The sequence below is a fragment of the Phodopus roborovskii genome, unplaced genomic scaffold (assembly GCF_943737965.1).
Source record: "Phodopus roborovskii unplaced genomic scaffold, PHOROB, whole genome shotgun sequence".
Lineage (NCBI taxonomy): Eukaryota > Metazoa > Chordata > Mammalia > Rodentia > Cricetidae > Phodopus > Phodopus roborovskii.
Genome location: NW_026126480.1, coordinates 36,140,374 through 36,198,323, shown reverse-complemented (window position 1 = coordinate 36,198,323; position 57,950 = coordinate 36,140,374). Strand labels below are relative to the sequence as shown.

General features: G+C 47.6%; 3 protein-coding genes across 9 annotated transcripts; 2 read left to right on the top strand and 1 right to left on the bottom strand.

The window, feature by feature from the left end:
- The first annotated feature begins 1,845 nt into the window (after nt 1-1,845).
- LOC127227784 (cardiotrophin-2) lies at nt 1,846-7,652 on the top strand. The gene is made up of 3 exons (XM_051192120.1): nt 1,846-1,861; nt 5,268-5,401; nt 7,194-7,652. Exons 1-3 carry the CDS (start codon nt 1,846-1,848, stop codon nt 7,650-7,652), a joined length of 609 nt encoding a protein of 202 aa, XP_051048077.1.
- A 1,293-nt stretch (nt 7,653-8,945) lies between these two features.
- Ctf1 (cardiotrophin 1) lies at nt 8,946-12,809 on the bottom strand. 4 transcript variants are annotated; one of them, XM_051193073.1, is made up of 3 exons: nt 12,737-12,809; nt 11,477-11,595; nt 8,946-9,574 (listed from the first exon to the last, which is right to left on the bottom strand). In XM_051193073.1, exons 1-3 carry the CDS (start codon nt 12,759-12,761, stop codon nt 9,107-9,109), a joined length of 612 nt encoding a protein of 203 aa, XP_051049030.1. In that variant the 5' UTR covers nt 12,762-12,809; the 3' UTR covers nt 8,946-9,106. The 4 variants fall into 4 exon arrangements, with proteins under 4 accessions (XP_051049030.1, XP_051049031.1, XP_051049033.1 ...); XM_051193074.1 differs by having other exon boundaries at nt 11,477-11,592; XM_051193076.1 differs by lacking the exon at nt 12,737-12,809 and adding an exon at nt 12,467-12,593 and having other exon boundaries at nt 8,947-9,574; nt 11,477-11,592.
- Nucleotides 12,810-16,062: 3,253 nt separating this feature from the next.
- Nucleotides 16,063-48,200, top strand: Bcl7c (BAF chromatin remodeling complex subunit BCL7C). Of its 4 annotated transcripts, none has more exons than XM_051193068.1 (6): nt 16,063-16,363; nt 16,811-16,889; nt 17,237-17,345; nt 17,424-17,588; nt 19,018-19,103; nt 46,792-48,200. In XM_051193068.1, the coding sequence occupies exons 1-6, from the start codon at nt 16,272-16,274 to the stop codon at nt 46,987-46,989; spliced, it is 729 nt and encodes a 242-aa protein (XP_051049025.1). In that variant the 5' UTR covers nt 16,063-16,271; the 3' UTR covers nt 46,990-48,200. The 4 variants fall into 4 exon arrangements, with proteins under 4 accessions (XP_051049025.1, XP_051049026.1, XP_051049027.1 ...); XM_051193069.1 differs by having other exon boundaries at nt 16,082-16,363; nt 17,427-17,588; XM_051193070.1 differs by lacking the exon at nt 46,792-48,200 and adding an exon at nt 19,669-19,866 and having other exon boundaries at nt 16,095-16,363.
- The last annotated feature ends 9,750 nt before the right edge of the window (nt 48,201-57,950 follow it).

Sequence of the window (57,950 nt, the reverse complement as noted above, 5' to 3'; positions counted from 1 at the left end):
CTCCCTCTATTCCACTGCCATGGCCCTGGCCCACGCCTCAGTGCACCCACTCAATGGGCCTCCCTAATCCCCTGACATCATCGTCTAAACTATCACTGGCCCTACTTGCCAATCTGGCAGCCCCCATCCTGTTCAGAAACCCCCTACTCAGAACTGTCTGTGTCCTCAACTTCCTTCCTATCTGAGTCTACAGTTCAGAACTGGAATACCCACTCCTGTCTCCACGCTGGGGACGGGGGCTTTGCTGTGTGATCCCAGGTAAGCAACGACCCGTTTCTGGACTTTGGACTCCTTAGCCGATTTTACCTCACTACCCACCCAACTAATCATTTTGTACGCCTTTGCCTTCTCAGCCACTTGCATTTGAGGAAACCTTGTTTTATTTTACTCAATTTCATTTTGAAATAGGGTCCATTATGTAGTCCAGGCTGACCTCAAAATCAAGATTTCCCTGTGCCTTACCTTCCTTACTCCTAGGATTACAAATATATGCTATCGCACCAGTCTGAAACATTCCAGTGTCAGCTTGTGTTTATTATTGATTCTCTCCACCTGGGTGACACTCATTCACCCCAGTGTCATACACAGTAGGCGCTGTACTGTGTCTGTTGTGAATGAATTTGACTTTCCTCTCCACCTTACCCTCCAACGGGAGAGGTGGGGTGAACTGTCCTCCCACCCTAAAAGGAGTTAAGGACAAGCATCTGGCTGACACTCTGACAGACAGAGCGAACAAACAGCATCGCATTGCCCCATGGTGGCCGGGTTCCCAAAGCTCTGAGGAGGAGCCAGAAGTAGCTTTGCGGCCTCCTCCCACCTGTCCAGGGAGGAAGAGGGTCTCAGGAGAATGCACACGAGGCCACCTGTGTCTGTGTATACTGTACCTCGGCAGAGGAACAGGAGCTCCTAAGAGGTTGAGATATGGCTGGGTGAGGACCCCAGACAGCTGCAGGTGAGATGTATGACCATCTCTAAGAGCACATTTGTACTACGTAGGTGCTCCAGCAGGGATTCCAGGTGTTTGGGATGTGTCTGTATATCTATGTGTATCTGTACAGGTGAGTTCTTATCTGTCTAGGACTCTAGCTATGTGATATGTACACACCTGATATGATATGTGCATACAGACATGCCTATGAGGGTAAGCTCCATGTGGGCAGGGGTTTTTGCCTATTGCTTCCAGGCCCTGTGCCAAGCACTGGAATAGGCTGGCACTCAGGCCACGAGTACTTGAACAAATGAACATGTGAAACTGCCTGCACAGGGCATGTTCCTATATTCAGGGGGCACACCTGGGTGTGGGTCATGGAGTTCCCAAACCACTCCTCCTGTTCCTTTTCCAAACTCCTTGAAAGCCAGAGCCCAATGCCCGGGTCCCCATGGGCGGAGCAGGGGGCGGCCTCCTCCAGGGAAATTGGATCCCAAGACGTGCAGAGCAGCAGGGAGCAGGGCTGCCCCTTTGTCCCCCATAATCCTCTCCCCGCCCTTGCCCCCTCCTTCCCAACCACCAGGGTTTAAGGTCAAGTTTGGGGGCTGTAGGGGTCTAGGTTGTCACCTTAGTGTCCCCTTCACAGACTATTCCTTGTCCTGGGGCTTCTGGTTGGCCTGGAATAGATGCCCTCGTCTTGGTCCCTCTCAAAACTCACTGTCCTTTTCCCTGGCTGGGTCTGTCTCATTCTCTGCCAGGGCCCTGTCTGCTGCCTGCCTGCCTTTCCTAGGGAGTAGCTCCCCTCCCTCCTGGGCGGCTCTAGAGCTCAGTACCAGGTATAAAGCTACCCAAGGGACAGGAGGACAGGTGCCCTGGAAAGACCCAGAGACTGCAGAGGAAGGAGCCAAGGAGGGAGCATGTACTGCCTGCTGGGTGAGTGAGGGTACAGGGCACCAGGGCCCAGAAACCAGGATGGAAGGAGACTCTGCAAGCTACCTCCTGCTGCTCAGTCTCAGTGCCTGTGCAGCTGCTGGGGACCTGCACATCCTCACACATTGAAGGGTTTACTCACCATCCATTCAAGGAGTGTTTATTGAAGCCCCACTATGTGCTGGTACAATTGCCTCATAGTATCCACAGAGCATTGATTCCAGGACTTCCTCAGTGAAGACCAAACTCCAGTGATGCTTCAGACCTTTATATAAAATGTGATATTTGCATATAACCTATGCACATCTTTCTATATACTTCTATCCCCCTCTAGATTATTATAACAGTTGAGGCCATGTCAATACTGTCTAAGTAGTTGGTATATTATACTGTTTAGGAAACAAGGCAAGAGAAAAAAGATCTTTGCATGCCCAATGCAAATGTAATTTTCCACCTGCAGTTGCATGAATACATGTGTGCAGGTAGAGAAGGCTATCTATGTTGTTCAGAGGTTTGGGATAGACAGAAGAGAACTGACAACGTCTACAGAGTGATGGTGATCACCTTGTCAGATTTGTGCTGCAGGCAACAAAAGGGGATGGTGGTACATGCCTGTAATCCCAACACTTCGGAGGTTGAGAGTGGAGGATGATGTGTTTGAAGCTAGCTTAGAGTACATAGCAAATTCAATCCTAGGCTACATAACAAGACCCTGGCTACAAACAAACTAGTAAATGATAATGGCACACTAGAAGACACGAGCTCACTCAAACTTGTTGAATGAATACTAAAGTATTTCTACTATCAGTCTCCTTTCTTATCTATTTATTTATTTAGATTTTTTCAAGACAGGGTCTCACTCTATAACAGCTCTGGCTGTCCAGAAACTCACTCTGTAGACCAGGCTGGCCTCGAACTCACAGAGATCCTCTTGCCTCTGCCTCCTGAATGCTGGAATTCCACCACCACACAGCTTGCTTTTTTATGTAGACCAGACTGATCTAGTTCTAGAGATCTGTCCCCCTCTGCTTCATGAGTGTTGTGGTTAAAAGTACACACTTTGCCCTGCTTGCCTTCAATTCTGCCCTAATTGGTTCTGAATTTAGGGATGTAAAGGAACTAAGGGGACCATCTGCACTTAACCTTCCTCCTACCCAGGTGGGTGAGCTTCACACTGTTGCTGGGGCACAAGCTGCATCAGTGATTTGGGAGGATGATGTCAGCAAATCTTCAAAGGGGAAAACAATCAGCACAGATGCTTCTGAAGTAGTGGTGGAAAGAAAGCTCAGGGCCAGCCTGAGCATTCTTTAGTAAGAACCTAAATGAATAACAAATCACGAAAGGAATGCTGGGGTCTGGGCTGCCGGTCTCCATCAGGAGAATACTTGTATCGTATGCCTGTAGCTTTGGAGTTATCTCCAGCACCGTGTAAACCAGGTGTAGTGGTGTGTGGCTGGAGACCTTGTCTTAAACAAACAAACAAACAAACAAAACTCCCAAAACAAAAACAAAACAAGGAGGGTGGAATACCACAGAGATATTTGCACATCCATATTGCAGGACTGGTCACGATAGCCAGGACCTGGAACCAGCTTAGGTGTCCATCAACAGACGAATGGCAAAAAGAAAATTGTGATACTTACACACAATGAAATTTTATCCAGATGTAGCAAAATAAAACTATAACATTTTCAAGAAAAATGAAGGGAACTGAGATCATGATGTTAAGCAAAATAAGCCACATTCAAATATTGCATTTTTCTCTCATGCAGAATCTAAGTTTAAATGTATATGTACAGAACATGAATGTAGACGGGAACTATGAGAGGAGAATGGATGGCTAAAGAGGGGGAGAGTGACCAGAGACAGCAATGGGATGTACGTGACATGAAAACAGAAGGGGGACGTTTTGGGGGCAGAAACCTTAAAAAGGGCGAGAAGGATAGGAGAGGGTGAATAAAAATAAAGTGTGTGTGTGTGTGTGTGTGTGTTATAGTGAAACCCTTTTCTTTGTCTGCTAGCCAAGATATTAAATAAATACTGATTATATAGATCAGTGGAGACAGACAACATGGAAATAAGACTGTCTATTGTTACATTCACTCAATAAATACTTATTGTATGAGGGCAGCAATGAACCAGGTAAGGGTTCTCTTTCCTGGGTTAACATTAGGGAGAGATAGCAACAAGCTAGTAAATAAATAAGTAATTGTAGGCAACAGGTCTCCAAAGACAATAAATCAGGAGAGGGACTTCTGATGGTGCATTTATTACTGTTGTGTGATGTGAAGGACCAGAGGAGGGCTTTCAGGACTTAGTTCTCTCCTTTCCACTGAGAGCTCTGAGAATCAAAACTCAGCTTGTCAGCCTCGATTAGAAGGTGCTTTCACCGACTGAGGCAGACTTTTGATATGAGGGCCAGGATTTGCTGAGCTGAGGCCCGAAGAACAGGAAGGAAACAGCCTTGGAAATGTTTTGGGGTTCCTGTGGGGCACAGCGGGGATGAGGTCCTGAGGGAGGAATGTGGGCAGAACACAAAGAGAGAAGATGCTGAGGGAACAGAAAAGTGCACACCACCTGGGACTTCTGGTTACCCTGAGTGAGGCATGGTGATGTCTGAACAGTGGAGGGACATACTTGGATGGGAGGGACTATATATATGGTGGTACCAGATGGGAACAGAAACCAAAGGAGAGGGGAGGTGATAGGGCTTACTCAGAAGTGCTACAGGTGGCAAGGAGAGAAATGATTAGATTCTGGGTACATCTTTTGATTTTCTTCAAAGTTTGTTTGTTGTTTTTAATTTCATTGTTGTAGTGCCCGAGAAGGCCAAAAGAAGGCACTGGATCCCCTGGAACTGGAGTTATGGAAAGTTGTGAGCCACCATGTGGGTGCTGGGAATTAAACCTGGGTCTTTTGGAAGAGCAGCCAGTGCTCTTAACCCATGAGCCATCTCTCTGGACTGTTTCAATTTTTTTTTTTTTTGAAAGTAACAATACTGAAAGGTACACGTTATACTTGTGGGTAGCCTAGTATAGCTGTATGGGTTTTCATAAAGGGAACATTTCTAATGAGTGTTCAGACAAGAAACCCTCCCAGAATTGCATAAGGGGGTGCACACCTGTAATCCCAGGACTCAGGAGACAGAGACAGGTGGATCTCTATGAATTTGAGGCTAGCCAGGTCTACATAGTGAGCTCCAGGACAGCCAGGGCAACACAGTGAGACCTTGTCTCAATTAGGGGGGCAGGGTTTCTGGGCATGAAACAATCTGCCAAGCAGGTAATTTTGGTCTGACTTGAACAGAAATCACAGGCTACAAAGGCTGTCCTCTTCAAAGACACTGTTGGAATGAATGAGTGATGAGAGGGACAAGGACTCAATGCTGACCCTCTTATGTCCCTACCAGCTCCCCTCTGCCTCCTGAGCCTGCTGCCACCCCTCAGCCCTGCAGCCCCTATCTCCCCATCAGAGCCCATCAGTCAAGCCTACAGCCTGGCCCTTTACATGCAGAAGAACACGTCAACACTGCTGCAGACATACGTGAGTGATGCTGGGCAAATACAGGGGTTTGGGGGAAGAGGTGCTGGCCCAGACAGGGCAAGCACAGCAGGTCCAGGAGACCCCTCTGGGAGCCTGGGGGTGCAGTGGCTCTTAGCCAGAGACACAATTCACGTGTGTTGTCACTTTAGGTGGTCAGTCATTCTTCTGGAACCACCTCATGCCCTGTGCTTACTCGCTTACTCCATCCCTAGTGTATGTTGAGGGCTCTATGCCATTGGTTCATGGACCCCTTCACACTTCTCCGAGAGGTGGAACTGAATCCATTTTACAGGTGAGAAAATGGAGTTGTAGAGAAGTAGGTAATTTGCCGTTGGGCACTGAGCTAGTGAGTGCAATGCCAGTGTCTGGAGCCAGGTCTGTGTCTCCGCTGCAGAACCTCCACACTTACTATCTAGAGGTAAAACTGACAACTTGCTTTCTGAGTCTTAGATGTTTGCTTGCTTGACCCATGTGGTGCTGGTTTCCATTCTTAGTAGTAGGCACCAAGATTTCAGTCGCAGGGCAAAAACTTGACCTGGTCTTAGCCCTGCCCCTTCCTACGTCATGGCCGCCTCGTCCTGTGACCCTGGAGTTTGCTGCTCTCCCACTGCATTGTTCTTTACACCAGTGTGATTACAAAATCACACTGGCTCTAGGCTGGGCATGATGGCTCACACCTTAATACCAGCAACAAAGGGAGAGAGGCAGATAGATCTCTGTGAGTTTGAAGCCAGCTTACATAGAGATAGATAGTGAGGGATATTGGTTTAACAAGAAATCTGGCACTACGGAAATCTCCAGGGATCCACAGGATGACCCCAACTAAGAATCTAAGCAATAGTGGAGAGGCTACCTTAAATCCCATCATAGAGCCTTCATCCAGTAGCTGATGGAAGCAGAAGCAGACACCCATAGCAAACACTGAGCTGAACTCCTGGAATCCAGTTGCAGAGAGGGAGGAGTGATGAGCAAAGGGGTGAAGACCATTCTGGGGAAACCCACAGAAACAGCTGACCTGAACAAGGGAAACTTATGGACCCAAGTCTGACAGCTGGGGAACCAGCATAGGACTGAACCAGGCTCCCTGAATGTGGGTGACAGTTAGGAGGCCTGGGCAATCTATGGGGCCTCTGGCAGTGGAACCAGTATTTATCCCTAGTGTGGAAATGGACTTTGGGAGCCCATCCCCTATGGAGGGATACTCTCTCAGCCTAGATATACAGGGGAGGGCCTAGGTCCTGCTCCAAATGATGTGACAGACTTTGATGATTCCCCATGGGAGGCCTCACCCTCCCTGAGGAGTGGATTGGGGGTGGGATGGGGGATGGTGTGGGGGAATGGGAGGATGGGAGGGAGAGGGAACTGGGATTGGTATGCAAAATAAGATTGTTTTTAATTTAAATAAAAATTAAAAAATAAAGAGAAACATCAGCTGTTATATTTTAATAATGTACTCGGACTGAACATATAGTCATACTGGTCACTGATATTCATATACTAGTAGGTAGTGGTTCCCACCTTGCATGTCAGATGCTGTGTTTGTTTTTATGGGTATTATTTCCTATCATTGTACAACATTATCACTCAAAGCTATGGGTCCTTGTGATTCACTGAGGCACAGCTGACACACAGAGGACAAAATAGAGGCGTAGCTCACTTGCTTATCCCTGCAGCTCCCAGAGGGTGGTGAATGGTGGCTTCCTCTGGGAAAATGCCAGTCCCAGAGGAAGATGTGCACCCAGAAACTCCTTCAGTCACTTTACTTCTTTCTATCTGTCTGTCATTCATGCAGCTCCAGTACCAGGGCAGCCCCTTCAGTGACCCTGGCTTTGCAGCCCCTGAACTGCAGCTCAGCAGCCTGCCTTCTGCTGCAGTCTCCTTCAAGACCTGGCATGCCATGGACGATGCAGAGCGGCTAAGCCGAGCCCAGGGAGCCTTCCTGGCCTTGACCCAGCACCTCCAGCTTGTGGGCGACGACCAGAGTGATCTGAATCCTGGCAGTCCTGTTCTGCTGGCCCAGCTAGGAGCGGCGAGACTCAGGGCCCAAGGCCTATTGGGCAACATGGCTGCTATCATGACCGCTCTGGGGCTGCCCATTCCCCCAGAAGAGGACACTCTAGGGCTTGTCTCTTTTGGGGCCTCAGCCTTTGAGAGGAAATGTCGAGGCTACATAGTGACCCGGGAATATGGTCACTGGACAGATCGGGCTGTGAGGGACTTGGCTTTACTTAAGGCCAAGTACCCAGCATAGAAGGACAGCCTTCTGTTAGAGGTCCCTTCCTTCTGAGACACAGAACACATCACATCTCACTTAGCAGTTAGAACCCCTGTGCCAAGCATTTGGGACTATTTCCTGGAAGCCAAGCCTCCACTCTATTGCCTGGGCCTTCCTGCCACGTCCTAGAGACTCCCTTCCAGATATGGGCATGACTCAGGGATACAATTGATGGACCAACAAGCCTGTAGTGTGTTGATAGACCTACATCCTGGTTGGAAAGAAGAGCCCTTCTAAAGAGGCTTCATTTCCCACCCAGGGACAGGACAGCTGGCCTCCCTCCTGGGCATACTCCGACTTTGCTATTCCTGTGTTTGAGGAAGTCCTGGGGTTTGCTTCCTGTCTTTGTCTACCTCAGTTCCTAGGTAAAGACATGGCCTTTCTGAACACAGGCCACTTTTTCTGGGGTTCTTGTCCTCAGTCTACCTCTCCATTGACGGTTTCTATTGAACTTCCAGTGGACAGAAGCCCAGCGATCACAGCCACTAGGACTTGTGTCTCATCTATCTTCTGCCAAGGACATCCACTTTGTGTTCAGGACTAAGAAGTGGTACCCCTGCTCTGGGCCCTTCATGAATGTATTTGTACTGTATCTTTGTGGGTGGGGGGGCACCTCTTGTACCCTAAAGATCCTATTCTCCTTAAATATCCCCATATGCTGCAACAACTGTGTTTCATTACACTATGGTTTTTATTGTTAAACATTTATTTACAAAAATTAATTTATTCTCAAATAAAACTCTCTTAAGAAGTTTTTCTGTCTTTCGTTTTCCATAGACCAGGCTAGGGCTGGGGGCCACTGGGGACAGGATAGGGAGGTAAGAAAGGGAAGGCCATCGAAGGGGGAAGGATGGGGCTCCAAAGGAACCGGAGAGGACAGAGTACACCAGGGAGATGGTCCTGATGACGGTAGCCTTGCCACCTCAGGACCAGCAGGCACTTTTCTGTTCAGGAAGGGACAAAGGAACTGAAGGAAGAGAAAGTGTCACCTCCATAGTCATATGGACCATCGGGAGACAGATGGGGAAACTGGGAGGAAGAGGCAGGTGAATCTCTGTGAGTTCGAGGCCAGCCTGATCTACATAGGGAGCTCCAGGACATTCAGAGCTACAGAGTGAGACCGTGTCTCAAAACCAAACAAGCAAACAAACAAAGAACAAGAGACAAGGAACGAAAAACAGAAACCTCTCGGAGACAAAAAAAAAAAAAAAAAAAAAAAAAAAAAAACACAAAAACACAAAAACAAAAAACAAAACTCAAGACAGGAAGAAAAGAGAAAAAAATGAGAAACTGGTAGGCACGCGAAGTTCCCTGAGGAGACAAGATCCAAAGAGAATGAAGAACACACTGACACAGATGGGAAGACAGAATCCGAAGCCAAAAAGGTGGGACAGAGCGAGCTTGCAAGAGCCAGTACTGAGTACCTACTCTCAGGCAACGCCCCCAGGCACCAGCTGGCTCAGGTCGCCCTCTGTGCAGTTCACCCACTCGCCATAGAGACCGCACACGTGGAGCCCCAGCACCTTGGCTGAGAAGACGCCCGAAGCGCTGCTGGCCGGGGAAAGGGGGGCGGAGGCGGCGGGCTCCGGGTCGGGCCCGCGAGCTGCTGCGCCCAGAGCGGCCAGCACCGTTTCCACCGCGGCTCCCAGGGCCCGAGTCTGTCGGGCCGCGTCCTCCAGGCTCCGCAGCAGGCGCGGGGAGCGCGGGTTCAGCTCTGCCTGGCGGCGACGCACAGCATCCAACAGCGCGGGGAGCGCACCCAAGGCGGCCGCGTCCAGACGCAGCCGCTCCGACAGCGGTAGTCCCGCGTGGCTCGGGGACGGGCTACTCAGGCCGACTAGTGACAGCCGCGGTGGTGAGAAGCCCGGCAGCCCAAAGGGATCTCCCTGATGCTGCACCTGTGGAGATATGGCCACCGGTCAGCTGGGCTCCTTGGACCTTAATGGGGGCTCATCCTCTCTTAACAGCCCTCCTATTGTGTTTGAGAGTAAACCAAAAAATTATCCGGGGTTTACAAGCGACTGTCTCTGTTTCTCTAACAGCTAATAAGTATCAGTTTCATAAGGTACTTATTAGGGAGTATGCACGGTCCGATGGACAAGCCCTAGAACCCAGGAAGAGCTCAATAATAAATATTAGTTATTTTTAAATTATTTTGTGTGTGTGGGGGGGTTATTTTTGAGATGGGTCTTACTATGTAGTATCCTGGAACTCACTCTGTAGACCAGGCTGGCCTCGAACTCCCCGAGATCTGCCTGCCTCTCTATTCCCTAGTGCTGGGGTTAAAGGCATGCACCACCACACTCAGCTTTACTTGTTTATTTTGAGACAGGGTCTCAATATAGCTTTTGTCAGCCCAACACTCGCTATTTAGACCAGGCTGGCCTCAAATTCACAGAGATTTGCAGGGGCCTTCCAAGTGCTGGTGTGTGTCCTACTTAATTTTTTAAGCGTGTGTGTATGATGTGTTGAGGAGGATGGTGCCACCTTGCACATGTGACAGTCAAGGACAACTTCATAGAGCCAGTTTTCTTCCACCTTTATGTTGGTTCTGAAGACCAAACTCTGGTCACCAAATTGGCTGAGAAGCCGCTTAACCCGTTAGCCACACCTTCAGTCCCAGAGCTGGGTTTAACTCCTATCTGTCACTTACTAGCTGTGACTTCTTGCAAGATCATTCCCTTCTTTTGGCTTCAGCCTTCTCATGTGTGAAAGTAAAGAATGTTCCCTGTTCTGTCTTTCTATCAGAGGTCACAGAAACAGTGCAGGGACTGTCAGATTCACCCCCCCCCCTTGATATATACCATATGAAAGAATACATGAAAGACATGTATTTGACATAATTTGTCAAATGCTCTAACAATAATATTTATCCTTTCAAATACCTTGCCTTTGGCGCAGGCCTTGTGGTTGCTACTTTGAGTACAGTGTTTTCCTAAAAATGGAGATGATAATGATGAAGATGGCTTTGTAAATAAAATCATGGCCCATTGTGATGGCTGCTAGCCCACAACCTGAGTTTGATCCCGGGATCCACATGGAAAAAGAGAAAGCCAGGTCCTTCAGTTGTCTTCTGACATGTGTGCCCACACACTCATGCACACAAAATAAATGAATACATTTTAAAAAATGGGCTGAATATAAACAATGATTGGCAGTGGGTTACTCACCCGGGAAGTAACAGAGCTGAAATTTGGACCTAAGTTGGTATGTCTACAAAGCTGGCTGTATCATTACTGCCGCTGTTATCATTGCTACATTCCTTTTTAATATCACCATTACATCCCAAGGTCATAAATTAGCAACCCTACAGTACGCCTGAATCAAAACACCAGCCTTTCCCCACTACACCTTGGTAATCAGGGGAGTCTTTTTATGTGGCCAGGACAGGACTGTTGGCACATCCCTTTACTCTGTAAAAGTCCCCTCATGTAGATTTTTAGGCCCTGCTTGAGACCCTTTCTTGGCTTCTCTAGATGTCTATGTGGAAGTCACAGTTACAGAGCTGAGACCTGAAGATCACACTGAGCCCCAACCTAGGTTTCTTGACTGCCAGAGTTCCCCCTGTGTCCTCAGACTGCCTCTGCTTTCCAGCACAGAGGGTGGCGCCTCTGAGCTGAGGCTCAGAGCCACTGGCCCTGGCAGCATGCTCCACTTTACTATGTGGCCAGAAGAAAGTTTACATTCCCCTTAGAAAACTGCGATTGCCACTGCTGGAGATGAGATGAGGCGGAAGAAACCCGTGAAGGCATCTGTGATGTGTGCTTCCCCAGCCCACATCCCACCCTAGCTCTACTCACATATTCCTCCAGCAGTTGCTCTGCGTATTTGGTCAGGAGGCGTGCAAGGTTGTGTGTCTGGCGGATCTTGGCCTCCAAATGGGGAAGGAATGAGATTGAGGAGTCAGCCTGGGGGTCTTCTGGTGGGAAAGAGGGGCGAGTGAGGGCTTATGAGGGCAACCCAAACCCACTCCTTAGCCAACTTTCCTAAGCTGGCTTTTCCTGAATCCAGAGGTTCTGCTCTGGATGCGAACATTCAAACTAGGAAGAGTCTGTCCCAGTGGAGGGAAAACAAGGTGCCAAGCAGTTTTTCCTGTCCCCAAATCACTGTTGAAATCCTATTAAGACCAAATTCAACTGTCTCCATAGGGGCTGCCTCCAGATTCTCACTACCCTCAAATCAGCTTCTTGTTCACTTCCAAAGTAGCTTCTTTTATCCACGTGAAGATTCATTAGAAGGCAGCTATGCTCACCCTATACCACCAATACTATCCCAAGAGCCTTTAAGGACGAAGTCATGTATCTTTGGCTTTCTCCAACCGTTGGTTGAATTCAGTCAGCCTCACGGAAGCACAGAAGTTCACGTTGGAACGCGCTTTCGCGGCCTGTTCTACAGATAGAGAAACCGAAGACCTACTCCCTTCCTCATGCTTCTAGGCGAGATGTTAGGCTCAACACCATCAATGTATCAAGGGCCTGCCCTGGCACAAACTAGAGGATAGTGCCAAAGGAAAACGACTACATTTCCCAAAATGCAAACTGCAAGCATCCCAATGCATGCTGGGGAATGTAGTCCCGACCCGACAAGGTTTTCCGTCTGAGTTTCCCACCTCCAACCAAGATCTCAGAAGCCTGTACTTTGGCTTCTTGTCACTCATAGCTCCTTCGTATAAAAGATTCCTTAATTCGGCCTCTTCCTCCAGTCCTCAGTTTTGATTCTTTCATAATACTCTGAGAGGCACTGTTATCCTGCCCCAGCCCGACCCCAACCCTTCTTCAGGGTGTACTCACCCATAGATTCGGTGCTCTAACCCCTGAACCCAAACCCTTGAAGCATCAAGTCCAGGCCTCCTCTAAACCCTTGCGCCTGCCCTTTTTCCTAACTCACCCTCTGGTTACCTGACACCGGCGTTTCCTCCCTCCCCCAACCCTCCCCCCCAGGTCTTTCCCCTCCCAGACTCGGGGGTGGGATGGTGTTGACAGAGATCCAAACCCCAGCTTTCCACCCCACTCACTCCTATTCCCATCAGGGACCCAGGATCCAATCACTCAGCCCCTTACCCAGACTTCCCTCCCTCTGGCTCATGTTGGCCCTTGGCCGATCCCGGTTTCCCTCAACACACCCCTACCGGAGAGGAGGAGGGGAGGGGGGGAAAAGGGGGAAAGGGCTAGGGGCGTGGCTTGGGTTCAGCCAATCATACAAACATTTCCTTCCCATCACTACTTTCAGGCTAGATTCTTTGGCCCTGAGCTCAGTAAGCCACTTGTGAGACTTAGACTGGGAAGGGGCCAGAGAGGGGAGGCAGGTGTTGGCACAGCGAATGGGTACTTGGGCCTTTAAGGCAGCTCTGGTGTCTTGCTGGGAGGAGGAGACAGGCTCCGACCTGAGGTAGAGCTCGACAATAAGAGCTGCTTTGAGAGGAAAGTTTCAGGGCTGGCAGCCGAACACAGGCAGGCAGGTCCTTCCTCTGGGCCAAGACAAAGAGAGAGAGGCGAGGGCAGTCGAGATTAGGGTGCACCGAAGCCGAAGGCATGCACCCCTTGGACTGGCTTCTTGTTTTAGACGCCTTCCACTTTTCCTGTCACTCTGATCAGGAGTGAGACAGCCTTTTCCCTCCCTCACCTTACCATTACAGAACCCCAACCCCCCCCCACATGCATATGTGTTTAGGCATCTACACACACACACACACACACACACACACACACACACACACACACGTTTAGGCATTGGCACCCAGGCTCTCACACAGGTGACCACAGGCTTCAGACAGGTCACACTCAAACAGCAGCTCATCAACCTGAGGGGACACTGGAAGACTGCACACACTTGTCTCTACAATTGGTTCCCAAGATCCTCCTCTGTCTTGGGCTCTGGCACAGAGACCCTTATTTGTTTTCAGACTTCCGATAATGGAGCTTGTGAGCAAAAGGACTGAAAAGGCCGAGTGAGGAAGTTAACACGAGCAAACCATCTGAGCAAAGGAATTCATTACTAGAGTTCATTGCAAGCAGGTTTGAAGCCAGACTGTCAGCAGTGGCCACAACCGCACACTAACCAGCAGTAGTCACTGGGTATTCCCTGTGTGTCAGACACTATCCTAAATGCTATGTGTATACACATGAATTTATTTCCATGTTGTGCATAAGGCAATAAAGATAATTCATGCAGGTGGGTGTGACAGAGCTGAGATTTTGCCACTTGCTGTCAGACATGGTGGTGGATATGATCACACCAAAACTTAGCAGACACCCTTCACACACAAATACAGCAGACATGTCCTATCTATTGATGGTCAGCTTCAAATAAAATTAACCAAGATGCACTCAGTTTCTTTCCTTTTTATTTTTGTGTGTGTTGAGGGACATATGTGCATCTGAGTTGCTGGAGGCCAGAAGAGGGCATTGAGTCCTCTGGAGCTAGATTAACAGGCAGTGCAACATGGGATGCTGGGAACTAAACTAGGGTCCTCTGGAAAAACCGTGAGGGCTCTTAACCACTGAGCCTTCTCTCCAGCCCCTTCCTTCCTCCCTCCGTTCCTCCCTCCCTTCCTTCCTTTCTTCAGTTTTTTGAGACTGGGTACAGTAGTACAGGATGGCCTTGAATTCACAGTGATCACCTGTCTCTGCTTCCCAAGTGCTGGGATTAAAGTTGTGTGCTATTACCACCCAGCCCTTTCTTTTTGAGACAGGGTCTCACTATGTATCTTTGGCTGGACTGGAACTCATATGTAGACCAGGCTTGCCTCAAACATATAGAGATTTGTCTGCCTCTGTGTCTTGAGTATTAGGATTAAAGGTGTGAGCCAGCACACTTGGTCAGAGTTACTTTTTTTTTTTAAAGAAAAAAAAAACCCTCTATATTTATTTGCATGTGTATGATGTTTAAGGTATGTGGAAATGAGAGAACTTCCCTCTTCTACCACATGGGTTCAAGTTATTGAACTGGGGTCATCAGGCTTGGTGGCAAGTGTCTTATCTACTGAGTCATATTACTAGCCTTCATTTTAAGTAAACTTTTAGTGAACTATAATATACAAAAGAAAAATTACACATGCAGCAAGTGAATATCTGGACAGACTAAATAACAGGGTGTGACAAGCTCCCAGAAACCCCTTCTACTTCCTTGCAGCCCCCAAGGGTGATCACAGCCCTGACCTTCCACACCATAAATGTGTGTTTTCTGGACTTATATGGTAGAACTATCCAATGCATGTTGTCACATCTGGTTTATTTTATTCAAGACTCATCCCCACTGTTGGGCATAGCAGGACTTTGGTCATTCTGGTTGTTGTGTCTGTGTCTATGGTATAAACAGGTTGTAACTGGTTTTTCATTCCATTCTGTTGAGGAGTTGCTCCAAGGTTGGTCTTGTTGTAAAAAGAGCTACAAACTTTCTGGTACACATGTCTTGATGTTCATACAGAAGCATGTTGTTCTATTGCTGTGATAAACACCCTGATCAAAAGCGATTTAGGGAGATAAGGGTTTATTTATTTCAGCTTACAGTTACAGTTCATCATGAAGGGATGTCAGGGCAGGGCAGGAGCCTGGAGGAAGGAACTGAAGCGGGGGGGGGGGGGGGGGGGGGCATGAAGCAACACTGCTTACTGGCTTGGCCCACATGGCTTTCCCAGCCTGCTTTCTTAGAGTACCCAAGACCCATCTGCTCAGGGGTGGCATTGCCCACAATGGTCTAGGCTCTCCCACATCAATTATTAATCAACTTACCTATGGAACAACATAATGGAGGCATTTTCTCAATCAAAGATACTCCATCCCAGACGACCCTAGCTTATGTCAAGTAGACAAAAAATTAGACAGCACCTATTTCTTCGGCTGGAATTGCAGGGAGACCGGGCTGGAATAAGTTTAGCTTTTCTGGAAAACTGCCAGTTTCCCCAAGTATCTCTACCAATTACACTCCCTGATTCAAGGAATGCAGAGTTGTTCTGCTACCTCATCTACGAGGTCTATCTTTTTCACTTCCGCCATTCTGGCTGAGGAGGCCGCTCCCCACTCAAAAGTCTGCCACGCACTTGGCAGTGTTAATGAGACTTGAATGAATGGATGAACAAGTTGGGCAGCGTAGAAGCAAACAGCCTGGAGAGGGCAGACGCGCGCACACACACAGCATTTCAGGGACGCCCACCCGCCGTGGACGCACACCAGGACAGTCCCTCTCGCGCACCCCGGTGCCCACGTGGCCGGAACGCACCGCCTCGCTCGGGCCGCGCGCGTCCAGCGCTCAGCTGCCCCCGCCCCCGTTCTCCCTCTCCGCGGCGGGCAGAGGGCGCTGTGCGTCCGTGCGCCCCGAGGGGCGGGCCCGGGCCGGGGCGGGGCTGGCCGGGCTTCCAGGCCGGGGCTCTAGCCGCCCGCGCCGCCCGGGCCGCTCCGGGGACGGGCCGGGGCGGGGCGCGGTCGCAGGAAGCCAGGCGGGGACGCGCGGAGGCGTTGGGGAGCGAGGGAGGGCGCGGCCAACTCCCGGAGGGACGGCAGGCCGAAAGAGCGGCGCCGGGGCCTGGCGCGCCGCCTGAGATCGCCGGACCGCAGGGCGTCCCACCACGGGCTCTATCCCGGCCGCAGCCCCGCCAGCATGGCCGGCCGGACCGTGCGGGCCGAGACCCGGAGCCGGGCCAAAGATGACATCAAGAAGGTGATGGCGACCATCGAGAAGGTCCGGAGATGGTGAGCACTGCCCCTGGGCCAGGGACACAGCCAAGCCACCTCCTCCAAACGCGTCCGCCCTTTCCTGGCCAGCTGCCCCCGCCCACCAGCTGTGCTCTGAATCGACTGGGCTTCCACCTTCCCCTGGCAATTCCCAGAGCTCTACAAAGCGTGGTCCGGAGTGGTGCTTTCCCAGAGCGGGAGCCCTCATCTATGCCCCGCCCCCTGGAGCTTTGACACTCTTGCAAGCTCGGCCCCGGGTCCTTGGTGGCGCCCTGCTGAGTGCTCCAGGTGTCTGCAAAACCGCGGCTCTAAGTTACATCCGTCTGTGTACAAGACTTTGCAGGGCCTTTTCTGCTTCTATGCCCCGTTAGCGAAGCTTTCCTTACCCTAGCACATCTCCCCGACCCCCTGCTGCATGGGGCTCACCCTTGCGCCACCCTGACCCAATCTCCTGCCCTCACACAGGGAGAAGCGCTGGGTGACTGTGGGTGACACTTCGCTTCGAATCTTCAAGTGGGTTCCTGTGGTGGATCCCCAGGAGGAGGTGAGCAAGCCCAACCCCCAACAGACCTTGCATCTGTGCAACCTTAGGCAATATCCCTCCCTACCTTGGCCTCCACCTTAAGTCAGCTTGAAGTCTCCAGTGTGGAACTCAGACAGATGGTAACGATTAATAGCGCGCGCGGGCACACACACACACACACACACACACACACACACACACACACACACACCAATGCCCCCCTCCTCCGGTTCAAGATTTAACAGCCTACACAACCTGAGACAGCCCCTCTTGCTTCCCTGAGCCCAGGTTTCCTTACTTGTATTGAGGAGATTTGTAAGCATTCCCCAGACAACTGGCTCTTCTTACTTTATCACTCTAACCCTCAGGAGAGGCGTCGGGCAGGAGGCGGGGCAGAGAGATCCCGTGGCCGGGAGAGACGCAGCAGGGGCACCAGTCCCAGAGGGGGTGGCCCCCTCATCCTGCTGGATCTCAATGGTATGTACAGATCCTGGAACGGGGAGGATAGGAAGCTACTGGGGACCCTCTGGCCAACCAACTTGGCTTTTGCTTTAGCAGATGAGAACAGCAACCAGAGTTTCCATTCAGAAGGTTCTCTGCAGAAGGGCACTGAGCCCAGCCCTGGGGGCACTCCCCAGCCCAGCCGTCCTGGGTCTCCGACTGGACCCCCAGAAGCTATTACTGAGGATACTCAGCCCCCACAGCTGGGCCAAGAGAGAGGTAAGACCAGATGGCTCTCAAGAGCCCTCTCTTGTTCAAAGTTGAACCCACCATCTTGTCCTTGTACCTATGTCCTTTCTCCCCTTCCTGCTCCCCCCAAACCTTCCCTGACCCTGGCAGAAATTACATCCAGCTGCTGTCTCAGTCCTCTGGCTTCTTAGATTTGTAGGTAGCACGTCAACATCTGAAATTTTTATGCAAATTTATTTCTTTGATTGCATATTGTCTTTTCCTGTTACCATCTCATTTCAGCCATACCAATCTTGTTCATTCCTGTAACATCAGAGTACTGTGGGATACATAATAGGTGTTCAGTAAATACTTGTTTGGGGAATAAGTAATTCTTATGATTGGAATGATCAATAGCAGTAGAGTAGAGTAGCGACTAGCAAAGCCCCCTTCTCCGCTAGGTGTTCTGAGCAGTTCAACGTTTGTTTTTTTGCTTTGTCATTTAATCTTCACTGTCACTTTATGGGAGGAATCCTATTATGATTGCTCTTTATACACGAGGAGCCCGTCATCCAGAGAAAGATGTCCAGACTCACAGAGTCAGTGAGCCAACACCTTGGGTGTGTGAGCCCTCCTTCAGCCTCTCTGTCTTCATATAGTTGGTCCCTTGTCTGTCAGTACTGCGTCCCAAGTGTGGCTGATTTCAGTGCCTCAGGCCCCCTTCTCATTTCTCATCTCTACCTGCTCTGGCCTCCCCACCTATCCCCAATGGTCTCCACACAGCTGCAGAACAGCTTTTCCTAAAGCGCAAATTCGAAATGATTATTTCCTGCCTCTTCTCCTTCAGTGGCTCTGCCCGGCCTTTGGTTTGACACTGAGGCCTTCATTAACCATTGCCACTGAAGTTGTTCCCCCAACAAGAACACCATGACGTGGGCAGGTTCCAGATACCTTTACTAATGTAAAATGATATAGGACAGGGGATGCAGCTCAATGCTAGAATGCTTGTCTGACACCCCCATTTCTAATACCATGAAGAAGTGTGAATGAACATGCTAGCTAGCACTTATAGAGCACATACTGAGTTCTAAGGGCTTTACGCGGGTATTGCTCCGTTTCTTCCTCATAGCCATCTCTCGTGGTATTACTGTCACTGTTTCCATTCAGCAGGTGATTTAGTTTGCCCAAGATGGCCAGGATTCAGATTTAGTAACGTAAGAACTGTGGTCATTAAGCATATGTTTTCCTCTGCCTAAATTCTGCTTCTGTCTCTGCTTGTCTCCTGGCTCACTCTCACTCTCAACAAACAAAATCCAACCTGAATCTTCTTCCCCTGGCATCTTAGTGTCCTCCTCTGGCTCCCACAGTGTTGTCTAGTGTGATTGGTGCCTGCTTTCTTTTGCGCCTCCCCCCCCCCCCCAACCTGTTCTTCTGGCACAGAGTGGCTGCTCAGGAGGTGTCTGTTCATTTGACATTCCAGACCCAGGGGGCACACCCGCAGGCGGTACTGATGACCCCCCGAAGCTGACCAAGGAGGAGCCTGTTCCAGAATTGCTGGAAGCTGAGGTGAGAGAGGCCAGAGGCTGGACTCTGGCCTTGTGAGAAATGGGGTCTGGGGGCACAGGGAGACTGCATACTAGGGTCCAGGAGGGAGATGTGGACCTCGAACCCACTGAAAGGTTTAGCTGAGGTTGGATTCTTGGGTGAAGAGGAGTGTTTTAGAGACACAGTCCTGAGGGCTGGACCATGGCTGATTTGAGCATGGAGAGCCTGAAATGATCATGGTGCTTGCTCCTCCAGAGATCAGAAAACAAAAATGTAGACTCAGAGTGCAGTGTGGCGCTGCTTCTCCTCAGCGGCATGGAGAGCCTGGGTGCCCGCATCTCACACACACATCCTGAGCTGTCAAGTCAGCCTAAGACGCTGCCTTGCCTTTCCCTGCAAGGGTTACCTTGATTCACTTTCCAGAAAAATCTAGCTCTTTCTCCCAAACTTTGTTGCATTGTTTTTGGTCACTTTGTCCTGGGCCAGACTCTGGGTCCCCAGGGGAATAGAGTGGAAAAGGCAGAGGCTAGAAGGCTGTACTCCTGGGTCAGAGTGGAGCTCACACCTGTCCGCCCTTCCTCTTCAGGCCCCTGAAGCTTACCCTGTCTTTGAGCCAGTGCCACCTGTCCCTGAGGCAGCCCAGGGTGACACAGAGGACTCGGAGGGCGCCCCCCCACTCAAGCGCATCTGTCCAAATGCCCCTGACCCCTGAGAAGCTGCCTGCCTCCTGTCCTGTTGCTCCAAGGGCCCCTTTGACTTTTTATAAATAAAGACCCTTTTGTAATTTTGTGTCATGTCATTTCCCTGTCAAGGCTGGGGAGGGTCTTTGGAGACAGTTTTGGCTCATGCTCTATTCCTCAGATGGGGTCCCCAAGGCTCTGAGGACCGCATTCACACCATGATTCGATGGGCGGTGAGGGCTTGAGCCACAGCCTCCCTTGCACTCCCACTTTGCCCTTCTTCACCGCCTTCTGCCCTCCCCAGGCCCAGCAGATACTGCAGCTTCCATTTCAGGGCCAGGAACACAGGCCCAGAGGGGTAGAGAGACTGGGGAGGACCCCTACTCCTTCCCTGCCCTCAGGAAGCTACAGCATTGTGTCTCTAGCTGAACCATCCCTTCCATGCGGAACTCCAGGGCCACACTTCTGTGCTGAGTCCTCGTCTCTTGTGCAGTTGTCACTCCTCCTAGATGCCTTCTCTGATCCAGACTATCAGCATCATCTCTTTTGAGTTCCCATAGCCCTTTAAACTATCTTCCAGTTGTCTCAGCATTTGTCTTGCTGTTTGGGGACAGGTCTGTATTTGTCTTTTAAGCTGCAGGCGTCTCAAGGGTAGAACTAGGTTCCCAGCCATGCCCTACTTAACTGAGGGGACACAGTAAGCCTAGCAAATGCTTCAGGAATGAGTGAGTAAATGAACAGGGCAGGGCATGGTGGCACACGCTTGTAATCCCAGCACCCAGGAGGCTGAGGCAGGAGAATTCTGTCACTATCTGTGTGGCTTTAGGCAGGTTGTTTCTACTCTATGACTTTGTTTCTTCACTGGACTAAAAGGGTAATAACTAGGCCTCACTCCCCCTCGGCCCCTACCCCACCCCCACCCCGGCCAATGCCCAGTGAGAAACTTCAACCATACAAGCACCCCTCAATCTGTACTTCTCAGAGAAGCAGGGTTAGGTGAGGTAGCCCTGTTTCAATCACTTAAAAATGTCAAGTGTCAGCTGTAGCAGCAGTGCAGCCAGGGCTGGCTAGGCAGGCCATTGTGGGGAAGGGACTGTATGCGGTCCTGTTGCTGTAGAAACAAATGACAAAACGGCTGGCTTAGTGTTCCACAGATTCATGATGTCATCATTCTGAAGGTCACAAGTCTAGAATCAGTGTGCTGGGCCAGTCAGGCACCTGCAGGGCTGGCTCCTGGAGCCAGCTATCAGGGGAACTCTTCTGGGCCTTTCTATCTTCAAACTGTGGCTCATCCTCTCTTCAATCTCACCTAATCTGCCTGCCTTTCTGCTTCTACCGGAGCATTCTTTAACTGGCCTTCCTGCTGATCATGTGGTCCCTCTTGTCAGTCATACTGGCCTTCCTGCGAATACAGGGTCATCCCCCCATCTTGGAATTTAGTTCATCTGCAAATCGCATTGTCATGTAGAGTAGCATGCTCACATGCAGGCGCTTAGGATATGGACATCTCTGGAGGGTCAGTAATCGGGACGACCACATGTGGTGACCTCAGCATTTTTCTGGGTGTGAGTCATATTGTTCCCTTCAGTGACACTGTGAAGTAATGTAAATACTCACTCTGCAAGCTGTAAAGTGTCTTGTGTGGCTTTAATGGCATGATGTTAGGGTCTTGAACTCTGGGTTTTATTTCACCGGCTGCACTCAGTTTCTTTTTTAATTTTATGGGTGTGGGTGTTTTGCCTGCAAGTATGCCTGTCATCATGTGTGCAGTGCCTGAGGCGACTGGAAGAGGGTGACAGATCTCCTGAAACTGGAGTTACAGTTCTTAGCTGCCATATGAGTGCTGGGAATGGATCTTGGGTCTTTTGGAAGAGCAACCAGTGCTCTTAACCACCGAGGTATCTCCAGCCCCATTTTAAAAAATGATTATGTGTAGAGGTATGTTTGTGTGTGTGTCTGCATGTGGGTATGTACACATAAGCGCAGGTGCCCTTGGAGACAGAGGTGTCAAATACCCTGGGCTGAAGTTACAGACAATTATGAGCCACTCTGTGGGTGCTGGGAACCTGAGGCCCCTGCAAGAGCAGCCAGTGCTCTTGACTGCTGAGCCTTCTCTCCAGTTCCTGCAGTCATTCTCAATGTGACATGCCTCTTTGTTCTCATCTGCCTTGTTTTGTGATCTGTAAAATGGGAACAATAATAATGTGAGCCTGGTGAAACTATTCCAAGAATTACATGAGGAGATTTGTGGAGGGAGATCCCTTGATTGAGTGTACAGTAAGAGTGCAGTAAATAAAGTTCCTTTCCTCATAATCCCATGTTACAAGTAAGGATGTACCAAGGTGTGGGGCAGGTAGCAGAGGCCTGCCAGTCATTGAGGCTGGGCAGGTTCTTCCTCTGTAGCAGGTATCCATTTCTGAGTATCCTTAAAAGAGTCAAGTTCAGTCTTCCCACTTCTGGCTCCTCTCACCCCCAGCCCTGTCACAGCCTGCTGCATACATGCTGCCTTCCCTTCCCTTTCCATGTGAGCTCTTTCTGGGGACTCTCATACTGCAGGCCCCCCTTCTTCCCCCTTACCTGGCCCATGTCACCTGGATGCTCTCTGTCCTGTCCTTATTTTTTCTTTATGAGCAGTATACCTTCCTGCCTCACCCCATTTTCAAGTTATTCCCTTCCAGATTCTGTTCTGAGCCTCCAGGCTCAAATGGCCAAATGGTGAGACAACTAACTCCTGAGGTGTCCTGTGGGCCTTAGTTCCACATCCTATCTACTATCCCTCCCATTTCCTATGCCCCTCGAGGTCTCCATCCTAGTCCCCATGTCTCACGTCCCCATCCTGCTATTATGTAACTGTATTAGACAGGGTTCTCTAGAGGAACAGGATGGGTAGAACGGATTTACGTAAAGGTGATTTAGACACTGTTCCATTGCTGTGGAGGAACACGGTGACCAAGGCAACTCTTAGAAAAGAAAGCATTTAATTGGAGTCTCCCTTACTGTTCCAGAGGGTTGGTCTGTTATCACTGTGGCAGGGAGCTTTGTGCTGGAGAAGTAGCTGAGGGCTACTACAACTGGATCCATAGGTGGAGGGGCTGGGGAGTGCAGGGAAGGAGGGACATAGAATATGATATGACATGCTGGGCTTGACATAGACTTTTGAAACCTCCAAGCCCACCCCCAGTGACACATCTCCTTCAACAAGGCCACACCTCCTAATCCTTCTCAGACAGTTTACCAACTGGGGGGGCTAAGCATTCACATGTATGAGCCATGGAGGCCATTATTATTTAAACTACCAAAATACCTTTAGTTTAGTTTAGTTTTGTTTCTTGAGACAGGGTTTCTCTGTGTAGCCCTGGCTGTCCTGGAACTTGCACTGTAGACCAGGCTGGCGTCAGGCTCCAGAGATCCATCTGCCTCTGCCCACCCCCAGTGCTGGGTTTAAAGGTGTGCACTACCATGCCTTTTGTAACTGTGCAAGCTTCCATACTAAACCTAGAATCTCCACACAGGTGTCCCATCAATAAATTTAGCCTGATCCAGGTTTTCCAATTTATTTTATGTATATTGGTGTTTTATCTATAAGTGTGAGTTTTATATCTCTATATAGTTATTTATATATGTATATATGTGTTTTGCCTATATATGTATATGTACACACACATACATATATATCTATGTACCACCTGTATGAGTTACAGTTGTGAGCTGCCATGTGGATTCTGGAAATCAAACCTGGATCCTCTGGAAGAGCAGTCAGTGCTCTTAACTCTTAAGCCATCTCTCAACCCACTCTTGGAAATCCAGTTTTATGTGTCTTCCACTATTATCCCATCCTTTATAACACATTCCCCAGGCTTGTGCTTGACTGAATTAGCATACTTATCCAGCTCTTTAGTAGCGTAGCACACCTCCCCCTGGTACCCTCTCTACCTTCCCTCTAGGAGCCTGCCTGGCCTTAACTCTGGTTATAGATCTAGAAGCAACTTTTGGTTGCCTGGCATTTCTTACAGGGAAAGTCACTACTGGGTTAGCAGACAATGAAGGATTCATTTTTTCAGGCAAAGGCAGAAAAGACAGTGTTTCCAGAAGGGAGGTGGGGTACACAGATTGCTGCTTCAGGTGAGACAAACCCTTGGGTCTCTGACAGTTCAGTGTTCTCAGCCTCAGTAGGGTCCTCTCCACATCTCTGTTGAAAGTTACAGGATCCCTGGCTATACCAACTGATGTCCTTACCTTGACCACTGACACCTTCCCAGGCTTGGACTTGGATGTTTGTTGTAATTGAGCTAAATCTTACAATGAGGGCTTTGTTGTGGTTTTCTGCAACTTGAGCTGTGTGGCTGTTGGAGAGATTTTCTTCCAGGGCACATTTAGAAACCTTTCGACCGATTACAGGCTTCTAGAGCTGGTCAGTTTATCACTGAGTTCATTGTTTTCCTTCACCATACTCTGAGATGCTGGAAGTTGGTCATTTTTTATCATGGGACTCATTCTTTTTCTTTGTTAGCTTATCTAGAGATGCTAGGAGCAACCAACCAGCATTATCATCTTATTCTATATTTTTCTACAAATTGTAAACGTTTTTTTTTTTTTTTTTTTTTTTTTTTTTTGAGACAGGGTTTCTCTGTGTAACAGCCCTGGCTGTTCTGGAATTTGCTGTGTAGATCAGGCTGGCCTCAAACTCATAGATCTGCCCGCCTTTCCTGACTGCTGGGATTAAAGGTATACACCACCAATGACTGACAAGTTTTATATGTAGAATCACTAAATTTCTTTCTTGTTTTTCATAATTAGGTGAATCAGGATAATCAAATACATTTGTCCCAATAAGTTTGTCAGATAGTTCATAAATGGGTTTTTACTTCTCTTCATGCTTCTAAGGAGAGGCTTCAATAACTCAGAAAATTGGGAAGTCTGTTCCAGATAACTTTTAAAAAATTCATCCTTATACTTCCATTGCTTTAGAACCAACCATTCTTGGTACCATAATCTGTATCAGTCGGTCCTCTAGAGGAACAGAACTTACAGAATAGACAAATATATATAAAGGGAATTTATTACAATGGCTTCCAGGGTGTGGTCTGGCTAATCCAACAATGGCTGTCTCCTGATAGAGAAGTTCAAGAGTTCAGTAGTTGGCAACCCATGATGCTGGATGTCTTAGCTGTTCTTTAGTACACATTGGAATCCCAAAGAAGAAGGCTCTAATACCAGTGAAGGAATGAACTTGCCAGGAAGAGTAAAGGCAAGAAGCAAAAGCTTCCTTCTTCTCTGACCTTCATATAGAAGGTTTGATTTGGATTTAGGGTAGGTCTTCCCACCTCAAATGGCCCAATGAAGAACACTCTGCCACAGGTGTCCCTGCTTGGGTTTTGTTAACTCCAGTTGTAATCACTTACAGAAATAGTCATCAAGGTAGTCTAGGATGTAGGCCTCAAGTCTTGCCTCCATCTTCCCAGTGCTTGGGTTACAGGCCTGCTGAGGATTGAACCTATGGGTTTGTGCGTGCTAAGCCACGCCCTCACCCTTGCTCTACTTTAAGTGTCAAGAAAAGCGCTGCAGCATCTTCCTGAGCTTCTTCCTTCACTTCACTCTTGCCCGCTCATGCCTGGGCTCCTCTGCTGTGCAGTGGGCAGCCCTTCACAAGCCCACAGCTGTCCATTGTGCCACCCTGCGAAGCCTTCTTGTCTGGCTCCTTCCATGCAGGATGTGGCCTCTGTTGTTGCACGCGGTCGACTACTTCCCGAGATGCCCTGAATCGTGGTGGCACCTCTGACACTTCACTTACCCTGTCTGCTATGCCACAACCCCTTCTCTCATGTCACCTGTCAGGTTCCTCTTGTCTTTCAGACTTTGGCTTCACAGTAGTGGTATCTCTTCCCTCTGTGACCTTCCATGGAGAAACCTTCCCTGGCTCTGAGGGCCTTGCAAAGGTATGGTCAGCCCGAGACTCAGCATCAGCCTGATGCTCCATGAGGGCAGATGAATTCCCTGGATTGGTAACATGGAGCTATTCTGTGCTCGCTATTTACTGGGCGTGGTTTTGGGCTCTAGGGATGTAACACTAACAAAAGGAGAAATGAACGCTGCCTTTAGGGCGCTTGCCCAGGGTATAACGGGGCCCCTGGCAGGAAGTCAGAAAGATACTCATAGCCCCACAAAAAGAGATGTCTGGACAAATGCATGTTTGGCATTTTCATTGCTTTGTGACACTGTAGAGTGCCTGAACACACAGTGAGAAAACTATAATGTCCCCTGAGGTGGCATAGTCTTATTTGAAATGGTTCTATATGCTGCTTGTTGCTGAGGGGAGCATCGTTGTGTGGGCTTGTAAGGACACTTTGGAAAAACTCAGCAGAAAGGGAGAGACAGGAGAAAGAAGCAGTTGCAGTTTTAAATAGAGGTCAGAGGAGGCACTAGGGCAGTGTCTGGAGAAGACCTTGGGAGAGATGGGGCTGTAAAGCATGCGAGTGTCTGTGCAGAGAGCGCCACAGGCAGAGAGAATGGCCGGCGTGAAAGCCCTCATCTAGAGTGTGCCTGGCAACAAGGCCAGTGTTGCTGGAGTTGAGGGGAGGAGAAGAGGACATGGGAAGTGAGTTGATGTGGGGACAGGCTCATGGCAGGCCAAGCACGTCATGTAACACTCAGATAGCACATGTGTATTGTGCATGTGAGCTCACATGCATGTGTGCTGCTTACAGTAGTGAGGTCAGAGGGCAGCTTGAAGGAGCTGGTTCCCCTCCATCATGTGGCACCCAGGATGCAACTCAGGTCTTCAGGTTTGGTGGCAAACACCATCACCTGTTGAGATATCACCAGCCCTACACGTGTGTGTGTGTGTGTGTGTGTGTGTGTGTGTGTGTGTCTGTGTCTGTGTTCACATGCCACAGTATGCAAGTAAAGATCAGAGAACAACTTTTGGGAGTGTCCTTTCACCACAGGGGTCTTGGGGATAGAACTCAGGTCCTTAGGCTTAGAGCAGCGGTTCTCAGTCTTCCTAATGCTGTGACCCTTTAGTAAAGTTCCTTATGTCGTGGTGACCCCCAACCATAAAATTATTTTTTTTGTACTTCATAATTGTAATTCTGCTACTGTTATGAATGATAATGTAAATGTGTTTTCTCATGGTCTTAAGTGACCCTGTGAAAGGGTTGTTAACTCCTAAAGGGGTCTCAGCCCACAGGTTGAGAAATGCTGGCTTAGAGGCAGATGCCTTTATCTACTGAGCCATCTTGCCAGCCTATCAGTTTTTATTAAGCCCCACAGTGGTCTACTTCAATCCTGCTTTGAAGCTTTCCTGGCTCCCCATGCCTTGGACCTGAACTCTGAAAGCTCCCCAAGCAATACTAAGTGCTCCAACTTTTAGGCCCTATGAACATGATTTGCTTGGTTTACATAATCTTGACTGGGTTGAGAACATTGAAAAATCTGGACTCCTGGCTACCCTTGAAATTAGAAATTCTGAAATGTCAACTGTGCCTCCCAAAGTGCTTATCGCTCAGAGCCTAGGAATACTGGTAACTCCTATGTGGATGAAGTTTGGGCTGTTAGTTCTTACTCTCCTAGTGTTGGCCCTTTGTGTGGCCTCAGGCTGCTGATCCATCTGCCTCACCACTTACTTAGCTCTAGTACTAGCTCGCTATAGTTGGTTATTTACTCATCTTGCCTTTACTCTGTTCTTTGCTCTTTTGGGGACCTGATACCAGCTCCCTGTTTTTTGAGACAGGACTTCTCAGTGTATCTTTGGAACTAGCTCTGTAGACCAGGCTGGCCTCGAACGCATAGAGATTCCCCTGCCTCTGTCTCCTGAGTGCTGGGATCAAAGGCATGTGCCACCAATGCCTGGCTGTGGCATCTTTTGTTACTTACGAATGCCCAGACGTAGCTTGTCTTGTTTCTTAGCCAGTTTTTCTTTTCTTTTCTTTTTTGAGACAGGGTTTCTCTGTAGCTTTGAAGCCTGTCCTGGAATTAGCTCTGTAGACCAGGCTGGCCTCAACTGAGATCTGTCTGTGTTTGCCTCCTGAGAGCTGGGATTAAAGGCGTGGGCCCCTACCACCCAGCCTCTACCTAACTTTTAACACTGAGACTGAGCTACAATCTCAGTAGAAAGGTCAGGTGTTCAGAACCATAATCAGCTGTACAGTGAGTTTGAGGCCAGCATGGATGGAGTGCGGGAAACACCATCTCAAAAAAAAAAAAAAAAAAAAAAAAAAAAAAAGAAAGAAAGAAAGAAAGAAAAGATTAAAAACAAAATATTGCAGCTGCCTGGGATGAAGTCACTTAGCCCTGCTGTGCCTCTGGCTGGGAAGCCCTTCCTGTCCTCTGTCATTCCAGCAAACACTTAACCTTTCAGGGCTTGGGGTCATCTCACCTCCATCGGGAAGGTTACTTGACCTTCCCACCATGTTAGCATGCCACTGAACTTCCCATGTTGTTGGGCCTCTTACTTCCTGTCCTTCCAGGGCATGGTGTGTGTGACAGTCGCTCTTTATCAAAGGAAAGTGCAAATAACACACGTCGGGCATAAACAGATTGGTGAAGGCCTGATGTTTTCAGGTTATGTGTCTGGTACGATGTCACGGTTAGAGATGTAGTTCATCTGGTAGAGCATCTGCCTAGCAGGCAAAATGTCCCGGGTTCAATCCCCAGCATCATCTAAACCAGGCAGTGTGGTTATTCTTGGCTACATAGTGAGTTTTAGGCCTCAGATATGTTCCAGTCCCTCACCTGGTGAGTCGGTCTCTACATATCTCTACATAAATAAGCATGCTCAGGCTTTTACTACTGAGTCCACCTCTGTCCTCTGGGAGACACTCTGGAGAGGTCAGGTGACCACAGGGTGTTAGATGAGGGCCATCTATCTACCTCACCATGGGTTCAGTGGGTCTTCATCTTGTGGGTACTTGGCCAGGTCAGATGTGTCTTTAGAGCATACATCTTCAACTGGCAAAGCCTGCCATCAGTTAGCAGGGTGTCTGTAAGGCTGTGAAAGCAGGGGTTTTACTAGCTGGTGACACAGGGTTGTGGGTTCAGGTTGTCATGTCTTTGTCTGGTCCTGTGTTCCTGTCGGTGGAACAGACCTGAGTGATATAGGACACAGATGCAAGACGGGAATGAGGTTATTCTTAGATTCAAGCTGACTTGTGCTTGTTGTCATTTTGGACAAGTCACATTGTGCATCTAGGTATTAGTTACCCCAAATACAAAGTGGAGACAATAAGTCAACGATCTTTTCCTCAATTTTGGGGTCATCTGCATGAATTTTGTCAGGAATGCTGTGAGCCAGGCTCCAGGCCTGAGGATTTGTGACTTGGTCACTGTTGTGAGGCAGGCTCTTGCTGTGTAGCACAGGGTACCCTGGACTCACCATCCTCCTGACCCAGCCTCCCACAGCCCTGAGATTCCAGCCCAGTCCCTCACTTTTTCAGCATTTACTCCTGTATTTGAATGCATTGCAGCATTATGCACACTCCGGGGAACTTAGGAAATGCAGTGATGAAGTCATATGTGTTGTAAAATCTGTAAATGAGCCTGTTGCGGTTTTCATGTATTTTAAGAACTTGGGAAGGAGCGGTGGTAGATGTGTGTGGATTCATCAATCTTCAAAACCCCCCTCCCATGCCCCCCTCACTCCCACTCCCCCACTCCCATCCCCCCCATTCTCCCCATCCCCCCCTCGCCTCTGAGGGTCTGAGCCTGTGGAGGGACTGGCTCCGCCTCCTGCTTAGTCTCTATGGAACCAGAAAATGTAGACAGGTGCTGCCCAGCTGCTGAAAGAGGGTGAGGCAGGCCTTCTGCAGAGCACACTCTACCTCGGTTTCCCCAGCGAGGCTGGTGCAGAACAGGACTGCTGTGCCCCGCCCGGTAGTGGCTCCCATTAACACAGCTGTGACCCCTGGGCCCTGGTTCTCTGAGCTGTGATGGATGAGGACAGCTGGTGTTTTCAATTTACTTACTTGATTTCCTGATACCCCTCCTGCAGTCAAGGAAGGGGGCAGAGAAAGTTAGTTTGGAATGTGAATGCCCAGTGGACTGAGACAGATGTCGCAAGCACAGCCCTGGATTCCTATCTGCTGCTGTGGAGGCTGGGTCAGCTCCATCCCTCCCTCCTTCCCTTCCCTCTCACAGGGTGCTATGCTGTCCTTGAACTTCTGATCTTCCTCCCTCCTTTCAAGTGCCGGAATCTCATGATTCTGGGTTTCATGTGGTGCTGGGGATGTAACCCATGACCTCAAACATGCTAAGCAAGCCAGTACTCTACCTGTGAACTACACCTGAATAGAAGCTGCTGTTGGCCAGGCAGTGGTGGTGCATGCCTTTAATCCAGCACCGGGGAGGCAGAGGCAGGAGGATCTCTGTGAGTTCTAGGCCAGCCTGGTCTACAGAGCCATTGCCAGGATAGGCTCCAAAGTACACAGAGAAACCCTGTCTCAAAAAACATAAAACAAACAAACAAAAAGAAGCTACTGTTATCTGTGTTCTCTCTCTCTCTCTCTCTCTCTCTCTCTCTCTCTCTGTGTGTGTGTGTGTGTGTGTGTGTGTGTGTGTGTGTGTGTGTGGTGTCTCTTCTTCATATTCCTCTGCATGTTTTTTTTTTTTTTTTTTTAGGACAGGGCTTCTACCCAGAACTACTCAATGTTGTTAGGCTGGCTAGCCAGCGAAGAATTCAGGGTTTCACCTCTCCTTTCCTCCGAGCACTGAGATAGAAGATCCTTCCTGCCATGCCCAACTGTTATGTGTGTGGCAATTTTATACTATCCTGGGCTACATAATGAGACCATATCTCAAAAAAAGAAAAAAAATACAGAGTCAAAAATTGCCACACAAGTCTAATGCCCAAGTTCAGTCCCTGGCTCCTACAGGGTTTATGCATGACATTGTCTCTCTCTCTCTCTCTCTCTCTCTCTCTCTCTCTCAAAATCTTTAAACCTCAGGGCTGTAGAGATGGCTGAGCAGCTAAGAGCACTGGCTCCTCTTCCAGAGGACCCAGGTTCAATTCCCAACATCCACCTGGCAGCTAACAACTGTCTGTAACTCCAGTTCCAGGAGATCTGACACCCTCATACCAATGTACATAAATAAATTATTATAATAAACTTTAATTTTCATCAGGCAGTGGTGGCACATGCTTTAATCCCAGAACTCAGGAGGCAGAGGCAGGCAGATCTCTGTGAGCTCTGGGCTAGCCTGGTCTACAGAGAGTTCCAGGACAGCCAGAGCTGTTTGGGGATGTGGTTCCTATTGTCTTCCTTGTGTGCCAGGCCCTGGGTGTCATCAGATTTTTTTGCGTGTACACAACACACACGATAGTGTGCAGCCGTGCTCCCCACTGCCCCCGTCTTGTGGGAAGGGAGTCTTCTTAGACACCATGCCATTCTGTCTTCTACTTTGTTTATTCCTTCTGTAGTCTGAAGGACTACACTGCTCTCTTAAAAATAGCCAAGCCAGGGGGTGGTGGTGCACACCTTTATTCCCTGCACTTGAGAGGCCGACACAGGCATATCTCAGTGAGTTTAAGGCCAGCCTGGTCTACAGAGTGAGTTCCAGGACAGCCAGGACTGTTAAACACTGAGAAACGCTGACTTGAAAAACAAAACAAAAAGAGAGCCAGCTGGGGCGGTGGTGGTAGCGCAGGCCTTTAATCCCAGCCCTGAGGAGGCAGAAGCAGTCCGATCTTGGAGTTCCAGGACAGACTCCAAATTATACGGAGAAACTCTGTCTCGAAAACAAAACAGAAGAAAAGTATAGCAAACACTAGGTGTTATCAGCAGGGATCTAAAATGACAGAAATAGAGTTTCTCCCTTCTCTTGGTCTAGTTGTGTTACCAAGGATGGCCCCAGAGTCCCGCACAGCGATCCTCTCATGCAGGTTTCCTAATGCTGGGACACAGGTGTGCACTGTGTCTGCTAAACACTACTTTTAGCCTGGGAGGGCTACATCTCAAAACAAGCTAAACAGACGAGGAAGGTCAGCACCACGCCATTGCAGAGGGGCATTTCCAGGTCCAGCCTCAGTTACCCAAGACCCTGATTTTTTGTTTGTTTGTTTGTTTAGTATTTTGGGGTTTTTGAGATGGGGTTTCTCTGTATAGACCTGGCTGTCCTGGAATTCACTCTGTAGACAAGGCTGCTCGAAATCATCACAGAGTTCTGCCTGCCTCTGTATTTCAAGTGCTGGGACTAAAGGTGTGCACCACCACTGCCCAGTGAGTCTAGGTTTTGGTTGCTTGGTTGTTCAGTTGCTTGTTTTAAGTAGTTGAATATGGTAAGCCCTGATTTATAAAAGGGCAACACCTGTTTGTGTTTACTGCAATAACCAATAGACTTAACTTTTTTCTGGGTTATTTTTATTGTCTCCCCTTCGTTTTGTCTTACAGAGCTGAGATCAAACTCAAGGCCTTGTGCATGTCAGGCAAAGCGCTGCATCTCTGAGCTAGACGCCAGGCTCCCCATTTACTTTCTAGCTTTTGTTGATGTTTTTCTCAACTTTTCTCCATCTAGTCAAGTTTCCATTCATTCGAGTATCCCCTGCAAGCTTACTGGTGTTTCTGGTGTTTGTCTTCTTTCCTTTTGTTTTGTTGCACATATCCCCTGCAAGCTTACTGGTGTTTCTGGTGTTTGTCTTCTTTCCTTTTGTTTTGTTGTGTTTGTGTTGGTTTGGATTTTTGAGACATGGTTTCTCTGTGCAGACCTGGACGTTCTGGAACTTGCTGTGTAGACCAGGCTGGCCCTGAACTCACAGAGATACACTTATCTTCTTTCCTTAATTCATAGTTATCCTAAAGTTTCCAGGGTAGCACATCATAAGAACCCTGCCCCAGCCACACATGCCCTTTGTCCCCCAGCCACACATTCCCTTGGTCACACGTCTGTCTTCTGTTCCTAAGCCACACTTGCTCTCTTTTCCTGTGCTTCAAGATTCCCTGGAGGATGACAGCTCTAGGCTGTTTTCAGTTTTCCTACACTCCCCTAGTCTTTCAACCTAGCTTCTAAGTTACTTTGCTTTTCTTTTTTTTATTTCTGAATTTCCTCAGATGTGCATGTCAGGTCTTCTGGTTTGATCTTCAGATCCACACTTAATGGCATGCCTTTTAGAGGCAGGATCTCAGACTGGGTAGCCAGGGTGGTCTCATCTGGCTGTTTATCCAAGCTGGCCTTGAACACATAGCAGTCCTCCTGCATCAGCTCAAGCAACCATGCCCACTTTATGTTTACGTATGGTTACCTCTAGTGTCTCTGCCTCTTTTGTTAGCAACTGTTCCAATTCCCAAGTCAGTCCTTCCCAAGGATCCAAGCGTTAGGAAAGACCTGTAGGACAGACCTGTGTCTACTTTCATTGGTCTGGAGTCAGACTCCCTCTTTGGAAGCTGCTTCATCAGATCACTATGGTATTTTGGGTCCCTGTAAATCAGCATCCGTTTATAGTCAGTGTTCAGTAATCCTTAGAGGGTTTGTTTACATATTTCATTTTCTCCACTTTATAGCCCTCCCAATAAAAGATCAAAAATCTCTTTGGGGAAGGCTTGAAGAGGCATTTATAGCCAGTTCTTGAGGTATTAGTTCCAGGTCCTTCCAAGGGACCTTCCTTGATGGTGGCTTCAATCAAGGGCACCTGAGCTAGTGATGACCGGTCTGGAGACATGAGGAACTATGACTTTTCTCTCTCCCTCTCTTCTTCCCTCTCCCCCACTTCCTTTCCAGCAGGGTTTCATAGAGTCTAGGATGCCCTTGAACTTTCTGTGTAGCTGAGAATGATCTTAAACTGCTCTTGCCTCCATCTCCGGAGTGCTGGGTTCCAGGCATCCACCACCATGCCTGAGGATCAAACCCATGGACCCCTGTGTACTAGGCAAGCTCTCTGTCAACTGTGCCACACCCCTCACCTCGAGGCTGTGCCTTTGACTGTGGCAGCCTAAGTCAGGGTCCTGACCCTCAGCGGGAGTGTTTCTTCAAGGGTATAGCCCATGCTACTCACTTCCTGAGTAGTAGAATTAGGACTCACGATAGTCTACTCCATAAAAGCAACGAGAATGCTGGAGCAATGAGCCAAGTAAGCATTTTTAGAACTGTGGAAACTAACCAAACTCAAGCCACTGTCCCAGGCATGTGGCTGTGAGGAAAACAGCTGCAGCATCTTAGCAAAAGGCTCATATTTGTGGATGTCATTTTGTTTTTTGGTGCTAAGATTCAAACCCAAATGTTCTGCCACACCCCCAGCCCCTTCCAGTCTTTGAGTTATCCTGTTTCCATTTTCTCTTCCCTAGAGGTTCACAGTAACCTTGAAAGATGGAAGTCTCAAAAAGCAGCAGGCAAGACCTTCCAGTCTAGGAGCTAACTGGGAGTGGTGACATTCTCTTCAATTCTGTTCTGGCCAACTCTCAAAATCTGTTTTCAGAGCTGTCCTATGTGATGTGACAGGAGTTAACAGCCCAGGCAATTGTTGAAAACAGTGACAATCTGTATCTGTTGAACATCACAACAGATGTCTGAGGGGTTCATACCAGCTTGGGGTAACCAAGGGACTGACACAGGGGCACTCCAGAGCATGAATTCAGTAGAGAACTCTGAAAAATGGACCGATTCCTGGAATTTCCTAGAAAATCACCAGCCATCACCAGCTGATCTCAGCACTAATTTAGCAGATGACTCCAGTAACCACATGACGAAGAACACATAGTTTCTGCCCAGGATAGGGGTCTCGGAGCTGTCATAGTGTCAGTGTGGCATTGAGCATATTAGGCAAACACAGAACTACAACCACAGCCACAGTCCCACATTCCAGATGCTCAGCCCACATAGATCACTCACTCTAGGGCTTTTGACCCCTGTGAGTATGAGTCAACGGGAACTGACCCCATACCTAATAGCACCATTAGCAAGCATTGCATAACTTGTACAGATGTGCGTCCCTTCTGCACCCTTGTAAAGTTGGTCTTGTCAAACTTCATGGACTCACAATACATAAAGATATAAATTTATGACTAGAGTAGCACAGAAGAGAGGAGAAGGGTGGAGATACTCGGGAGCAAAGCTTGTGTACTGCTGGAGTAGTCGGCACACGGGCTGAGCTGTATCCGTAGAGAACATTAAGAAACTAACTCGTGGGCTAGCAAGACAGCGCAGCAGCGAGGACGTTTGCAGCCGACCCTGATGGCCTGAATTGGGATCTTGAGACTCCTGCCAATTGTCCTGTGTCCTACACTGTCACCATGGTATGCATGTTCTCTGGTCCCTGAAAATAGGTAAATAAATAAATTGTAAAAGAAAATAATGAGGCTAGAGAAATGGCTCAGTGGGTAAGACCACCTGCCGATCTTCTAGAGGACTCATTTGGTTCCCAGCACCCATGAGGTGGCTCACAACTGCCTGTAACTCTGGCTCCAGGGGATCAGACCCCCTCCCAGGGTGCCTTATACTTATGGGCACAGACGTACATGCATACATTGAAAGCTAATCTTTAGGAAAAGAAACAAGAGGTGACTCAGAGGGTAAAGTGCTCGCGGTACAAGCTTGACAACGTGGGCTCAGTCCCTGGGACCCGCGTTCAGGTGAGAAGTTGACCTCTTCCATATGCTTCCATATGCATGCTGTGGCACATGTGTGCACAGAAATAACAGTTAGAAATAATATTTCTATATTTCTATACTTAACAAAAAGAAAGTAGATAGACAGAAAAGCAAAAGATCCCAAGAGAGTAAAAATCCAGGTGTGGTGGTGCACACCCAGATTCCAGCACTCAGGATGTAAAAGGAGGAAGTTAGCAGTTCAAATCCAGCCTCAGCCACATAGGGAATTTGAAGTCACTTTGGATTATACTCTTTAAAAAAAAAAATAGAGTAAAGGAAACAACAAATACTAGATTGTGTGTGTATTCATATTTTCCTTTTTTTTTTTTTTTTTTTTTTTTTTTGAGACAGAGTTTCTCTGTATAGCCCTGGCTATGCTGGAACTCACTCTGTAGACCAGGCTGACCTTGAACTCAGGAATCTACCTGCCTCTGCCTCCCAAGCGCTGAGATCAAAGGCATACACACACCACCATTCCTGGCTACTAGAAAATATTTAACACAAACAGCAGATATGTAGGAACAACAGAAAACACACACGCATGGTAAGCAACCCAGGATGGAAATCAGGTTTTAGTTGATTGGATTAGACGTGAAGAACTACACAGTCCAGTCAATCTTCCCCTGGATGATCCACTGGCTTCTCTTGTGAGTGCATTTTCCCTTTATTTTTAACTTATATGCATAGGTGTTCTGCCTACATAATGAGTGTATACCACGTGAGTGCAGTAACTCCAGAGACCAGAAGAGGGCATGGGTCCCCTGGAATTAGAGTTACAGACTGTCATGAGCTGCCATCTGGTGCTGGGATTGGACCTTGTTCTCTGGGAAAGCAATCAGTGCTCCTAAGTGCTGAGCCATCTTTCCAGCCCCTTATCAGTGAATTTTACTAAACCTGCTTACTGTTTTTTTTTTTTTTTTTTTTTTTTTTTTTTTAAAGGGAACTAGTTAGGCATGGTGTAGCATACCTTTAGACCCAGAACTTGGGTGGTAGAGGCAAGCAGATCAAGGCCGTCTCCAGACAGCACAGCAAAACCTGGTTTCAAAATAAAGACTAAATGAAACAAAACCACAGGCAAAAATAGAATTCTTTTTTTGGTTTTTTTTTTGGGGGTTTTTTTTTTGTTTGTTTTTTTTTTTGTTTTGTTTTTTTTTTGTTTTTGCTTTTTGAGACAGGGTTTCTTTGTGTAACAGCCCTAGTTGCCCTGAAACTCACTCTGTCGACCAGGCTGATCTTGAACTCGGAGATTCTCCTGGCTCTGCCTCCTGAATGCTGGGATTAAAGATGTGCCTCACCACCGTCTGGTTAGAATTCCTTTATTATACATTCTATGCTCCTGTTAACATACTGTCAATGTGTTCTTCTAGCTTGTATGTAGTTTCATGGATTGTACTGTGTCCCCTGCACATCTGGTATGTGCTGAGATTTTGCCTAGCTGAAGGCCTAGCTGCAGCATAGTAATTTGGATGGTTTTGTTTGTTTTGTTTTAGACTGTATCTGACTATGTAGTACAAACTGCCTTCCAACTTTCCATCTTCCTGCTTCAGTCTTTGCCTCCTGAATGCTGGGATTATAGATGTGCTCCCCATGTCTGGCAGTTTGGGTGGGTTGAGGGTAGTGAGCATCTACTTTCAAGGCATTCAAGCAGGTGTCATTGTCATTGTTATTGTTCTGTTTAATCTATTAGACTGAATTTCACTGTCCTTGTAATTTAGCAAAGTACAAATTGTATTTGACTCTTAGTAGTGTCACTCGGCCTGGGTCTGTAACCTAAGACATGGTGTTAGGGCTGTTTTTGAAGCTCTGGTTCTTAGGTTGTGATGTGATAGTTGGCAGGGCCTGTTGCTTTGGGAGAAAATCTGCCTTCAAAGTCAGGGGTAGCAATGGCTAGGGACCCATGTAGGTCCCAAGCTGTGATTCCTTGGTATGTTAGCACTTTCTTTTCTATTGGCAGAGTTCAGCACTGTGTGTAAGCCCAAATGTGACCAAGTCAATCCCCCATCTCTTCCTTTCGGGTCTGCTTCTTGGGGTCATTGCCAGTACTGGTTAAAATAGCCAGGGTTCAATCAGTGTGGCAGTTTGAATGTGGTTGCCCCCCATAATCTCATGGGGTGTGGCACTATTAGGAGGTGTGGCTTTGTTGGAGGAAATGTGTCACTGTGGGGGTGGACTTTGAAGTTTTCTATGCTCAGGACACTACCCAGTGTTTCAGTTGACTTCCTGTTGCCTATAAGATGTAGGACTCTCAGCGCCAGAACCACGTCTGCCTGCACTCTGCCGTCTGCCTGCTGTGATGACAATGGACTGAACCTCTGAAACAAGTGAGCCGCCCCAGTTAAATATTTTCTTTATATGAGGTGCCATGGTCATGGTGTGTCTTCACAGCACTAGAAACCCTAACTTAGACAATCAAGAAGCAGAACTATGGACTGGAAAGATGGCTCAGTGGTTAAGAATACTGGCTGCTTTTCTAGAGGTGGCAGCAACCACACGGTGGCTCACAACTTTCTGTAATGAAATCTGCTGCCCTCTTCTGGCCTGCAGTCATACATGCAGGCAGAACATACCATACATAAATCAATCGTAAAAAAAGAAGCAGAACTACAACAGGAAAGTTTAGCGTACAGAATTATTTTGGGGTATCATGGTCCACACTTGCAATCTCAGTACTTGGAAAGCTGAGACAAGAAAATCAAAAGTTCAAGGCCAACCTGAGCTGTAATTTTGAGATCTTCTTTTAAACAAACACAAGAATTATTAATAAATTATTTTCATGTAGGGCTTGGCTGCAAAGAGCGAAACAATTCTAGAGAATGCATATTACAGATATTGGGAATGACCACTGTCCCCAAAGCTGAGTGTTAAGGAAGAGTCCTTCCCAGGGCTAAGATGAACTCCAAAGAGCGTAACAGGTAAGTCAGTCATGTGCTTCAACAATGGAATGTCCTAAGAGCCCATCATCTTCAGTGTCGGGTGAAGCTGCCTGGAATCAAGGATGTAGCAAGTGTGCTTGGCAGGAACTCCAGCAAAGCTAGACTGGCACTCACTGTGTGATCTGCTTGGGGAATGCTTGCATGTCTTCCCAGCCCTGCTGGAAGGGATCAAACACATTAGAGAGATAAGTCAAGAGAGGACTCAAGCACTGGCTACGCACTCAGTGAGACGGCAAGGCTGGGAGAAACTGCTAGACACACAGGTACTCCAGTTGCTATAGAAACCAAGCCCTGGAGAAAGACTGCTGTGCGCCAGTTCAGCACTAGAGAAAGCTGCGTCAAGGTCAAGGTGTAGTGTGTGTGCAAAGATGGTCAAGCGTCAGAAATCTGTGCTAGCAAATGCAGTATGCAGTCTGGATTTGGGATGTTGGGAAAGGAGGCGAAGTAAGGGAGCTGCAGCTTCCCTGGGGCTCTTTGTCCCAGAGGACCACTAGGATGTCCCCATCTACTGGCTCAGCAAAACTGCAACCAAAGGCAAGAGAAATGAAAGCTCCCCACAGCAGGACCAGAACCAGGCAGAACAGCTACTTCCTCTTACAGTGTTCTTCTAGCGCCCCCTGCTGACAAAACGTCATGAGCCATCTAGCTGTGCCCAGGATCAATCTTAAAGAAGGTACTGGAAGATGAATCAGGAAAAGCAATAAACTGACTCCCTACAGAGCCACTGTGACCCACAGACTGAGGACCAGTATGGGAGCCGGGGAGTGTTCAGTAAAAGGCTTGGGAACTTCTCTCCAGAAAGACCCATGGATGACCATGTCCCTGAGGAAAATACAGAGATTACTGTAACCAGTCTGACCCAGACAGAAGTTACTTGGATTCTGGAGAATGACTGAAGATGACCATAAACTCTATCAGGTGATGGCCCCGACTGCAGCTGCCATATCCAGTGCGTCTTCCTTGGAGCAAATCAATATGGCAAATCTTGGTATTTGGTATGGAGCCAGCATCCTGGCGTTTTTTCCCCCATATAAAGTATATCCACCCAAAGAAGAGTTCCGGGCAATCCTTGGCTAAAAGGAAGAAGCTGTGTCCCCCAAAAGTCCAGAGTTCGTACTCTAGTGGAGAGTTCTGTGGATAGGGCAATTTAAGGTTCGTGAATATGTCCTCCAGTGTAAAAGTCAAGCTGTACCTCACATAGTCTACTCCCCTTAGAAAAGACCTGGTGTTTGGGGGCCTTTTGTTTCATCAGAAGCAACATGCTGGAGATCACCAATGGAGTTACCCAGAGGGACCAGAGCATGACATGGCTCCGGAGACAACCCATGCTGCAGTCGATGCTGTTGTGTGCTTGGCCCTTATGACCAGGCCAGCCGAGACTCACTGTCTGTGCAAATGATGGTGTCTGCCTCTAGCCAGCACCAATGGAAGGACTCTTCACAGATTCAAAAGATTCATTCATTCATTCATTTATTCACTTTTGAGACAGGGGCTCCCTGTGTAGCCCTGGCTGGTCTGGAACTCACTATGTAGACCAGGCTGGAGTTGAACTCATAGAGTCCCTCCTACCTCTGCCTCCCCAGTGCTGGGACTGCATGTATGTCACCAATCCAAGTTTTTAGAATTATAATTTAATTTTATGTATGTGACTGTTGTGCCTGCATGTATGTCTCTGCGCCACTTTCACGCCTGGTGCCATGGAGATGAAAAGAAGGTGCCAGGTTTCCTGGAGTTAGAGTTCCAGATGGTTGTGAGCCGCCATGTGCGTGCTGGGAATGGAATTCAGTTCCACGGAAAGAGCAGCCAGAGCTCTTAACCACTGAGCCATCTCTGCAGCCCCTACCCAACCCCTTTTTATAATGATAGCCCTTAACATCTGCTGGAGCCATTGTCATCCTCAGACTGACTCGGTCTTTTGCTACTTGGCGCTTACTGAAACAGTACCCAGCAGAAGCAGCTTCGGGAGGCATTGTCTCCGCTCACACTTTCAGTCTGAACTGGTGGCGAGTGCAGCAAAGCTGGCGGCAGCAGAGGCTTTCACATCTCAGTGGATCAAGAAAGCAGAGCTGGACTAGAACTGGAGGCCTTGAAGACTTGTCTTTGGAGGTCTGTGTTAGCCTGCCAGACCTAATGTCCCAAAGGATCCATAGCCTCCCAAGACAGTGCCACTGTCTGGGGACCAACTGCTCAAACCATGCTTGAGCTGTGAGGGTCATTCTATAACCAAATTACAGAAGTATTCATTGTGTGTCACAGCCTTTGTCATTTGCATATGAAGTGTCCAGGCAGTGTTGCTTTGGAGAGACACTTAGGAGGTGGGGTCCAGTAGGAGGATTGGGTCACTGACCTTCAAAGGTTATCTTTTCTCTGTTTCCTGCACACCCTGAGATGAGGTTAGCAGGTCCATTCCCCCATACGCTTCCATGTCACTCTGCCTTAAGGCAAGTCCAGAAGCCAGAGGTGGCGGCACACGCCTTTAATCCTAGCACTCCAGAGGCAGAGGCAGGCAGATCTCTGTGAGTTTGAGGTCAGCCTGGTCCACAGAGTGAGTCCCAGGACAGCCAGGACTGTTACACAGAGAAACCCTATCTTGGAAAACAAAACAAAACAAAACAAACAAAAAGACAAGTCCAGAAACAATAGTGACAGCTGACTGGGCTGGAGCCTCTGAGACTGAGACAGAATAAACGTCTCTTCCTCCTCCTCTTCCTGCTTCTCTTTATCCCTTCTTCCTTTGCCTCCTCCCCCTCATTTCTCTGTGTAACAGCCCTGGCTGTCCTGGAACTCGCTCTGTAGACCAGGCCAGCCTCAAACTCAAGAGCTCCACCTGCCTCTGCCACCTGAGTGCTGGGATTAAAGGAGTGTGCCACCACTGTCCAGATAAACCTTTCTTCTTTTAAGTTGTTTTTCTCAGGAATTTTGTCACAGCAACAATAACCCAATCACTACAGTCTGTTCGTTTTTCTTTTTAAAAATTACAATTTGTGCCTGTGTGTTTACTTCACCATTGTATGAAGGTCAGAGGACAGCTTATGGGAGGTGGTTCTCTCCATCTGCTGTGTGGGTCCCAGTGATTGAACTCAGGCCCTCAGGCTTGGTGGCAAGCACCTTTACCCACTGAGCCATCTTTCTGGCCCTGACTTTTCTTTTTTCCACATTTTGTTGCTTCTTGGTAGCCAGAATAGGAGATGAGGCTCTTTCAACACAGGCAAGTGGCTCAGGACAATTTTGTCATTTCCAGTGGACTAACATGTTACTGTGCTAGGCTGTTAGGACAGAGTACCACAGTTAGTGGCTTACACAGCAGAAACTTATTTGTGTTGTTTATAAGACCATCATTTAGTGAAAGCTGGTCAGTGGGTATGTGTAATCCACGGTGTGAGACAGTTGTGTGGGACTGTCACGGAATTGTAAAGAGTCGTAGATGTTGAAATGCCCATGCCTGCCATCACCTCCCTCATCCTTCTCCATCAAAGCTTTCTCAGCACACTCCCCTGTCTCCTTCCCTACAGCTTGAGAAAGAACTTATGTCTTCCTTTGTTGTCAAACTTTGTTTTGGGACCGCCATCTCCCGAAGAATGACACAGAGGCTTTTTATTAATTATGAATGCTTGGCCTTTAGCTTAGGCTTGCACCCAGCTAGCTCTTACAACTTAAATTGACTTGTTTCTATTAATCTAGGTTCTGGCACGTGGCTCAGTACCGACCCGACTGCTTTAGTGCCTCGCTGGTGGCTCTGCCTCTCTTCATCTCAGAGTTCCTATCTTTATTAAACCAGTCGGGTACTTTAGATAGGCAAGATAAAAGACTGACACGTCTCCACATAGTGTGATTCGATATTCCATAACATTCCTTCAGTTAATTCACGAATGACGTCAGTTATCCTCACAACTTCTTTAAAGGTCGTCCCTTTCATCTGAAGCCTTTCCACTCTGGCTCTGCAGCTTGCCTGGCTTTGCCGATGGCCCAGCCCCCAAACCATACGAAACACCAGATGGGTCAACCTGTGCTCCATCATTCTCACTGTAAGACCCCAACGCTGTAAGAACACCATAGTGTGTACAAGCATGTCTGTGAGGTGGTTTATAGGGTTCTTAAAGCCAAAGTTAGATCTAAAGTTGGCAGTGTCTTCTCCTGTCTGCTAACAAATACTATATTATATATAATTCCAGCATGTTGGTTAACATTAAAAAGTCCTTTGGTGGAGCCTTCTCCATGAAGTTTAGAAAGGGCTAGCTTTTCTACCATCTCTTTTCATCTGTTCCTAATAGCTGTACTGTCTCTCCCACCTTCATGGCATACTCAACTTGAAACGTCTTCCGTCAGGGGAGTGTAGAGGCCAGCCAGCTATGCCTGGTGCCACTGATGCTCACAGTGCTGACCCACAGGCCTCAGAGGGCTTCCAGCTCTGAAGTGCCCTTCACAGTTCTGAGGACTCAATGTCTAAGGAAAGGTCTTAGCAGGTTGTTTTTTTTTTTTTTCAGAGGCCTCTCTCCTTAGCCATTTTCTCCGTGTCTTTACATGGTCTTCTTTGGCATACTCTATCCAAGTTTCCTCAGCAATCATGTGAGATTAGCACTGACCCTGATGATTTTTTTAATTCAGTTATTGATTACTAAAGACCCTATATCTAAGTGTAGCCATTTTCTGAAGTACTAGGAGTTAGGACTTCAATGTATGAGTGTAACGCGTACAGTTTTTCCACCTGCCGCCCGGTCTTGTCCCGCCGCCGCGCCAGCCCCAAATAATGCACAGAGACTATGTATTTGATATAATGCTATTGGCCAGGTGCTAGTTTCTAATCGGCTAGCTCTGTCTTAATTATTAAGCCATTTCTATGTATTTCCACGTGGTCTTACTGAGAGCGGAGGAATGGCGGTTTTATTCTCTCCAGGATCTCCATCCTGACTCCTCCTTCCTACTTCCTATTTTCTCCTTGTCTCCTAGTCCCTCCTATCTTCCTTTCCTATTGGCCAACAGTGCTTTATTCATTAACCAGTATGAGAAACATATACAGAATGACATCTCCCATCATATGAGTCTGAGGGGAAGGTTCCATTCAGTCCCTGACAGCCAGGGTTGAACAGACTTGCAGACATGATCCTACTGCTGCAGGACCAAGAGCAGCCTCATCCACAGAGCTTTGGGGCAAGGAGCACTTTCTGTAAGTCTATAAGTCGGCCAGCATGTGCAGCTTCCTGCTATGTCCTGGAAAGTGAGCAACTTAGCTGGCTTCCCCAGGCTGCTTGTGTTAAGAGTATCAGTGTTGGCTTGTTGTATTGGGGTTAAAGGAGTCCATTAATCATCCTCTTCCTGAGCCCTCAACCCTGTTACAGAATTAACCACTTAACCATTATTTCTCAGAGGCCACACAGGTCCTCCCCTAGCAAAATTCGGAACTTGGGAAAATAAGGCAGAATGTAGTTAGGACCCTCTTTTAGGAGATCAGGGATCATGAGACCAATGATGGTGTCCACCCCTCTGCAGCCTGCGGAGCACCTTTTGGCTGATGTAAGCTGGGCAGCAGGGACAGGATCCTTTGCCACCTCAGTGTCTCCTGATGTAGAAATTTGATGCCAGGATTTAAAATGGGACTATAATTATATCTTTGAAATTCCTTAGTGGTGGTTCCTAAATAGTGGCTTTGTCTCCTCAGGGGACAGAAATCTTTGGGTAGGGGAACATCTTCAGAATGCTGCTTCCAACACTAAGGAATCTCTCCTGCCTCACACCTTGAGAGATCTCTCTGCTGAGGACACCTTAGGTACAGGCAGGCACAAAATGACAGTATAGAGGAAAACCCAGCACAGAACAGAAAGTCTGTTATGCCTCTAGAGACCTCAGGCAGCTCCTCAGTGGGTGTGCCTAGATCTATAATGTTTTGTTATTTTTGAAACAGGGTCTCACTCTGCTGTCTTGACTGACTGGTCCATCCAGAACTTGCAAAGCCCCACCTGTGTCTGCCCCTCAGAGTGCTGAGATTAAAGGCGTGTGCCGCCATACCTAGTATATTTTGTATGGTTTAAAAAAAAAGATTTATGTGTATTAATCTTTTGTCTGAATGTATAATCTGTGCACCATGTTCATGCCTGGCGTGCAGACACCAGAAGAGCAGGTGTGACCCCAGAACTGGAGTTACAGACTGCCGTGAGCCACCCTGTGGGGCTGGCAGTTGAACCCCAGATCCTCTGCAGAGCAACAAGTGCTCTAAACTCCGTTTTGTATGGCTTTTATTGTTGTTGTTTTAATATTTTGTGAGGCTGGAGAGTTGACTCAGTGGCTAAGAGTCCTGCTCTGCAAAACCTGAGTTTGATTCCCAGCACCCACATGGGCTTATGAAAGCCTACAATGCCAGTTCCTAACTCCCTTCTGGCCTCCACAGACACTAACACACATACACACAGTACACACACACACATATACACACACACACGAAACATATTTTACAAGTTTTAGAAACTGGGTATGTTGGCACATACCTTTAATTCTAGAAGGTAGAGTCAAGAAGATCTATGAGTTCCAGGCTAGCCATTTTATGTGTGCCCTTCATTCCGGCACTTGGGAGGTAGAGGCCAGAAGGTCAGGAGTTCAAGGTCATCCTTAGATATATGGTGAATTATGGTCAGCCTGGAATATATGAGGCCCTATCTTAATTTTTTTTTCAAACACACAAAATAGATGTAGCAGATGGAACACTGTGAACTTAACACTGAAATTTACTAATTAGTGATTCATAGCCACTAAGTTTTATCTCTTCTCATTATTATTATAATTCAAAAAGATTTTTTAAATTTGTAATTTTTTTTGAGACAGTGTCTCTCTGTAGCTCTAGCTGTTCCAGAGCTCACTGTAGACCAGGCTAGCCTCAAATTCACAAAGATCCACCTGCCTCTGCCTCCCCAGTGCTGGGATTAAAGGTGTGAGCCACCATGGCTCAGCTATGACTGTTCTTTTAGGATTTGGATCTCAGTAATCTTTTTAAAAGCTCCCCAGGTTGAGAACTTTAGGGTTTGCAAGTTGTTACAGCTTGGACAGTGACCATAATTTAATGAACATCTTATCTTTGTGTCACTGCACCAGACATCCTTGACGTGCTTCTGCTTTCTGATGTCAGAAGATGTTGCAGACACATCTTTCTCTTTCCTGTCTCAGCTTACCCTCAAAAGACTCCTGTTGACTTATGGTAGATGCTGTTAGCAGTGCTGCTGAGGGCAGAGGGCAGGGCTCGGGATAGATGCTGTTAGCAGTGCTGCGGAGGGCAGAGGGCAGGGCTCGGGATAGATGCTGTTAGCAGTGCTGCGGAGGGCAGAGGGCAGGGCTCGGGTAGATGCTGTTAGCAGTGCTGCGGAGGGCAGAGGGCAGGGCTCGGGATAGATGCTGTTAGCAGTGCTGCGGAGGGCAGAGGGCAGGGCTCGGGATAGATGCTGTTAGCAGTGCTGCGGAGGGCAGAGGGCAGGGCTGCCAATGTTGCCAAATGGAGAACATTTTAAGGAAGCATGTGCCCTGCCTTCCTGAAGACCTGTGGACCACTTTCCACACGATTGCCACCTCTGTTCCCTCCGTCTTATGGCTGAGCAAGCTGAGGCTGTACAGATGTGTGCAGCTGCCCAGATTACAGCGTAACGAAGTGCTGGGACTAAGACTCAGGCCACTAAGAGAGTCTGCTACATCCTTCAGATCTCTACCCAGGTTATGTTTCAGCTTCTGTCTTCTGTCAGAACACAGAACTTAGGATTACTTGGTAGAATGCTTGCCTTAGACGGGTGTGTATGTCCCCAAGATGGCTGAGCCTGTTAAGGTGCCTGCCACCTAAACTGAGTGTGTGTTTGATCCTGGGATCCGTGTGGTGGAGGGGACAACAGTTATTTCATTGTCCTCTGCCTTCACGCATGTGTCTCCACTCCCTCCTTGCACACTAAACAAACAAGTGCAAGTTTTGTTACTTTGAGACAGGGTCTCTCTCTGTGTGTCTCATTAAAGCCAGACTGGTGGTGTGAATTTTTAATATCAGTGCTGAGAAGGTGGGAACAGGTAGAACCATTGGACTTACTGATCTTACTGATCAGCCAGGCTAGGCCAGTCTGAGATCCAGGTTCAGTAAGAGATCCTGTTCCAAAAACTAAGGTGTAGGGTGGTTGAGGGACACCCAGGGTCCCTTTGGCCTCATGTTTCTGCACACACACACACAAAGAAATAAAGAACTTAGGGCTGGAGAGATGACTCTATGGTTAAGAGCACTGACTGCTCTTTCAGAGGACCCGGGTTCAATTCCCGGCACCCACATGGCAGCCCACACCTGTCTGTAACTCCAGTACCAGGAGTCCTGACACCCATGGCAAAACACCAATACACATAAAAATAAAATAAAATAAAATAAAATAAATACATAAATAAAAATGAAGAACAAGAAGAACTTAGCTCTTTGCAGTATTCTTCCTCAGCCTCTCTGTTAGGACTCCTATCGCCCTCCCAGCTCTGTGTGTGCAAGGAGAAGAGCAACTACCCATATTTTCTTCTCTTGTTGCAGGATTCTGGAGTGAGAATAACAAGGAGAGCCCTCCAAGAGAAAGGCTTGAAAACAGAGCCCCTCAGGAGGCTTCTTCCCAGGAGAGGCCTCCGGACAAATGCTCGGTCTGCTTCCACAGTGCCAGACACCAGAGCTCCGGGAGGTGGGAGCAAGGCCCAGAGAGCCCCCAGGACGATACCACAAGGGAAGGGGAGGTGAGCGGGCCCACCCCACAAGTGAGGCCCTTAGGTCTTCTTTAATTGACCCAAGATCCAGTTGTGCACCACTTAAGGGTGGAGAGAGCTTCAGAGCTGGACTCCTGCTCTGTGGACTTCAAGGTAGGCAGGCAGCTCTCCACTTGGCCCTAACCCTAAGTCATGGACCCATCTTTCTTGTTGTGGGTCCAAAACTGTGGGGTCTGGAGCAGGTCACAGACAAGGAGCGTCTGAGGATGCCGCTGGATGATGCCTAGAAGCAACTTGAATATACAAAGGAGTGGACGCTGGGCTGAGTAGGCCACCTCTTCATGTACCAGGGCAGCCATCCACCAGAGGGCCAGGCATGGCCCCCAGGGGGGCACCTTCACTCTTTGGAACCACAGGATCTACCCTGGTGAGCAGTGAGCAGTATCTGAAGCATTGGGCAACAGGTGGTAGGTGCTACCTTGCAGAGTCTGTGAATGGTGTCAAAATTCATGCTTGTGTAGAGATGCCGCTCCGACAACCACCTGGCAGCTTCCCCTCCCTCCACAGGCCTTTGAACACTAGACCTGCCAGTTAACCTGTGGCTTGAGAAGACACATGTCAACCTTGCCTGTCAAGCAAGGGGCACACATGGTCTAGTGACCTTTCAGAACAGGCCACCGCCTCCTGCTATAGGACCCAAGTCCAGGAATAGATGGAGACTTGTGGTCCAGCCCTGAGCCTACCAAACCTACCTGGAAACTACCCATTTTTGAGGAACCCATGGCAAAGGAGTCATTTGAGTGGTTCCCAGGGCTTTTATCAACCTCTTGCCTCCTGACTTACCAACATATTGGGCCTGTGGTGCCAGGAAATAATGTCACCTACTTAATGAGGGCTTACTCGACTATGTATTGCAATTTGTGGGAATTATTTAATACAATATTCCTGTGTCATAGATCCTGTTACTTTTACATTTTACAGATAGGGACACTAGATAGCCAAGAGGGTTAAGAGCTTGCCCTAAGTCACACAGCCTGCCTGTGGCAGAGCCAGCATTCTGACTGCCACCCGCCTGACTCCACAGTCTCTGCTGGTAATACCACTTTTTGTGCTGGGCGTGCCGGTGGGGTGGAAGCTGTGACTTCATTAAGGCACTCACTTAAGGAGCATCCATTTTTCTCAGTGGAAAATTATATAGGACTTTACAGTTTTTTAATAAATTTGTATTTATTTTTTGTCTTGCTACACAGCCTTTGCTGGCCTGGAACTCACTAGACCAGGCTGGTCTTGAATTCACAGAAATCCGCCTGCCTCTGCCTCCTGACTGCTGGAATTAAAGGTGTGTGACACCATGCCCAGCTCAGAACATTTTTTTTTTAAATAATAAAACGAGCAGATGCCCTGTAGAAGGAAAGCAAACTTTGTGTCCATGATGGAGGTGATGCAGAAATTCTATGGTAAAGGCCAGTGATTCCAGCTCAGCCCTTGGGCCCCTGGGTGGACCTCTCTAGAGTGTTACTGATGCAGGAAGACCATCCCAGGCCTAACCCTGGTGGAAGCTTCCCAGAAGCCAGGAAAGGTGCTATCCTACTGAGTGACTGGGGAACTTCAAGTAACAAAGGTTGATTATAAGAGTTCTGAGTTTCCAATGGGGCAGAAGTTTTCAAATTTCCATGAGATAGTAATTTTCAGGATTTGGAAATGATAAATAGAAATTCTGGGGAGATCCAAAAACTAAGAAACTCACAGTTAGTACTAGCTTAAAAGAGCTTGCTGGGCGGTGGTGGCACAAGCCTTTAGTTCCCTCAGAGGGAGGCAGAACTCGGTGGATCTCTGTGAGTTCGAGGCCAGCTAAGTCTACACAGAGAAACCCTGTCTCAAAAAACAAAAACAAACAAAAAACATCTCTAGAAGCCTTAAATACTCAAAAGGTAGAAACTTCCAGTGTGTGTCACTGAGTAGTATTTGAATAACAAAATGATTACAGATCCAATTAGATTTATAGTACTCCACAATCATGAGTTGAAATTGCTGATATAAAAACTTAGTTACAAATATATAATTTCTCAGAACATTCATGTTTATGTTATTTGTGCAAATCACTCAATAGGAGGAGGGTCACCATGCACTTTAATGTCAGGGACTACGGAAGAGGGAACTGGACTGTGGCAGCTCCCTTCTACTCCAAGGGTAGCTACCTTAACTTCATGTGTTAGTTTCCCGTGCCTGCTCTTTGACCTGACGCAGTGGCTCCTTCTAGCCAGAACTCCTCTGTGCTGTTGAGCATTGGTTATTAAAGGACAGCTAGTTATAGTATGTTCCCTGTTTCCCCAATTTGTTTACTGATTGGTTTTGAGATTAAAACAAAACAAAAATACAACCCCCCCCCCCAGGTTTCTCAGTAAATGTCAGCAAGGCATTCAGAATAGAAACACTCCTGTGGGCTGAGCGGGAATGATAGGCAAGCGTGCTAGCATTTACGAAGCCCTAGCCATCGAAGCTTCATGGAGTCAGAGCATTCTAGCTCTGCCAGGCCCTGGCTGGAGGCCTTGTTGATCCACTTACCTCTGTGAGCTTCAATGTAGTGGGCAGAATCATATCTAGGAAGTAATAGCCTTGCTTCATAAGGCAATATTGCAGGAAGGTTACAGCATGGCGTTGGAGTCGGGCAGGCTGCAGTTCAAATCCTAGCTTCTTCACTTCCTACCTCTTTGATTTGGGGCAAGTTCTAACCACTGGACTTTTCTCTTCTGTAAAATGGGAACACAGGATCTATTTCACAGGACTGTGGTAAGTTTAAGTGAGATCACATATGAACCGTTTAACTCAGAGCAGAGCTCACTGTCCGTGCTTGATCTAAGTGGGCCTGTATAGTTGTTCATTGCCCACTGTATCTACCTCACAGGGCCAGTTGTGAGGATGAAGGGTGGAGAGGAACCCTGAGGGTGCTTTCTAAGCTGTGAGGTGATACTAACTTGCCATCTTTCCTCTGGAGATGGGGAGATAGGAAATTACTGTCAGACTTCACTACAGTGCCCAAGGAGAGGGACTGGTATGCTCCTGGCCGTGGTATGGCTGGGCTGAGGTGCAGCTGGAGAGCAGGGTGCAGAGTACCTCCGGTGAGGTTACTGCAGTCAAGTGGTGGAATTCAGTGCGTATGACTTACACCCTTGGGAACAGGGAGACAACAGGTTCAGTTTTAAGAAGGATGCTTGCTGAGGGGCTGAAGTAGAGTGTTTGCCTAGCATGAGCAAGGGGCATGGATTTCATATCTAGCACCTCAGGAAAAAACAAACATAAACAATCAAAAAACCCTCTTCTTGGCTAAAGGTTTTAGATAAAGAACAGTGTTCAATGTATGTAGTCACAGTGTATTTTTAAATAGGACTCAAATCACAGAAAGGACCTGAGAACAAGTGATGAGAGGTGACGAGTGCACATTTAGGATGTGTTCATGGGCTGGGAGCCGTGCACCTCCCTCCTATGAGTACACACTTCATTCTTCAGAGCACAGACCAAATGCAGTCCAGAGGGCCCTCCGAAGATGGCACAGGCTCCTGCAGTAGCCTCACAAGCTAAACCCTCAGATCAGAGATGGGAGTCTGGGAAAGTGAGATCCAGTGCCCCCGTTCACACAGGTTCTATCAGGACAGGGTCCAAGCCTTTCACCAGCACTGAGATTCCTCCACCCACCAGCATCACACGGCTGGGCCTGAGCCAGGATGGTGTGCAGAGCAGTGTGCTGTGCCTCAGTGCCCTCCCTCTGGGCCTCACAGCAATTCCTGCTCTTGACCTCACTCCTACATCTCCAGACTCTGCTTCCTCCAGGCACCGTCCTTAGACTTCCTTTAACCCAGATGAGAGCGCTCTCTTCTAACCAGACTGCCTCTCTGAACAAAGCCCTACTCAGCTCCTTGCCTTCTTGATGTTTAGGGTTCCAGCTCACTCAGCAGCAATCCTCACCACGGCCCTTCAGTTTCAAACTGATGTGGCAAGTAGGCAGCCCAGGGCCCTCAGAGTCTGCGTCTTGATTGAACTTGGGACTGAAGGCCCACTGCAGGGCATGTCTTCTGAAAGTTGCCAACAGATTGGAGATGAACTTAAAGTGGGGTTCATCTTCTCATCAGCCAGCTGGTTGCTGAGAGCCCGGTGCTGTGCCAGATTCAGTTGCTGGTATAGGAGATACATTCGTGAGCAGAACAGACCCAAGACCTGGCTTCAGGAAGCCTTCAGGCAACTGAGGAGGATAAACACAACCAGTCCTCCCTGAGTACCAACTCCTAGCCTGGCATGGTGGCACACACCTATAATGCCAATCCTTTGGGAAGTGGAGGATCAGGAGTTCAAGGTTATCTGGCTACTTAACAAGTTAGAAGCCCAAACTGGGCTACATAAAACACCATCTCAAAAACAAAGTACACACTATAAACAAATGTGAAGAAAAAGTTCAGAGTGCTGTGAGAGAATGTAGTAAATAAGTGTGGGGTGTGTTAAGACAATGACAATATGGGCTCTCAGTATGGAGAACAGAGTTTTTTTTATGTAAAGGCAATAATAATAGACCCTCAAAGGGGAGAGAGAGCTCACTGCGTTGCCGATGCAGTCCGTGTGGCTGGACTGAGCCTGTGGCTGCTGGTGGGGATGGTGTCGTAGACCATGCAGACCATTTTGGTTTGGAAACAATTTCAAAATTACAGAAAAGCTATGGGAGTGATGCAGGGCATGTCTGCACACTTTGACTACTAGCTCCCCATTGTAAACCCTCTGCACCACTTGATGTATAATGCGTCTACCTGTAATGTATGCTCACATCTTGTAGTCTGAACTTGGAGGATAGGTTGCATACATCATGTGTGTGTGCACTTAAAATACAGTGGCTATTTCTTTCAATCATGCCTTGCTCACTTCACTGAACTTATCACTGATCAGATGCAGTGGCTCAAGCCCTACGTGTTTGTCATTGGTTGTCGCCTAATCACCCTTACTAGCTTCTTCCCTTTAGGACATAATGGAGTCTACGAATGACGTGGAGCATATGTTGTGGTTTCCTGCTTGTATCTTTTATTGTGGCATAGACTTTCTTTCCTCTTTGTTTGAATAGAAAATTTCTCCTTTTGGGTCTGTCTGCTGTTTTTGTTTTCACGTGTGTGCTAAGCAGTCATGGTTGGAAGAATGTGTAAGTGACCATTCTTCCTTAATGTCAATGAAGGCAGGCACACAGTGTCTATCTGTTCCTCTGGTGATGTTCAAAAAATTTGTTTAGAGGCAGTGTTTCTCTGTGTAGCCCTGGATGTCCTGGAGCTCCTATGTAGATTAAAACTAACTTGCCTCTGCCTCCCAACCCAAATGCTGGGATTAAAGTCACGCAGTCTACATTTTTTTTTCCTGAAACAGTCTCACTATGTAGCCCTGGCTGTCCTGGAACTCACTGTGTAGACCAGGCTGGCCTCAAACTCACAAAGATCCACCTGCCTCTGCCTCCAGAGTACTGGGACTAAAGTCATGTGCCAATACTGCCTGGCTAGCAATATAAATTCTTTTAAAATTTGTTTTTAGGGCTGGTGATATTACTCAGTGATTAAGAGGACTGGCTGCTCTTCCAGAGGACCTGGGTCCATTCTCAGAACCTAAAAGGCAGCTCACAACCACTGGTAACTCCAGTTCCAACGGATCTGATGCCCTCTTCTGGCCTCGGAAGGCACAGCATACACTTCACAGACATAACAGGAAGGCAAAACACCCACACACATAAAAAGAAAACACACACACACACTCACACACACAATCTCTAGAATTTCATCCCTTCTATTTAGTAATGAAATGGCATGACTCAATTTGTGTATCAGACCACCCTGAAGGTTGTGGGGAAACGAACTTAGTCAAGAAAATAAGAATCAAAGGGGTAGACGGGCACTTTTGAGGTGTTCCCTCTGTGAGGTGTACCTAGGTGTGTGGCAGGAGATAGCAGTAGGTCTGTGGAGACAGAGCACATGGGGTCTGGAACCCCAGGCCACTGATTGGTTCTCAGCAGGCCACTGGGTGGTGGGTGGTCTGAGTTTTAGAATGATTATTCTATCTGCCCAGAAAGGTGGTCTGAAGGGTGCAGTTTCCATCATTCTAAAGCAGCTGCTTATCTGTTGTCACTGAGGATTCTCACAGGGTCCCCTGCCTGAACATCTTGGAACATCCTCTTAAAGGCTGCTGCATGGGGAAGCTGAAGTCTCGCCTATGGAGTGGTCACAGCAATGGCAGAAATTTTAAGAGACTAGAGAAAGCCAGATGCTGTGAAAACCCAAGCAGACAAGGTTACTGCTAGTGAAGAAACCCAGAAATTCACCTACAGAGATGGTGACATTCTACACTATTTTCAATTTCACAAAAGAAACATTTAGCTGGACATCATTAATCCCAGCACTCGGGAGGCAGAGGCAGGTGGATCTCTGTGAGTTCGAGGCCAGCCTGGTCTATGGAGCTAGTTCCAGGACAGGCTCAAAAGCAATATAGAGAAACCCTGTCTGGAAAAACAAAACAAAACAAACAAAAAAGAAAAGAGAAGCATTTAATTAGTCAGTAGATAAGAGGAAATTTTTAAAAAGCAAAGCCTATATCTTCATTTGCCTTGAGTGCAGAGAACACTATTCTCAATTTTACAAAAGAAACATTTAGCTGGCCATTGGTGGCACATACCTTTAATCCTAGCACTTGGGAGGCAGTGGCAGGCAGATCTCTGTGACTTTGAGGCCAGCCTGAACAACAGAGTTCCAGGATACCCAGGGCTATAACACAAAGAAAACCTGCCTTGAAAAAAAAAAAAAACAAAAACAAAAGGCAAACAAAAAAGAATCAGCACTCAAGGGGCTGGAGAAATGGCTTAGTAGTTAAGAGCACTGACTGCTCTTCCTGAGGACTCAGGTTCAATTCTCAGAGCTCACAACTGTCTGTAATTCACCAATGTGGTGCACAGGCGCATGAAAAATACCAATACACATAAATAAATAAAAGTTTAAAAAGAAAAAAGAAAGAAAAAGGAACCAAAGCTTGAGCCTGAGTTTGTATTCTAGTCATTAAATTCTAAGGAGACCGGGACATATACCAGGCCCTGGGGGGTACCATTTTCCCTGTCCTGTGAGTCTAATGGGATTCATAAATAGAAAGACAGAGTTATATAGTATCATGGAGAGGGTCAACCCAGAGGCCATCAGAAAACCAGCCCCATGTGCACACGGCGAAATATCTCTGTCCAGAGACAGAAAACACAGCCCATCCACCTTTAGGGTTTTAGTTGTTTATTTTCTATTTTAATATTCCTTTTTTTTTTCATTTGGGGGGAACTATTGATATATTACAAAATCTCAACAACCATTCTTACTTAATTCCTTAAAGATTTATTTTTTTGTTTTGTTTTGTTTTGTTTTTCAACAGGGATTCCCTGTGTAGCCGTGGCTGTCCTGGAACTCACTCTGTAGACCAGACTGGACTCATCCTCAAAGATCTGCCTGCCTCTGCCTCTGGAGTGCTGGGATTAAAGGCATGGACTGCCTGGCTAAGATTTGTCTTTTTGTGTTTTTTTTTTTTTTTTTTTTTTTTTTTCTTTCTCTTTCAAGACAGGGTTTCTCTGTGTAGCTTTGGAGCCTGTCCTGGAACTCTCTCTGTAAACCAGGCTGGACTCGAACTCACAGAGAGCTGCCTGCTGGGATTAAAGGTAAGATTTGTCTTTATAGGCAGCTCACAAATGTCTGTAATGTAAGGATTCAGGCATTATGCTGGCCTGCCCCTGTCACCTGGCAGAAGGCACTCAGGCAGGGTTCCATGCCTCCATAGTCTGCATGCAGGTGCAAAGGACCCTTTAAAAGAAAGACCCCAGCCCACTTCACTCTTTCCTACTGTTTCCCTGGGGGAGACAGGAGAAAAGTCCTGTCTCCCTCTTCTCTTCTGTCTCTCTCTCTCTCTGTGCCCCCCCACTTCCCTTTCCAATAAATCTTGTCACTTAAGTTCTGTCTGCCTGGCATGTTTTTCCCTCCCCTTGGTCACCCTTGCTCCCGACATAGAATCCTCCGAGGTTCCCCATGCACTTTAATCATAACCTGTAATACCTCAAAGGGACTCACCACCCTCTCTGGTCTTAAGTCACCTGTACAACATGTATGGCCCATACACACACACACACACACATACACAGAGATGTACACAAAGGAAAGTAATAAATCTTTAAACATCATTTTTAAGGGGCTGGAGCAATGGCTCAGTGGTTAAGAGCACTGGCTGTTCTTCCAGAGGTCCTGAGTTCAATTCTCACCAAACACATGGTGGCTCACAACCATCTATAATGAGATCTGGTGCCTCCTTCTGGCCGGCAGGCATACTTGCAGGCAGAACACTGTATATGTAATAAATAAATAAATCTTTAAAAATTATTTTTAAATAGCTTGTTTCTTTTTTTCTTTTAATTTATTTAACTGCATTTGTGTGAAGGTGTCAGATCCCACTGAATTGGCATTATACACAGTTGTGAGATGCCAGGGTGTTGGGAATTAAACCCAGGTCCTCTGGAAGTATAGCTAGTGCTCTTAACTACTGAGCCATCTCTCCAGCCCCAATAGTCTGTTTCTTATTCTTGACTTATTTATGTCCTAAGGATATTTATAGCCACATATTCCTACACAGAGAGGCAGAGAGACAGAGAGAGAGAGAGAAAGAGAAAATGCCTTAAACAAGGTAAAAGTTGAATAATATCTAAGGTTGTTATTTGTCTTCTCCATGTGCAAGATAGCACAGGAATGCCCACACCTGCCCATTCATCCATTAATTAATTAATTAAAGAAGCCAAACCCCTTCAAGCTAATTACATCTATAAGTCAGGTTATAAGCTCAGGCTCTAGAGACAAAGAACATGGAGATTTTGTGTTCAGCTCCACTATTAACTTAGATGCATGTTCGCCTGCAGACCAGAAGAGGGCACCAGATCATATAGATGGTTGTGAGCCACTATGTAGTTGCTGGGAATTGAACTCAGGATCTCTAGAAGAGCAGTCAGTGCTCTTAACCTCTAAGCCATCTCTCCAACCTGAAACATTGACATTTTAATTGAATGATACAGTGGATGTAAATCCTTACAGTACTTCCTGGTGAGTGCTCAATTAACTAAAATTTGCCATTGTGGTCATTGTTATATTGTTTGGCTGACCAGTATGGACACTGAAGCCTCCATGTGTAGCCTTGGTTATTCTGGAACTTTCTGTGTAAACCAGGCTGCTCTAAAATTCACAGAGATACACTTGTCTCTGTCCCCCAAGTGCTGGGATTAAAGATGTGCACCAAATCACTCAGGAGGCAGAGGCAGGCAGGTCTCTGAATTCAAGGCCAGCCTGGTCTACAGAGCTAGTTCTAAGACAGGCTCCAAAGCAACACAGAGAAACCCTGTCTCAAAAAAAATCTAAACAAACACAAACAAACAAGAAAGCTGTGCACCACTACACCTGGCTGAAAGATTGAAAACGGAGCTGACTCCATTTTGGTTGCTCAGAGGAACCAAAAGGAGAACACCTGTTCATCAGCCAGGAATACTAACCGACAGAATAAGAAACGTGCATATAAGGGGATATTTTTCAGTCTTAAAAGAGAATAAAATTCTGATATAACATGGGTGAACTCTGAACACATTATAAGAAATAGGCCAGACACAAAGATTGGAAACATGGCTCAGTTGTTAAGAGCACTGGATGCTTTTTCAGAGACCTGGGGTCTTTTGATTTCTAGTACCCACTTTGCAGCTCACAACCATCCTTAACTCCAGTCCCAGGGGATCTGCCGCCCTCTTCTGGCCTCTGTGGGCACTGCATCCACATGGTACACAAACGTATGAAGTCAAAAACACCCTTACACTTAAAAAATAAAAAAGACAAATGTCATAAATTCCACTTATATTAGACATCTAGGATAAGCAAGTGCAGAGGCATAAACTAGAACAAAGGTGATCAGAAAAGAGTAGGAAGTGTATCCGGGGTGGGGGTGGTGTTATGTTTTAATTACTGTGGAGTTTTTATTGAAAGGGATCCGGCCTGGACAGTGAGAATGACAACACAACATTGTAAATGTATGTGGTATATGTCACATATACCTTACATTTCATGTGTGCCTGTGCCTGCGAGGGTGCATGTGTGGAGGTCAGAGGACAACTTTGGGAGTCAGTTCTCACTTTCTACAATGTGGGTCCTGGAGATCAAACTCAGATCCTCAGGCGTGGCAGCAGCCCTTTCCCACTGAGCTACTGTGCTGACTCTATAAGTATGTATATTTAGTTACAATGTTTGCATAGTCCTGACTGGGTTTGAATTTGGGATCTACCTGCTGGGATTACAAACTGGGTGTAGTGGTGAATGTAGTTAATTCCAGCCTTCCAGAGACAAAGGGAGGGGGAATCTCTGTGAATTAAAGACCAGACTGCTCTACATAATGACTTCAGGCCAGCCGGGCTACACAGAGAAACCTTGCCTTGAAAAAGAAAATAATTAAAAAATGCACCACAGGCCTCTGACCTCCACGGGTACCAGACAAATAGGTGATGCACATACACGCAGGCAAAACACTCATATACATAAAATAAATAAATCTAAAAAAAGGCTCAAGCTGTTTCCAGTAATAGATCTGCATCATAGATTAAATGCAAGATTTATCTGAACAAGAGGTTTCTGTAAGGGATGGGGTGGCTCAGCAGGCACTCACTACCCAGGCTGACAAGCTAAATTCAGTCTCTGTAACCCACGTGCTGGATGGAGACATGACTCCCAGAAGTTGTCCTCTGACCTCCACATTCATGTCATGGCTTGCATGTGTGCAACCTGGGCAACACACACACTAAATGCAATATTAACAGTAAAGGTGATATACAGGCTGGCTGTGGTGGCATGAGTCTGTAATCCCAGCACTGAGAGGCTGTGGTGCAAGGACGGAGAATTTGGGACCAGCTTGCACTGCAGAGCTACGAAGTTTAAAGAA

Bases quoted from the DNA above. Each gene is read 5' to 3' on its own strand.
- LOC127227784 (XM_051192120.1), top strand. The intron at 5,402-7,193 runs GTGAGTGATGCT...TCATTCATGCAG, and splicing joins CAACACTGCTGCAGACATAC to CTCCAGTACCAGGGCAGCCC.
- Ctf1 (XM_051193073.1), bottom strand. From the start codon at position 12,761: ATGAGCCAGAGGGAGGGAAGTCTGG. The intron at 11,596-12,736 runs GTAAGGGGCTGA...CTTTCCCACCAG, and splicing joins CCAGAGGGAGGGAAGTCTGG to AAGACCCCCAGGCTGACTCC. The intron at 9,575-11,476 runs GTGAGTAGAGCT...ATATCTCCACAG, and splicing joins AGCAACTGCTGGAGGAATAT to GTGCAGCATCAGGGAGATCC.
- Bcl7c (XM_051193068.1), top strand. From the start codon at position 16,272: ATGGCCGGCCGGACCGTGCGGGCCGAGACCCGGAGCCGGGCCAAAGAT. The intron at 16,890-17,236 runs GTGAGCAAGCCC...TCTAACCCTCAG, and splicing joins TGGTGGATCCCCAGGAGGAG to GAGAGGCGTCGGGCAGGAGG. The intron at 17,589-19,017 runs GTAAGACCAGAT...TTGACATTCCAG, and splicing joins ACAGCTGGGCCAAGAGAGAG to ACCCAGGGGGCACACCCGCA.